The following is a 72,089-nucleotide window of genomic DNA, read 5'->3' as shown; positions in this document are numbered from 1 at the left end:
ATATTTGGTCAGGTACTTCGTCTCTCGTTAGAATGTTCTCGTAGAAGCTTGAATAAATCACTTCCACTCACTCTAATGCAGTGCGGTTCACTTTAGAGTTGCAGTCATGATACATGGGTATTCCGTTGTGAACCGCTCATATGGAGGCAACGCAAAGACTGGCGTCCAAAGAGGTGGAGCGTTGAGAGACGTCCGAGGTTGAAGACGTAAACACTGTCCGGCAGCGGGCCCGTTCCTTTAAGTACACGCACACCACACACACACGCGCGCGCACGCACACAGGCACACACACAGTGAAGAACTAGCGTCCACTAGGGTCCGGGACAGAAAGAGACGGCGCTTTGCGAGCGGTCTAGCGTTGAAGACATAAGCAAGGATTCCACAGCGTGCGTTTCTGTTAGCACAGACAAACACACAGACGCTCACGTTTTCTTTACAGAGGTCAACCTCTGTCGGACTTCCTCGAGAAGAGGAGGCGGGTGGCAGTTCCAAGGACGACTCTGAACCAGGAAGCTGGGAACCTCGAGCACACTGTTCAGTCCGAGACACTGTCAATGAACAACAGTCTTCGTCTCCTGGTAGTCACCGGCGGCATCGCTGTGAAGAAGCGGACAAGAAAACCAGGAGGAGGAGTCAAAAGGAAGGCACGGGTCTTTCACTTTCTCACAGAGTACTCGATCTTAGCGTGGACATGCAGGTCTCTTCGCTCGTGCATTAAAAAAACATTTAAAAAAAGCAGAACCATGGGTGGCAAAATAGCTTTGCCTGTTTGATACACACGCGCACGCGGGGAGTTGTTTGGGAGCGACTAAAAAGCCAGAAGCCAGTCTCTCTCGACGTGGCCTGCCTGCGATCCGAGGAAAAGGACTAATCTCTCTCGCGGCCCTTTCCACTTTTGCGGCGTGGTGATGGCGACGGTGAGAGGACAAGTCGAAAAAGTGCCGCCGACAGGGCACAGGGTGTGAGGGAGCCTAGGAGAGGAGGATCGCGAGAAAGGGAAGAACGGACGGACCTCTACAACTTGACCCTTTCTTGAGGGGCCCTCACTACTGGCCACGCCAGCCCGCTCTTTGGTGCTTGTTTTATCGTTTTTGATTTCTCGCCCATACGAGCAGCAGGGGCCGGACGGGCGCTTTGGCGTGCGCTGCGGTTTCTGCAACTTGCGTACACCCGTCGACGCCTCGACCCAGGCCAAATTACCGAGCGCACTGGCAATCGTTATTTACCGCGTCGCTGGAGAAACCGGGGTGCCCCGGAGTGCGCTCTTCTTATAAACACGCTAGAATGTTTCTCTTCGTTAGGTCTGTTAATTTCCATTTCTTGTGTAAAGGAGGCAGGGCGTAAGCGCAGTATGAAAAGGCTACTCACTCAGAATGTATAAGAAAGTAACAACGAGTCAAACAAAAGGGACGTGTCTATCAATCTTGTTTGCCATTTCATTGGCTGATACCGCGCGCACGAACAGTACTGGCCTTAAGTAGCGAAGCTAGAAGCTTTTTTCGGTGGGGGGAGGGGGGGGGGGGGGGGGGGGTTGATGAGAGATTCAGTTTTACGTTATGTATTTTCGGGCGTGCATTTGTATGTGTTCGTGTATATATACAGACGAAAAATAAAAAAATTCGGGTCCCTTGGATACGCCGGTGCTGGAATTTTTGCACGCTGAAGGGCTGCATTCTTTTCCCTACTATGCCACATATCAGTCCTGCTTGTAATCAAAAAAGATGTATCATCTATCGAAATTATGAAGCTACCACTCTTATGGTTTCAATAATGATTCCGAAATTTAATTAATGTAATGCACTATCTCTAAAACATGAGATATCTATGTCAATAAGCACCCGGCTTATAAAGTACGAATCGTAAGAGGTGGGAAAGATGTTACGTGGTCACTTGGCCTGATGGAGCTAGCTACGGCATATCGTATGGGATGGTTCGAGACCGTATTCAATATGTTATAACAACATTCGTTTAAAGGCGTGGCCATTCCTTGGTGCTTTGCGTGGATGCTAAATAGAAAAAGTGGACCAGTTCAAAAGGATCTTATGAACGTAAGCAGTTAAAAGAGTTGTTAAACGAAACAGAATACGGTCAAATGAACTTACAGCCAATGCACGAGCTTTTCTCATTGTCAAGCCCTTTCAGCAGAAAGCGGCACAAAACACATCGTCTTGTAGGTGAGATACGAGAATAATTAACGCTTGCTTAACATAGACAAGTTCAGCAGGGTTTTGCGCACTTCTTCAAGACAAGTTTACACTTTGGGACGACCCTGTTTCAAACTATAAGAAGAAAATTTTTATGGAGATCCGGCGCACTGCGAGAATCTTGAGTATCGAGAAAGATTTGTCGCGCAAGGCAGGTGGTGAAGTGAAACACGACATTCCGGTTGTGTGCGCGCTTCCCATCTGCTGTTTGGATTCGTCTCATAAACTATGGTTAGTGGACTGGTTAATATCCTCTAACTACACGGTTTTATATACAATTTCGGCGTGAACCTTTCTTGTGCTTATGTGTGGTAGAAACCATTTCCTCATCGCAACTTAAACACACGAGGTATCAGCGTAATAAGAACGAATAATTAACACCATACACGCAGGAACGCTGAGATGCGCGCACTATCTATTGTGTTTGAGACAGAACAAAAGAAACTTGAATGACAAAAAGTCAAGCTATGTTGATGTAGGGATTCATCATCAAAGAAGGTATAAGATATACATCCGTGCACGGGCACAATATAAGAGAACAGCGTTCGTGCTGTCTTGTTTTTTTTTTGTTCTTTTTTTTTTGTGTCTACACGTCTTACCTTCTTTAATAAGGACGTGACATTTGAAATCACTTTCCAGCAGTTGCTAGAGTTTTACAGCCACCTTAAAGGAGAGTTCGATCAACGTTGAGTATTCAGATCCGGCACAGCCCGTTAATAGCCCGTTTCAGAAGGGAGAGGCAGAAGATATTTTCTTTCTTTCTTTCTTTCTTTCTTTCTTTCTTTCTTTCTTTCTTTCTTTCTTTCTTTCTTTCTTTCTTTCTTTCTTTCTTTCTTTCTTTCTTTCTTTCTTTCTTTCTTTCTTTCTTTCTTTCTTTCTAAAACCCAAAAACTCACCAGAAATGCAACAATGTCCCTCTAGATTTTCTTTTTCTTTTTAACTTTCATATGCTTTTCCGTCCATATAAAGAGAGCCCAGTGAACGTTCACCGCAGCCGGCATCCTTTGAGGCCCTGCCAATGTAGAGACAGGAGCGCCGTGGCTTGCTATGCTACCTGCTGCTAACCCTTTGAGCTTCTGCTGTGGGAAACGACGGTGATTGAAAACGAGTCGTCAGTGGTAGCGTGCGCTTTTGAACTGCCGCGTGCAGTGACCCCTTCTCCTCGAAGAAGATGTTGCATAGATGCCTGGCCATATTCTTCAAGGACCAGGAGCCATTGAAAACCATTGTGTCAACCTCAACGTGTAAAGAACGCCGGCGTCCTCAAAGAGGCAAAAAGGGACGCGAGCCGCCGCAGTTGTAAGAAACGGAGGCAACTTCCGAACCTCGAAGACGCGACGTGGATGCATCCACGCGACTTCACAGGGTGGAACGCAGTCGATTGGTCACGTGATCCGCCGGGACGCAGCATCCAGAAGGCTGCTGGCTAAAAATAGCAAATGACCGAGCGGGCCAAAGAGACCGCTTCTTTTCGAATCTCCTCGCGCCGCCCTTTCAAACCCGCGTTTCATGGCCGCTCAGGGGCAACCCCCACGTCTTCCTTTAAGCCCATTCCTGTACAGGCCCGCTCTATCACACCAAAGCAGAGTTCCCTCCTCCTGGGGACGTTCGCAGAACCCCACCGGCTCCCGTCGCCATATGTATCTCATTAAGCCTCGTCTCTCGTTCACGAGCTCGCGTACCGCTCGCTCCATCACCGCCAGCGCGTCATTACGGTTTTTGGTTTGTCATAGTTTCAATCTGTTCCTCTGTGTGTTTTATTCGAGAGTGTTTTCGTTCCTACACTGAAGCCAACGGTCCATATGTGCCAAGCGACGATGCACGAAGCCCGTTTGTAGAAGCTTGCTTAATAAGGCGAAAGATTAGGCGCCTCTTACCGATCATTCTGCAGTAGGTAGGTGATCCTATCTCATCTTTTTCGTGCATCTTCAGTAAGGAATAATCAGGTGACCGTATCTTCTGTTTCTACCTGGGTCCTACAGCGCAAAAGCGTGATACTGCATAGATTAGGCCACGGTCTCGTGAATACCACGAATGACAATGTTATGTCACACTCGTTTCCTCGTTCAGGCTAGCGCTTTCATATACAGACGACTCGGGCATCGCGTCGCGTAGCAGCGATTTGGTTATAAATGAGCTCCAGCTTCTCCCACAATTAGTTGATGGGACAGAGTACATTGAGACTCTGTGCGACGTTGCGCGCGTTTGCTAATTGGCCCCGTTAACCCAGTGCAATATATCTTCGGCATCGACCTAGATGATCAAAGGAACGGTTTCTAATGCTTCTGCGCCTGGCGGAATAAAACAAGCAAGTGAAAAGTTTGAGAGAAGAGAAAGTGTACTGTTGATGTCGCCGACGTTGTAACAGTTGTGCGCTCTATGTCACAGGCGGTCAATCAATCTGGTAGCCTTCAGAAATCGGAGCAGCACATTTGTAACCTTATGTAGCCTAGATATTTGAAACCGCGGTTCCAATATGTTGTCTGAGGTGTATGTGGATGAGCAGGCACCCACGCTAGCATCGTCATCTCTCGCAAACGCGAAAAGAGATATGTTGACTATTTTACATCAGGTGTAAATATAGGCCGAACATAATCAAATATTACCAATCTCGGATTCCTACAAGCTTGTAAAGCTGCAGAAGATGGCACGGAGAAAATCCAACGCAGTAGCAGCGCATAATGCAGTCAACGTATTCCATGCGATGTACCCCAGTTCACAAAGAGGGTCATGCAAAAGTCTACGCTAAATAATTGCCCAAGAGGGAGAGAGCAGGAATATAGGAAAGGTAGGGAGGTTAACTATAATTGCCCAAAGAATACATGAAAGCATGCGGCTCGTAACAGTGCAACTTGGGTATAATATGGCGCTACAGAATGAATGCTTCACCCAGTGCATGAGGTACCGTTACTTCCTTCTTGCGTCCACATATTCCAAGCTATCCCGGGAAATGTCCTACTCTTATAACACCATGCAAACCTCGGTCTCCCTATACAGTGTCTCATCCTTTTCTCGGTACCTATCCTATTCTATTATTCCGATATACCCCAACGCTTCTGCTCTGCGCATTACATGTCCTTCCCAGGCCCACCTATATCTCTATCTTGAATACCATTTACACCTGTTTGTTCTCCAACACACACCGCAGTCTCCATTATGCCCATAATTTACAATTCACTGCTCGATGAGCTATCTTTTATCTTTCCTTCTTCCTTGTTGCCTTAAAATTCGCATTCTCATGTGTAGCATGGTCGACAGGAAACAGCTAGATTAACCTCCCTGCCTCTTAATTCAGGTAATCACGACGCTTACAATTGTGGCTTAACGCCAGTCTACGGTATTTCTTCCTTTTCAACAGTTCGCTTTTCTCAGATGAAAAGAAGGTGTAGTCCTCACGCCGCCAACTGGTGCGCACTTGTGTGTGTGTTCTCATGTCTCAGAGATCCTGTCGCCGGTTCCATGACGAGGGAATGTCGAAGAAGTCAAACGAAGGCTTTCGCGGGTATGTTTATGCGAAAACGATGTTAAATGTCTGAGAAGTTTCCATAGGATGCAATGATGCCATAGAGGATAACTCCCAGTAACATATTGTCCTATACGTTACGTTGTCTAGTTCGTTACGTAGCAATACCACACGAAATTAAGATATGCTCGCCGTAGAGCTGTTTACTGAGAATGCGTTTCAGCGTGAAGAACACTTTGCACTTCGCAGTGCAGCGATATATCCTGGTCGTAGCTAGTGCTAGAAGGTATAATTACCGCACTTCAGTGCACTAGCCAGTTGCGCGCGAAACATCGGTCGGGCGTTGTCGTTTTACAAAAGTTTCCTTTACTCACTGCTTCCGCACCGAAGAATCACAGGCCTCTGTAACTCGCTCAGAGTCGAACGCTCCTTCAGAGACTATATGGTAGACTGCCGACTCTCACGTTGCGCTGATGCCCAGGTATACCCCGTCGGCACAAGGAGTGCACTTGGCTATCGTCCCAACCAAGCTGTCAGCTCTCGACACCGCACACATACACACAACCTGCACGCGCTGGCTGTCGAAGAAATCAAAGCGTCGGGCATGGGGAGAGCTAGTTGATATAAGCGCATCGCTTGTGCGGCGGCGCTGGCGAAGTTGTTGGCTGTGGTTCAGCTCAGCGCTCCCAGGGAGGTCCCCGAACAAAGCAGGAAGGTCACGAGGCACGGGCGAGGAGGAAAAGGGTAGAGGAAAAATAAAGACGTTGACAGTTCGACATCAATAGGAGCTCGCAATGAAAAAGAATGCCGACTCCCGCGGAGAGGCGATGCGGAGGCCGCGAGAGGGATCGGATTCACCGTTTGTCGTCGACTTGAGTCATTCGCCATCGACGTCACGGTTGCACCGGTGGCGAGGAGGTGAAGAATGAGAGGAAGAGGAAAATGTCGTAACGAGAGATAGACGGATGTCTCAGTGTCGTCTGATGCTTGTTGTCTTTCGGCGGCGATATGTGATGCGGAGGAACTGAGGGGTCGGTTTCCGCGTAAGTGACGACGATGCGGCAAGCCGGTTCTTCGAAGGGACGTCCAGAACATAATGAAATTGTAAATACCCGGATGGGAAGCGACTTATTACTGATGTTCGTTTTATTCGTATCCATGTAATCGCGAGGAAAGCTTCCGCGGGTGTAGCTATTCCATTTCGTTTCCAGCTACAGCTTGATCGATTGCGTGTCACTGATTTGATGATACTGGTACGGTGTTTCATCTAGACAGAGTTCAGTCGGGAATAAAAATCGATATTCAGAGAAATACGTCTTATTCTGGCTTCTCATACGGGGGTCGGTCCTAACAGCTGGTTGCTTTGAGGCACGTAATGCTGCGGACCATTTCTGAGGCCTTTAATTGGAATGGTGTCACGTTGTACTTAATAATTGCGTATGATCTGGAATTCGCAGTAGCATGCCCAGGCAATTAGCCAGGCTAACTTCTCAAGCTTGCTGTGAAAGTACAGTACACGGCTCTCAAACAAATATATTCTGATCATCGAGGACAAAATTCAAAACTCGAATTTCGCAAAGATGTTTTTTTTTTAATAGAAGACTAGGGAAATGGTAAGGTTTATTACATGGATTAATCAATCAGGATATTTCCTTTTCTTTTCTTTTTCTTTCTTTTGTTTTTTTAACCCGCAAATTTCAGTTGTCGTGACATTCAGTGTAGTGTGCTCTTGTGCAGTACGGTGTCAGATGCCTCTGCATCCGAACGGTGTTTTTATACCGGACATCGGCATATCCACAATACAGACCTGCCGACCAGCAGCGCCATGCGAAATTTTTCGCTTATTTGAAATCCATGCAAGAAATACAAAGATTTGTGAACATTAATGAAAAGCATAGTGAAGGTGCTCATTATGTAGAGCTATATACTCTGACAACAAAAAGTATATAGCACGCTGTGTCAATTGTGTTGTTGGCAGAAGACTGTGGATCGCGCTATAAACGACAGAGCCATATGGCATTGGCCCTCCTCTGCCTCTTAAGCTTTTTGTCAGAAACAACATGTTTAGCAAGTCACATATCGACACGCGCTATTTTTGTTACAGACTAAGCGCAGTAGTGGCGACACGGTAGTGGTCTGAGAAAGTCCAAAAGCTTCACTGGCAACGAGGTACGTTGGACAAAAACCATTACAAGCTGGATCAGTGGAATCATTTACAATCCATATGCACAACTGCGTGCTGGCTGCGTACGGAGGTTCTGCAGAAACTTGCCAGGGCTTAACTGTCATGGGGTAACTTCTAGGAGTTAACTGCACAATGCAGTTTTTGGTCACCGCGCTTTGTGAGCCGATGCTTCTACCTCTTATTGAGCACCAGGCCATGAAACAGACGAAGAAAGAATAGCCGGTGCCCTTCATGACTACTTCTAAACGGCTGAATCAAATAGCATTATCAGTATCGCCTGCTTGCATTATTAATCATGACACAACCCTCCCGAGGGCCCATATCATACGCTGACATTCGGAACGTTCCACGTACCTACGTCTTTTATTACACGCCCTCAGAGATCAGCCAACGTCACCAGCGCTCCTGAAGCCCTTGCGAGAACACAAATCCGGGAGACATCAGGAATCGGCCAACCCAAGTCCTCTATTAAACTGCCTCTCGGCGCGACGCACCTCATTCAGTGTCTACACCGCCCAGAAAGGGTAGCACCGGCCCTGCCTAATCGAATCGAAGAAAGTGCCCCTCCAAAGATACCTGCGTAACTGTGGAGACAATTCTCCAAAGGCATATAGGCATGTACAGGCGGCGGCTACATACACACAAAGGCCTGCCCTTTTTTCGACGTCACCTTCCCGCGCTACACTAGTCACCAGTACCCATTAAACTAAAGCACTGACGTGATAGTCTTGCTCCTTCGCCGAATAGCCATAAACCACATCCACTCGCACGAGACAGTTAAGGAAGTGTGTTTGTGAATACGTCTGCGGGCGACGCTACTTCTGTGTGCAGTAGCGAGCTTCTCAGTTTTAGAACCGAGCGCACGTCCCACATCCGCCCCTGTCAACTTCCCGTAGACAAAGGGCGGGCGCTCGCTTTTCGACGCATTGTCGATATCGGCGGTCTTGACATCCTGTTCGCGCCCTGCTGTGAGCCGTCCACACTGCGTCACAGGGCAAACGGCGCGAAAAGCAAAGAACGAAGCTTTGCTTAAACGCGTCCCGCAGCTCTGAGCTTCGTTTTGCCCGTACCTCGTTACTTGTTATCTCGCCGTCATCTTAAGGCGAACGCCTTACAAGCCTCATCAAACGCGAAAATTTACCGTCGGCGGCGTCAACACGAGTGACGCGAAAAATCATCGCCACGCGATGATGTCATCGTGGCGTGACATAACGTGATGTAAAATGATGGCGTCATCAAATGACATTGTCGCTTGGTCAAAAGTTCACGGATCCTGGAGGCAGTGCAAAACCAGGCGAGGGACAGAAACCTTGCAATGCCTGCGATCATCGAGGCAATTCAAAACAACGTTTAAGTGCAGAAAGCACGACGCCGGGGGGGGGGGGGGGGGGGGGCGGAATCTGAGGATTACTACATCGACTGAGAATAAATAGAAGTCTTTCATCTTCGAGCCGTCTCCGTCTTAGGCGAAGGCATAAGGGACCCTGTGAGAGTTTTTTTTACCATCACTGCATCAAGAAAACCTCTTCCTGATATCTCCAATTACTCTTGTATTGAGAAAGTAGTCACTCATAGGCGACCTTGACCATGACAAAAGTTACCAAATAAAAGTAACTTGGGGCGCAGCTGTAGAACCAATGCATTTAATTGAGGTTAACAGTACGGCAGAGACTTCTAGAAAGAATCTTGATAAGAGATTAAGAACCGGGAATGTAGAGATTGAAAGAAGAAATGTTAAGCGTAACTTTAGGATGCAAGAATTTTTTTACTCGAGTGGTGATAAGATAACGAACTGTGGTAGTCTGTGTTCCAATTGCGATGAAGGGAAGTCAGTGGAGTCGGGCAGGTTATGTAATGTGTAAGGTAGGTCACACACCGTAACCTATCTGAGATACAGAGTGGGTGCCAGGTGAAGAGAAATACAATTGAATATTACAAAGAATTCGATCCAGGTGAGGCAGAAGTTCGGGGAAGAGGGAGGTTTGAAGAGATGAAAAATCCTTGAAGATGGGATATCGCTAGAGCCAGCGCTTCGACAAGTCTTCTTGGCTTCTTGCGGCCTTGTGTAAGACAAAACCACTTGCCGAAACGTTGGGTTCAACGGCACCACCTGTTCAAGGATTTTTCACAGAATTAGATTATCAGACGAAATTAATTTGAGATCGTCGCAGTTAGACATCACCGAGACGATCTTTGTGTCACACTTCACATAAAACAGTAGATAAGTATTCATGACAATTTTTAACGATGTTTCAGTCACAATAGAAGGTTACGCCTTGCTCCATCCACTTTGCTCGCCGCAGTGCTACGTGGTCTCTCTATAGAACAGGTGGTCGTGGGTTCGACACCCAGCGGCCGTATTACTATGGAAGTGTAATACGAACTCGCAATCGCTCTCGCTCGCCTTGACCACAGACCGGTGTCGCTAGCGACTATTCTCGAATGCCATCCTGAAAAGTCATCGTGAACTGAAACAACGAGGGCATTGTTAATTTTGTGAAGGACAACAGACTAGCACGAGCGGCTGTAGACTGATAGTTATGCCGTATGTGTGTGCTCCCCCTCTCTCTTTCTTTCTTTACTCTTCTTTCAATCTCTCCCATCCCTTTCCCCTGTGCAGAGTAGCATACCAGTTGTTCTAAAGTGGTTAGCATCCTTGTCTTTCCTCTCTCTCCTGTCTTCCTTCCTTTGTACCAGGCTTTAACTGCAATTTAAAGAGTGGCAGATAGTCAAAAGTCAAAACAACATCGAAGACCTTTACAACGACGTCTTTTCTTGCGCCTATGTTACCTTATACACTAAGCCTTATCTGTGCATACATTGGAAAATCAGTGAATGAATCAGTCAATCGTTTACACCGCCCAGATTATTGGTTGATATACGCAACGGGACCTGTAAATGGAAAATAAATTAGAATAGCCTTCTCCAGTCTCAGCTTTAAAGTCGCGCGAACACGTCACCGGCTCTTTCAAGGCGTCTGAAATCTGCATCTGGAGAGACACCGCCAAGCGGAATGCTCCCTCGGGGCAAGGGCAAAAGCGTGCTTCTCGTGGTTACAAGCGCACAAGCGCTAAGCTTCGTTTACGGGCCATTTTGACTCCGAACAATGGCCATTGTTCTCTGGCGGGCCCTGCACCATCGCCCAGGGGGCTCGGGAAGGGACAACGTGCCGTCGCCATATTTGCTTCTTCTTGCTCTCGCCGTACACTTTCGCCCTCGCTCGCATGGCGTCGCTGGCGAAATTGCCGTCGCGTTCGCCCCCTCGCGTGCTTGCATTTCGTAATCAGCCCCCTTGGCGACAAAGCGGCCTGGCGAAGTTCTTTTTCGTTCGTATTGTTGCGGGTATGCACACAATGCGAAGTGACTTGCGAGACAACTTTAGCCCAGAGGCATGCATCTAAGAAGGGGGGGGGGGGGGAGGTAAGGACGGCCTAGAGTAAACAAGGAGCGAGTTACGAATGAGTTGAACCGGGGAAGTATATTGCACTAAAATATTCTACAGTGTACTATGGAATAACCTGTCAAGGATAGAGGTCCAGTTTATGACTGTCCAGTGCATTGACTCTATCTCTCTTAACATCGACCATTTGTGAACAACGCTTTTATCTTTACACATCACGTCAGTAGACAACCATTATGGTTTGACATAGCTTCACCTGGTAAGAGATTAATCCCATAAAGTACCACGTGCATTCACTGCTTAAGTCGGAAAAAAACAAGATGGACATCTTAGAAGCTTATATTTTTTATTACAACGATGGCGTTTCCACAAATCTATACTGACATTATTTCCCCAGGGTGATCACAAATTATCCTGTACAAGAATCCCGTACGAATTTTCTCTTTCCTTTCTTTTGTCTAATAAAACGAAATTTAAAAAATAAAAAAATTGCGGGAGGTTTGCACTAAGTCGTGCAAAGTTTGGCTCCTCAAGTCTTCTGGCTAACGCCGGTTACTTTCTTTCTATATTTTGCTCTCTCTTTCTCTTTCTCTCTCTAGTTCTTTCAATCTCTTTATTTGATTCTTTTTCATTTTTCTGATTGCCTTCTTTCTATCTTTTTCTCTCTCTTTCTTTGATTCTTTGTCTTTCTCTATTTCTTTCTCTTTCTGTTTTTCATCCCTTTCTTTCTGTCGATTTCTCTCTTTCTCTGCCTTTTTATGCTATATGTTTCTGTCTTTCTTTGGTTCTGTGTCTTTCTTTCTTTCTTTTTATTTATGTCTTTATCTGCCTTCTTCATTTTTAGGGGAGCAGTGGTGAGAAGTGGGATTTGCACAATTTCTGTGGCACATACCCGTTCATGATGATGATAGTTTTTTGTGGTCTTCCGTTTTACCTCGAGCCATAACAGCTTCGCTGTTAAAATAAAAAGCAGAATACGAAATAGTTTGTTTACCGGAAGAAAGCGCCAAGAAATTTCACCACCTGCAAGACATTTTATCCCAATGTCAGAAAAATTCAGGCCATTTATGCCACGGTTAGCATATCAGGTGATTCGGTTCTTAGCACGACGAAGGGTTGGTAGATTGAAACTTTCGAGCCCATCAATGACTCGATGACGCGGAGTGCCTTTTTTTCTTTTCTTTTTTTTTTTTTTGCTCCGCCTTTGATAAAGGCGTTTGTCAATGCATGTTTTATTCTCAAACAAGCCACCCGAGCGAGTAATATCTTGGGCGTAACATTCAACAGGCTGCGAACCAATGAAATTTTTCGCACTCTTCGATACCTTCAAGAACGGCAGCACCTGTAGCCACCTTTCAATCAAACGCTGCCTTCCTTGAGCTCTGTCCGGTTGCCCACGTTGATCGCAACTGCTCTTGCATTCGCACCTATATACCTCCACGAATGGAAACACAAAGCGACGAGATTCTTGGCACGTCCTTTAAATAACTGACTAAACCCCAGAAGACCTCAGAAACGCGCACACGAACCGCTTGTTGCGAGACTAGAACATGCAAACCATCTCGTTACTGCTTCCTCGGTGAATTGAGAAAGTCGTAAAGAGTCTACGCAGCCTGAGCGTCTTAAGCAACGTGCTCACTCCAGATGGTGCAGTCGTGATCGTTGTTTTTACTTTGAAGTTTTTCAGAGTCTGGCATATGTGCATTCACTCATTGTTTCAAGACTGCGGCGTTGTAACGCGAGAAAACGTCGTTTTGTTTGTTGCTCTCTCATCTTGAGCCGCTTTTCGGTGTGACGTCATCGCTTTTCGCTGATGGAACTCGGGCTGTGAATGGTCCGGCATTGGCCACGTGATCTTCCACGTCTATGCTGGCCGCGCCAGCCGGCCTGGAACAGCGGGCCATATGGCATAACGCGTATCGAGAGGAAGTTATAATTTTTTTATATGTTTAGAGCAATTTATTACAATTATGTTTGCTCGAAGCCTCGTTGTGGTTCGTGCTTTCTGCAAGTGCACTTGCGGTGATAACACAGGCTTAGGTGCATTGATTTTACTTCTCCTTACTCAAGTAAGTGTCATGTGGTTCAATTACCACTTGGTTGCTACTCCTTGCTGGGGAAGCTTCTAATTCATAATTAGAGACTCCTTCAAACTTCGGCAACAAAAACGAGCTGTTTTGTTTCTGTCTCCTGTAACCGTTTGTGCGTAACTGTGCAAAATGTATGACGCTGTCACAGGTTTTTCAACATTGATGCTCAGGGGAAGGTGGAGGCTTCAAGCCATGAGAGATGACGATGACGATGTCAATTTATCAAAGCGCTTGCTCCAGCAATGTTTCCTCTTGAACGATTCCTCAACATAGATCCTTAACAATGTGTTATATTGTGAAGGGTTTGGTCATTACAACCACACTCTTATTATTGCTGTCATTTTGTTGTCATTGGGCTAACTGCAGCGGTGATACCTGCAGTGGTATAATTGCAGTTATTACGTATTACTATCTGCACTTCGCAATCTTTCGTTTTTCAAAACAAGCCGTCAAACATGCAAAGATTAACTCACTTGGTAGCCGTTCCGATTTGGAGCCCTCCTCTAGGGTGTGTCTCAATATTATCGCGATTTTGGGACGTAAAACCCCGACAATTATCACCCTTTCTTATTAATAATCCTGCATTTATACAACTTGATTACAAAAAAACGCAAATTTTAGCTTGTGTGCGAGCAGTTCATTAAAGTCTGTCGTAAATCATTTCAGAAAATGATGTTGCCAAAATATCACTCGCAGTTTTTAATAGACGCAGCACACGTGGAACGGCGTTTGAAACTAATCCGCACATGTCAAATAAAGACAACTTGTAATAAAAGGTGTAACTCAGGAGTCTAGAAACACTAATACTCCCTCTGTCTGTTTGCAGTGCTTGCTCATGTCCAGACAAGTTGAGGCACTAGATGGTCTTCAGCCTGGAGAAGTTGGCATCAACCACCAATGTGCGTGGCCACTTGTCAAAAAGCTAACCAATGCGTATTAATACAGCCAAAGAAAAATATCTGAAAAGTAGATCGTGAATAGAAGAATCTGTTGGAAACCAGTGCCACATAACGGTTCTAGTTATGAAATTTCACTAGTTTACAAGTTATGGCGGTACTAGTTATGACATTGACCGCAAATGATCTTTCGAGAAAACATACTGGCAAAAGGTACGACATTAGCCGAGGTGCCGAGCTCAGCACATCTATCATCGCTATGTATCCGAGCACATATATCATGACGCAGCACATATTTCATGACATATAAACACATATATCATGACATGTGCCCGTCATGATCTTGAGTACTTTCTTGTTTTCCACTTTCCCGCACCGCGGTAACTATGCAGTTCATTATACTCAAAACAGCAAATGGCCATGCCTTTTAGGTATGTGACGCAGTTGATTTTGGGTATATGGCATCATTTGTCGACAGAAAATCAGGCGATTTCTAGCTTACTTTGAAATTTAATTGTAAATTATCTGCCGCATGCTGCGCTATAATTATTGGCTTACACATTCGCAAGAGCCTCGGCTACTGATCGGCAGCATTTTCTGACCATGTTCAAAAAGTGTTGCACGGTCCTTTTAAACTTAACAAGTGAACATAAGCTTTCCCTTTTATTTTATTTCAGCATGCGGCATTGCCTCCGTCGACTTCCGTATTGTAAACGGCCTTGTAGCTGATATCGAAAGGTTTCCATGGGTGGTAAGAACATGTTTACGTTTCGCCAATTATGTCTTTTAGCGTACAAACGAAATGCTTAGCTTCAGGTAAGTGAAATCATAATATTCCAGGCTGCTTGAAGGAGCCGCCATAGGTAATTTTTCAATGCTTTAGTGCAGGGGTCCCAAACACGCGGGCCGCATGGGACACGGCCCTCAAATGACTGTCTTCGTCTCATAATATTTATTTATTTTTCTTAGTAAGTACGTTTACGAGCTACACAGACGTGACTAGGTCTCAGGCATTTCTTTTGCGAGGCACCCCATGCGGTAACCGTGTGTTAAAATTGAAACGCGGAACAAAAGCTATATTTTAAAATCGGCGTTCAGATTTTATTCATTCTGGAGATCACTATCAATGCTTCTCGAAACCTGACGTCATGTCTCATCCAGAAATGACCCATATACGAGACATGAGAAAGGCCCTTCAAATGGCAACGTTATCTAACATTTTGTCAGCTAACGTTGTTAACGCAAAGCGTTAGCGTAGTAACATTTGTTAGCGTCGATCGAAGGGAGTCGTCATACCTGAAACCGGTATTGACTCAGTCCAACTAGCTAGCATTTATTTAGGCGTCAGCGAAGGCAAATCATTGCTTACCTGTAGGTTGCCCACGATGCAGAAGCGTGAAGCATAGGGCTACTTTGTGCAACGTTTCTAGGATCAAAAGCGGAGAATCGCTGATGGATAACCACACCGACAAAAGGAACAGAAGTACTGACGCGAAAGACGCTGAACTTGAAACTGAATATTATTTAGGCGCACGCGCAAGAACTGCGTCTACAGCGCATACGCCAGAACTGGTACCCCTCCGATAGAAATGTAAAAAATAAACAAGGAAAAACAAACATAAAATAAAGAAATGTGTTGATCATGACACGATATTATGCCGATAAGTGCAGACACCAGCAGATGCCTTGTTTTGACAACGAATTTAAGCCTAGTTTAAAGGTGGCGAATGGTGTGAACAGTGACACGATAGAACAGAGAGAGAGAGAGATACTAAGAGGAAAGGCAGGGAGGTTAACCAAGCTTTGGCTCAGTTGGCTACCCTGCACTTGGGGTGAGGGAAGGGGAAATAATAGAAAAGAAAGGGTAAAGAAGAAAGAAGAAGAGTAAGAAAGGGATGGATGAACTACACAACACGAACTCTCGCTGTTAGTTCACAGGCGCTCGTGAAGTCCGGTGGTCCTCAAGAAGCACAAGAGGGCTTTCGTGGCCTTGCGCGTATGCGAGACCGTAGGCCAAGGTCCCAAGATCTTCTTTTCTGTCAGCGGTCTTGAGTCCAGGTGACGGAGCTTGACTTCCATACTACGTCGTTGAGCTTGGTATGATGGGCAGTGGCATAAATGTGTTCAAGCGTCTCCTCGCAGGCGCAAATGTTGCATGCCGCACTGCTCGCCATTCCAATGAGACACGAATACGCATTCGTAAATGCCACGCCCAACCACATGCGGCACAGTAAAGTTGCATCGCGTCTTGAGAGCCCTGATGGCAAACGAAGTTGCAAATTTGGGTCAATCGAATACAGGCGCGCGTTGGAAAAACCCGGCGTATTCCATTGCAGAAGAGTGATACGGCGTGCAAGTGATTGTAGTCGCCACGCGGCGTCTGTTCTCAAGAGTGGTATGGGTGTCCGCAGATCTTGGTCATGAGCCGATCGTGCAGCTTCATCCGCGCGATCATTGCCGACAATTCCGCAATGACTCGGCAACCACTGAAATATAATATCATGTTCTTCCTCGAGTGCTTGCTGGTAGTCGTGCCTTATCTCGTACACGGATTGTTCGTGTAATCCGTGCCGTAAAGCAAACCGCATTGTTTGTAAGGCTGACCTGGAGTCGCAAAAGATGGCCCATCGATTAGGTGGCTGCTGCAGGATGTACTTGACCGCACCTTGAAGCGCTGCGAGCTCTGCGGCTGTCGACGTCGTGATGTGAGAAAACGTGAACTGTAACAGTACGTCATCAGATGGAACAACCACCGCTCCGGTAGAGCTGTTGGAATTAGTGGAGCCGTCGGTGTAAACATGCTTGCGATCAATGTAGGTTTCTTCCAACAGACGCAAAGACAACTGCTTCAGGGCTAGCGGTGACATGCGTGCCTTCTTAACGATTCCAGGAACCGATAAGCACATGTCAGGTTGATGCAGAGTCCACAACGCAGATGCCGGACGCATCGCAGGTTTGAAGCCACGTGGTAATATGTCGTAGTGTTTTGTCACAATACCGCAGAATGAAGCATGGGGCCTCCGCGCTGGCAAACACGCTAAATGATGTGACGGTAGCCGTGACAAATGCCGTATGTACGCTCTCAGCGTCTCAACGATGATATGAGTTGCGACCGGCTGTTCTTGTGCGATAGCGATAGTTGCAACTGTCGATGAGCATCTTGGAAGGCCAAGACATGTCCGAAGTGCTTGGGCTTGCACGCTCTGTAGTGCACGGATGTTAGTCTTGCACGTGTTGGACAGGGCACGAAGGCTGTACCGTAGAAATCCGAGAAAGAGGGCTGTATAAAGCTGCAGCATTGAATGTACGGATGTTCCGGCAACGAACTTAAATATGTTCTCAATGCATATCAGTGCATGCGCAAGAACTACTACGCTTCTGATAAAAACGGGAAAAACAAGAAGATAAACACGCGCGATAGAACAGGATACATGAGGAGGCGGTGACGTAATTACAAGTTGAACTCCCTAACCATCATCCTGTCACAGATAATTTCCTCTCAGTTATATATACAGAAGGTACTCTAATACACAGATTTGTTGTAGCATTTATCTTTCCGGCCTAAAGTTTTGCTTTGTCCAACTTGACGACATAATATCGTGTCATGATCAACCCATTTCTTCCTTTTGTTTTTGTTTATCTTCTTGTTTTTCCCGTTTTTATCAGAAGCGTAGTAGTTCTTGCGCATGCGCTGTAGCGGTCCAAGGGGTTCTTCGTGGTTCAAAAAAATTCCGTTGTACCTGTTTCCTGCCAGTACCTGCGCTCGTTTCGGGGTTGTTGGACATAACCTAAAGAAACCAACAGGCGGTGAAGCCAATGAAGGTAAAGGGGACATCATTTCCGGTCTGTCAAGGAGGGAAGGAAAACGGGAGAGAGGAAAGACAGGGATGTTAATCAGTTTGGCATAACAGGTATGCTACCCTGTACAGGGGGAAGGGATGGGGGAGATTGAAAGAAGAGTAAAGAAAGAGAGAAAGAGAGGGGAACACGCACGCACACACATAACGTCACAGCGCAGAGCGGCAGTCTTGTGCGGTATGCGGCATCATTAAAAAGTCTACAGCCGCTCGTGTAAGTCTGTTGTCCTTAGGAATTTGAGCAATGCCTTGGTTGCTTGAACTCTCGATGACTTATCAGGATGACATTGGAGAATCGTGTCTAGTGTCAACGGTCTGTTGTGAAGATGAGCGAGAGCGAATACCAGGGATCGTCTCTGCGCAGCGTAGCGAGGACAGTCGCAGAAATGTTTCGACGCCTGCGACACCGAGGAGACCGGTCTGTCAACCGTACCGCAGTAATTATGATGCAAATGACAATAAATTAAAGCGGACGAGAAGACAACTTGCCGCCGGTAGGGACCGAACCTACAGTCTTCGGATAACGGGCGTCCGATGCTCTACCAAATGAGCTACGGAAGCGGTCGTTGTCCCGTCCGCTTTATTGGGTATTACTGTGCAGGTGAACGAGGGAGTTAGCCAATGCCACTCGTAGCCCTGACGGCAAGTGACACAAAACTCGGTAACGCTGTCTGTTTCCACTGATTGGATGTTGAGGTACGCGTATTCCCTGACCGGGACATTTTTGTTTTTCCGACAGTGATGCTTTTTCTCTCCGAAGCCATCATATATCTTTCTCGTGACTTCATACTACATTTTTATTTAAGATACGGTTACTCTGCCATGCTCGTGCGCTGGTTTTTAGTAATAATTGTTGGGGTTTAACATCCCAAAACCACGATATCATTATGAGGGACGCCGTAGCGGAGGGCTCCGGAAATTTCGACCACCTGGGGCTCTTTAACGTGCACCCACATCTAAGTACACGGGCCTCAAGCAGTTTCGCCTCCATCGAAAATGCAGCCGCGCGGCTGCGCTGATGTGTAATAAATGTACCCACTTTCTGATAAAGACGGCGATCTTTAACAGAAAGAACTATTGCAAGTGCACGAAGACTGATTTCTTCTTACCTGTACAACTTGCTTACATAAGCTAGCATATCGAGAGTTATTGAAATTACGCGACCAGACCATAATTAGGCAACTGCGTATATACAGGAAACTCCGACTGTATATTATCTGTATCTATTTCATTGTATGCAAAAAAAAAACTTCAAGTTCAAACAAACTTCAATATTCATAACTAGGGAAACATCATGAAAGAATGTTAGGCGTACACACGCTAACATAAGAAAAAGAAACAGAAAACACAAACGCCAAAAGAAGTCATGTGACCAAGGGTGCCGCAACTTTTATTATTTACTTAACCTTTTGATGTATACGTTTCGTTCAGCTCGATCATCGATTAGCATACTGGATATATAGCCTTCTTGAAGTCCATGGACAGGTTGTTGCTCCAATGATTGAGTCGTCTACGAATTTTTTTCCGATGCAGGTGTTCCTTCAAGTCCGTTACCGCAGCGTAGTAACTCGGTGCGCCGGAACAATTATTACCGCAAGGCACATCCTGACAGCGGGCCACTGCACAATATGGTGAGAACGGCCGGCACTTACTCGTATATTCCCATAAGAACTGCGCTTCCTTCTTAATGAGAATTTTAATTGCAGACGGAAAGTATTCGATTCAGACTTGGCAGTAATACAATTACAGTAATGAAATAAAGTAATTAAATTACGTCTTCCTGTAATGTGCAATGTAATGAAATACTTCAAGCGAGTAATCCCAAGAAAATTACTCACTACTTTCCCAGTTACTTTGGACTAAAATATAGCATGTCCGCTTCCCTTATGGCATAAAAGTTCACCAAAAAAGGAAAAGAAAAATAACAAAGGCAAGTTCATCTGAGTGCCAAGCCTCAATTATGGGAATCATGCAGGCCCACAGAAAAGCCGCAAAGCAACCCAACCCTGACCTTGAATAACGTTGTTTTTGCTAACTTTTCTTAAAATAGTTTCGAAGTAATTTCATTATTGTGCAAAATAGTAATGTAACGTCATTACTTTCAGCGATCTGTAACTTGTAATGTAATTCGATTACATTTAAAAATATTCTACGGAAGTGATTAGTAAGGTACTTTAATTAATTTTAAAAAGAAATATATCGGCACCTCTCATTCTCTTAAGTTTCTGAAATATCTCTTCGTGTGGAAGCTGGAAAACATAAAAACAGTGTGTTATACAAGGTGTTACTGCCAATATGCGCTAAAATTCGAGGCCTCTGCGTATGTTGTTTTGCGTCGCTGTTTTAGTGAAATACCAGGACGGAAACTAAAGCAGCGGCGCACTTCTGACATCTGGTTACACGTGCTGACCGAAATTGCGTCATTGCGTGGCTGTGCGTCCTTACTTTCTGGTGTAACAATTCTGATGTAACTTTAATTAAATCGGTGCACCTACCTTGAATAGACCTCGCGGTCAGTGAAAATGGTCGCGACCACACAGGACTAACAACCAGAAGGCTACGAGCATCGTGATGCTGTACGGTGCGTCCAAGTTCTCCACGGGCACCAAGGTGGTGATCAATCGCTTCTACCGACACGAGGAGTTCGACTTTCAAACCTTCAAAAACGACCTGGCTGTTTTGTTGCTGGATGCACCGCTCAAGCTGGGCCCCAAGACTCGCACCATCTGCCTACCCAAATCACCCCAGGACCTCGTCGGAAAGACCGTGGTCGTCGCCGGCTGGGGAGTCACCTCAGAGAGTGAGCGAGCGTGTTTAGTTCTCCCATCATCATTATAATCATCACGTACATTTTACACGTGAACGTGTGTATTTAGGAAACAGCAACAAACTGTACGAAGCAATGGAATACACCCTTAAATTGACCAGGCCGGCATTCAAAAATACAGAATTTATCTTTATTCTTTCGAACTCCGATGCGGCTGTAAAGTCTTGAAAATTTCACGCATTGCGAAATGAATCAATCTCGCGATCATAGTGGAGATTTTACCCGAATATTCTATAGAAGCAATAATGTCCAAACTAAAGTTTTCACATTTCGGTCTTGTCATGCGGACAGCATGTGCGGATGGTCCTGACCCTTCTCGTGTTCAAAGTTGAGGCGACACCTCTTGCAAGTGCCCCCACCTCACCCCATTGCGATTTATCTTTCAGACATTATACTTAATTGCTTGATGGTTAAGTAAAGCCTAAGGACTATGCTAGTCGAATGCATATATTGATATCCTTGGTGGTCATTACTTATATTGTACAGAATATTTCGTATTCAATTTCTTTAACGCCAGTTTATTTTGTAGTACGTATACATGTGTTCAGTACCCCTCATCTGTGTAAGGCTATTGAAATGGCAACTGCCGTTCGACCGGTTTCTGAGAAGATTCAATGGCTCGATGCTACGTGAGCTGTTAATCCATGCTCGTTAATCTACGCTTGTCTTTAAAAAGCATGCTTTCAGTTTTTATATAATTAAGATTAAATATGTATTTATCAAAGCAAAATGGCTTCCATGGCAAGAACTGCGTCCCCCCTTGAGCATTTTCTGAACTTACACCACTGTTTGGATTTACATTGAAGTAGTACGACTGGTGTTCATATACACACGGTGTCACCAATTAAAACTTTAGAGCCACTAGACAGTATACCAACAACGACCACACCTAACGTATCACTCGCAGATGGCACCGGTTCCCCTGTGCTACGGTACACAACCCAGGTGGTGTGGAACTTGCAGCAATGTGTAAAGGGCCTCGGAGGAATAGGATTCTTCTCACCGCAGCAAATCTGTGCCTACAAGAGGGGCTCAGACGCGTGCCAGGTACGTCGCACTATGCGACCCCATTTGACCATTTTCTTCATCGCTGACTTTTTCATATAAGAAGCCTATTAGGGACGGTTAGGCTGGCCGCCACCCCTTGCCGGGGTCATTACAGCAGTGGGGCTCTGAAAATAAAGTAAGATGATCAACGACAATTCGCACGAGCAAGAATACAATTGGTCTTTAAAAAAATAACACGATCCCTACGCATTCGCCCAAGACGACTCGATGGCGAAAGCCTTCTTCTTCTTCATCTCAATCGATTATATTGATCACTCACGAAAGCTTTCGGCACCTTACGTGGTCTTGCATGCATGGCCTCCGAAACAGCGGGCATTGCAAGCTTTCTGCACATCGGGGTGTTTTGCAGTGCCTCCGGGATCGGCCCACCTGTGACCAAACGAATATGTTATGTGATTACGTCATCATGGGACGTCACGTTGTGACGTCGTAGTGACGTCATGAACACGTCATAATGACATCACAATTCGACTATCTGTAACGTCACGATGACGTCACATGGTGACGTCCTCACACGATGTTTTCTTGCATCACTCGTGTCGACGCCGACGCCGACGGTCAGTTTTCACGTTTGATGAGACATCTAAGGCTTTCGTCTTAATAACAGGTAGACAATGTGTGCACGATGCGTCGTGGACTAGTTTAGGCTGAGAGTTCGTATAATTGATTGATCGATCGATTTTTTTAGTATTCTTCTTTGAGAAGGACGAGTACGGGACTTAAATCATGAACCGAGGTGCCGATGCCTTAGAAGTTGGCAATAAAACAAGATGACGACTTGTTAAAAACTAAAGTGCTACATAAATGAATAGTACTACATGACGTCAAGTAATACCTGAGCAAAGTGGCAAATTCGCAGAATCAGCAAAACAGACTTGGCATGAACATGAATCGACAGGAGCACGCACAGCAGAGTTTATTAAGCAGAAACAGATAAGATGGCTCATACTAGTCCCGCATATAGGTAACGTGAAAAAAATCTTTCAATAAAAAAATTTGGGTTACACGAAATATCCAAGTCTTCGTGGTTTTAATAAGCTGCGAAAGTATAGCTCGGTAGAACTTGCTGTTGGGCTAGTTGGTAAGTCGTCATAATGACGTAATTAGGCGCAACATAGCCTTCCTTCATTCATGGACACATCTACACCCGCATATAATCAACATCTCCCCTCCAGAACGCTGTTTGAGGGGAGTGGTCCATTTCCCACACGTACTAATCATTGTAAACACGCATGCGCGTCTGAAGCTTACTTTGAGATTCCTTTTTTCTAATGGTAACAGTTGAACGTTGGCACTCGTCCTGCCCTCCATGTCCGTGTTTTGCTGTCGTGCCTTCCTTTTCTTAGAAATATGTAACAACTAGCCCAGGAGCGCGTTTTAGTCGGCCTCACCTTCGTGCTGCAGTTCAGTGAAAGCGACTTGTGCACCACGTTGCAGGGGGACTCGGGTGCACCGCTGATGTTCAAGAACGGCAACACCTATGAGATTGTGGGCCTAGTGTCTTTCGGAGACGGTTGCAACCTCGAGGGCGTGCCGGGAGTCTACACAAACATCGCGGAGTACACCACCTGGATACGCAACGCCGTCCAGTCGACCGACAAATACGAGAACACATTCACATGAGAGAATAAAGGAAAATGGAACACTAAGCTTCACAAGAAATACACTTAAAAAAAAAGGATGTTACCGTGCGTTTCTTACGCAATAAAAGAAGCAGCTCGAATGAATTTCTTAATGTGTACCTCTGGGAATAGGGTCATTCCAACCACAAGACAAGTGTTTTCGTGATATAAGTTGAAAAGTAAGAATTACGGTGTGGACCTGAGACAGGTATCACTCCGATGTTGTCATGGTGGAATGTACAAAACAGCGCAAACCCAGGCATATGCGCATGCATGGGCATTAGGTAGGGCTATTTGCCGCATCTTGAAACATGACATCAGGGGCCTTCGGCCGCCATTATCGTCCGAAACATGCGTGACCCCCCCCCCCAGCTCCCCAGTATTTTAGGGGAGTTGGGGGGGGGGGCGGGGGGGAGGTTGAAATCATACTTCATGTATGTTAAAGCGTGCGTTTGTATGTGCGCATGTATGTTTGTATGTGCGCATGTACACATGCAAAATTGTAAAACTACGGGGGCGGGGGGGGGGAGGGGGTTCACCCCCCGCCCCCCATTGGCTACTCCAGTAGCCATAAACCTGCTCCTTAAACAATGACGGGATAGGTACGACTGAGTAAATAAAACTATGGGGAAGACTTGCGCCCTCCCCCTTATGTGATTAGGAGGGGCAGCCGGCCCCCCTCCAGCACGTGCCTATGAACACAGGGGCACAGAACAGAAACCATAGGCGTGCGCAGGGTTTCTCATCAGAGGGGGGGGAGGGGCGAAGGTTCATCGCAGCGCCCTCCCTGCTAAATCTATGTGTGGGGCAGACTTTGCCCCCCCCCCCTCTTATGTGACTAGGGGAGGCGGCCACCCGCCCTGGCTACACCCCCCCCCTCCCCGTGCGCACGCCTATGACATAAACGAACGACTAAACGAACAACGCAAGCGCTTCGTTTACCTTCTAGTGTCCCTGTGCTTGAGCTGTTTTATACCATCCACCATGAAACAAATCCAACTAGTCCAATTTGCAGCTCTAATTAGCTGTTATAGTGGGTCGCATTCAGTTACTGCTACATGCTCCACTCGTCGAAGAATCTGTCGGCAAACTCGTCGTATGGACACACGGGTACTATCTTCTAGTTATCCAAGAACCAATCAAATGTTCTAAATGTTGTGTGGTAGATAGATGAGTACTACAAACCCTGATGGGAGCAAACGAATGATTATGCATGAAGCAAGGTTTTTAAGAGCGGAGCTCTTTCAGCCGGCCGTAATAACTTTGGTCAGATCAGAGCAGATAACTTTACTGAGTGCCCTGCGAGTTGGTGGGATGGACCTGGATCCCGCCTAGGCTTCGGCCAAGAGTTGCTGGCCCTTGGTGGCGGCTTCTTCGGCTCGCTGGACGGCCCAGAGTTTGTGCTCCAGGTCCGAGCTGAGCAACGCAGACTCTCCTGCAGTGCGCGCGGAAGCTGTCGCTGTTTAAGGCTGCATCACGGTTATTGTTTATTATGCCTGAACATCCCCATAGGATATGCTCTAGGGTGGCTCTGGAGTCGCAATGCCTTTATCTGTAGTGTATAAATCTGGGTGTATTATGGGCATGATAGCTGGACACGGGTAGGATCGGGCTTGTAAACTGCCGCCGTTCGACAGGCTGTTTCTTGCTGAATTTCGGGTGAGGCGGTGGGAATGTACGCCTCTGCAATCTATAATGTACTGTAATTTCGTGAAATGTGGTCATGCTATCTTCCCACTCCCACCCGTCGGTATTCCCTGAGGCGGGACTAACTGAGGCTCGGTCTATAAGCCCTCAAGCCATGCGGTGCGCCGCCTCATTACTGCCGCCTGATAGTGTGTGAGCGGGTGTCCAGTTGAGATGGACACTTTTTTCTTGATTATTACCACGTTTTATGATTCGTAGTGCCTCTGGGGAGATTCGACCGTTTGCGAAGTTTCGTATCGCCATCTGCGAATCACGGATGATTGCGTCCGCTTCTATTTGCTCTGCGGTTTCTACGTGTGGCGTACTGACGGTAGCGCTCGTCAAGCATTTCCCCTCACAATTTATCACCACGGCTGTGTAGGCGCTCTTGTGTCTGTATCTAGCTGCATCTACGAACACGGCGTCCATGCTGTAACCAAATTTCTTTTGTACATCGCGTGCTCTGCTTTCCCGTCTGCCTTGATGGTGGGCAGGATGCATATTCTTGGGTATAGGAAGGACGGTTATCACGCCTCTGATGTTTCTGGGCATGTCGACCTTGACGCCATGTTTGGTGTGATACCTTATGCCTGGCCGATCCAATATTTGCCTCCTGTTTTAGTTTTGAACAGGTGTTCGTATTTTGCGATGCCCTGTGCCTCGATTAGCTCACCCAGTGTGTTGTGAAGACCTAGCTGCAGCAGACTATCGGTGCTATAGTGGTGATGGAGAGTCCGATTGCTTGCTTGCATATTTTCCTGATTAAACAGTCAAATTTGTATCTTTCTGACGAGTGCCATCGTAGATACGATGCTACGTAAACTATTCTGCTGGTTATGAACGCTTGTACTAGTCTAAGCAGATTGCCTTCTTTCTTTTCGCTATATTTGTAGTATATGCATTTAGGTAGCCGCGTGATTTTAGACGTTGGATCGTCTAATTTGCGTATGGTCTCTCCATTGTGGCTGCTACTTTCAATAATGAGTCCCAACACTCTGATCCTGTCCACCTTTGGTATGTGTTTATCATCCGCCGTACTTTGGTGAACTTATAGGTTGTTCCGTTCCTCGTAGTTGCGTCGTTTTCGGCCGCGTCGTCATGATTTATAAATGAGGAGCTCATATTTCTCTGCCGAACATGCCAGCCAGGCTCCTGCTAGGTATTGTGCAACTGTTTCTATCGCGCGTTGTAATGTGTTTTCAACCTGTCCATCATTGCCATCGTTCACCCATAGGGTAATATTGTCGGCATAGATGGTATGATGGAGACTGTCAATTTGCTGTAGCTTTGCTGGTAGGCCTATCAGAGCGAGATTAAACAGCATCGGTGAGATATATACTGACCCACGGGGCGTACCTGCGCTTCCTAGCTGTAGTTCTTCGGACTCAATGTCTCCTATCTTAATGCGTGCTCTTCTGTTATATAGGAAGTCTCGAATATACGTGTATACTCATTGGCCTAGGCCTAGCTCTGTTATTCTGTTTAATATTATTTCGTGCGTAACACTGTCAAAAGCTATTTTAGGTCTAATACTAGGATGGCTTTGGTGTATCGACTTGTGTTATCTATCATTTCATGCTTAAGCCGGGGCATTTTATCCTGTGTGGACAAATTTCTCCGGGAGCCCAATATGGTAGGAGGAAGAACGTAGTTGTCCTCGAGATATTTCGTCAGTCTAGTTAGGACAACGTGTTCCATGAGATTTCCCTCACAGGAACTGAGCGAAATGGGTCTCAAGTTCTCCAACTTTAGCCGCTTGCCTGGTTTAGGTAACAGAATAATCTGAGCCGTTTTACATGTTTGTGGTATTGTGCCTGATTCCCAGCAGTGGTCCAAGTCGTTGGTAAGTTGTTCTACAGAAGCATCATCAAGATTTCGGATCATGTTGTTTGTTATGCCGTGTAGACTTGGCGCCGATTTGATATTAACCTTTTGCGAAGCTTCTCTCGATTCTGCTTCGCTTTATTTTTTTATATTTTTTATATATTTTTTGTTATGCGGGTGCGCATACGCACCCGCATAACACAGTTTTAAACTTAAAAAATATAACTAATCGAGGCGCAGGAAGTATGTACACTTAACCTTGAAGTGTGGCTTCACGGCAGTGCGGATTTACCCTGGATAAGTGGTTTCACGGCATATTATCTCTATGCTGCAGTGAAGCCACTCTTCCAGGGGGTTACATGCAGTCAAACATACGTTTAATCGTTTGTTCCGAATACTTCGAAATTTCGAACAATTTAGATCTGTGTCGAAGCGAATTCGAATAGTGTGATATTCGTTCGAATATTCGAAGCGCTCGAATATTCGCCCGTGCCTAGTGAGCACGAATGCAAATGAGTGAAAATTTATAAAAATATTCCACGAAAGCGGGAAACGGTATCTGCTGAAATTGGCGGACGACGCTTTCGATTTCCGAAACACGTTGTGCACAAAACACGGCATCGGTTGGTTCTAAGAGGTTTCATTCTTTTATTTGAAAAAAGCGCCAGATGGTAGGTTCCTGCGCGTCTGTGGTGCCACCTGTGAACGGTGACAGGAGTTGAACGTTTATCGACTACAGCAGCATCGTTCAAGAGATGGCAGCAGCTGAATGGCGATGTCATGGTCTTGCGTTTTGCGGGGCAGGCGGGTGTTTTACATTTGGTTTCAATCATGATTAACCTCCCCTCTCCCCTCCTCCCGCCCCCCTCTTATTGCCCTCGACAGGATATCAATAGGGCTGTTCCTTTTTGGGTAAAATTCGATTTACCCGATTATTACACCCCGCACTTGTTTTAGGCTGAGTTTACGGGAAGGCTAAGTAAAGTTGAGTATCTGGCGTGAGAATCCATGCTAAGCAAAATTAACGACGGTTAGGAGTCAGTACAACCGGACGTTCCCTTATTATATATCCGCATTATATATGCTTGCTCTAAACACGGGTCCGACAGTAAAATAATCTAATCTGTATACAGGTGTATAATTATTTTGCCATACGGTAACCACGCATCTTTTGTCTCGCGTTTCAGGGCGATTCCGGTGCACCTCTGATGCTGAAGGAAGGCGACGCCTTTCAACTGGCGGGTCTCGTCTCTTTCGGAAACGGCTGCAACATGGACGGTGTGCCGGGGGTCTACACCAACATTGGTCACTACCGCGACTGGATTGAGCGGGCCACCTCCACATATAGCATTGGCAGTTATGAACATATCTGAACAATAAACACACACGATCCCACTCTCATCACGCTGAGGGCCACTGGTTTGAAGCAGGGTCCCTTTGCCCCATGATCGATATATGGTCGACCAGAATGGTGCCACCGCCTTGAAACATTGCCATGATCAATGACAGCCGTTCTCCACGGCTAGCACGATCACACTGACGTCGTTCCTTTAGAAGGCATTTTATTATAGCACCAGTCTGACAATTTCTCTAGCGGGTGCTCGGGGTGCTATTTTAAACAATGTCAAGTTCCCCCATGTCGTCCAAATCGCGCCGCCCTGTCAACTGCGATTGGACAAGAGGGCTACCACGGCCTCTCTGATTGGCTTAAAATGCCGCCATCACAGAATTTGACAGTATGGTGAATTTGTTAGTGCCTAGAATAGCAACATTGGTTGTCTGTGGTGTAAGTGAAAATAGCTTTCCTCTACCGCTTCAAACCAAGCGTTCAAGGAACACTGCCAAACCATCACCGATTAGTGACCTCGCTACCTCGATATCGAGAATCAATATAGAGATGATAAAAACATAACGGCCAAATCACGTCGGCGATATTTCTTCTCCTGAGTATATTTAAGTAAGTGGAACATTCAGAACATCCATTTCCCGTGAAGAGGTGAACGGGGCAGAAATTGCTGAGCACCTGTTAAGGAACCAGGCGGGATATGCCACGTGTCCTGCCTGGCCTCGGCAATTCTATTAAGCTGACTCTACGTAAAAGTGCGCCACAGTGAAGGCAACCAAGTAGGTGTGCATGAAAGAATCGTGAGTTGGTATTAAATAAACGCGACGCACTGTAATGGCAACAGACGGGGCAACACCAAATAGCCAAAATACTGATCGGCAGGGTACGAAATAGAATTATTATTATTATTATTATTATTATTATTATTATTATTATTATTATTATTATTATTATTATTATTATTATTATTATTATTATTATTATTATTATTATTATTACGATGACGGTGATGGTTGTGGTGTTGGTTTCGTAAATAAGGCAATGGTGTTGACAGTTCATTTGCAAAGATTTTCTATTTTTATTAACTAGCAATACAGCACCGTCTACTCTGCAGCTTCAATCGCCCCTAGCCGATGATGATGATTTACGAAGGCCAAGTTCCTAACGTAGATTTCGTGCCACTGAAAAAACAACTGGAACAATAGTCCTCCAACATCCCCCTAATGTGTACAAACTGTACACTATGCTATGTAAATATATTTATAATGTTTATAAATAGTATGTACGTGAATATCCGTAGAGCACAGCTGAGGTTGACTGGTACTTGCCAGTGCCGACAGCCAATTGTTTTCAAATTACTATACGTATCGGGCCAATAATATAAAACAAATTTTTGAACTACAAAATGATGAAACGAACTTATTAAGTATATATTTCATAAATAACAAAAATCCGCCTTACACGGCCGTCCATCATCCCCTCTCAGTCACCTCAAGCACATCAAGGGTAAATTTGCCACTACATACGTCGTCCTTCGTCCTTTCTCCTGTGTATTCTTCCACAACTTGTATCTATTAGTCTATTACTAACTGCTTTGGTGAACTCTGTTGATAAAAGTGATTGTGTAAACTGACGAAAGATTAGCTAAGCGAATCGTTATCTATAGTTGGTGAACTGCAAGCACCGCCCACAGAACAGCGGCGCGCTTGTCAATCACCTATGCAAGAGAGCATGCATGATGCTTTCCTTTCGAACCGTAAGTAATTTTCTGTGCTAATGTAAATACCACGCTTATCGAAGCTTAAAGGGTTGTCGTTCCTACCTAAAATAGGACCTTTGGCTAAGCAGTGATGTCGGAACTCTCCGACGAAATTAGCCGGCGACATTGAAGTCATCAACTTAAAAGCGGTGACACGAACTTGTGTCTTTATGGGTACACCAACTACCTGAAACACACGAGGTGTTTGACGTCACGGAAATGAGCAAATGTGATTGGATGGAACGTCTATGCAAATTCTTTCTGGGTGGGACAGTGATGGCTGTGGGCGGCGCCTGTATTTATTTTCAGGTTATAACCGACTACAGTGTTCTTGGCAAGGAGTAAGGATACAGAAAGGAGGGAGCATTACGTCATGCAGCCAGCCTTGGGAAGCCAACCCGTTTTGATGTCAGAAGTGTCAGACCAACACGTGAACTTATGCGGTGAGATCACGCAATAAACGAGATTTGCCGAGACTTCAGTGTATGGTGCCCTGTAGTTTTTAATCGAAGTGCGCTCGCTCGGCGCAGTTCGGACGGCTCACGAAGGTGGTTCAAAAACAGAACGCCACCGGGAGTACTAAAACCTGCCGCGCGCTCTGACGTTTTGATCACATGTTGGGCCGACACAGTGGGCTTCAATCGCACTGCGCAATGCTCGCTCCTCTCTTTTTTCTTCCTCCATGGTTCTTGATCAGTTAGGTTTCAACGCTTGCTTGCTTGCTTGCTTGCTTGCTTGCTTGCTTGCTTGCTTGCTTGCTTGCTTGCTTGCTTGCTTGTTCTTTAGAAATGGCTCCCACCCACTATGGGGCATTGGCCAAGAAGCCAGAGCGTTTGAACGCTCTGGTTGACATATGGCGGCAGCGACGACGAAGAAGAGAAAACACCGCGTCCGAAATGGGCGCACGAAGCGGCAGACGCCCCTCCCGCCAAGACTTGAAGCGGTGGACGCCATTCTGGCGTTGCTGAGGCATGTGTCAACATGCGAGACAAGCGACGCCGGTCCTCCCTAGCGCGCCACAGCGACAGGAGACGTTCCCGATCCGAGGAACGGTACGAGCCGCGCTCAGCCTCGGTGAGCTTCGACGACACGCTTTCGGAACGTCCGCGACGCTCGTCCAGGGAGTCGACGCGCGATGGAAGTAGCTCCTCCGGCGAGTACGAGATCGTGGAGGTGTACAACGAGGACTCCGCGGGCGACGATGACAGGTGGGACGATGAAGACAAGGATAAGACGAGCTCTGGAAGCGATAGCTACCAACAGAGTCAAGCTTACATGATCATAGCCGCTGTCATGGTGGCCAGCGCCTTCCTCGGGGTGCTCATGAAGTTCGCTTTCACTCCGAGCCACTCAGGACACTCTCACGGCCTCCGTAGGGTCCCTGGACGCGTGCTCGCCGAGGAGACCGACGCGACGACGCCTTTCGACGCCACCCTGACCACGTCAAAGATCAACATCAGCGTCATTAAAGAACTTGCGACGGAACCGAAAAGCACGACCGCGGCCGATGTCACAGCGCCTGGTCCGCGGAAGGCTGCCTTCACGTACGAGTGCCGCACCGACGCCTGCCTATGGCAGAGCCGGCTCATCTACGACAAGATCAACCAGTCTATCGGCCCGTGCGAGGACTTCTACGCGTACGTGTGTTCCAACCGGTGGTACAACAATGATCTCGAAGTTCAGAGCAGGCCTTACGTTGTCAGCGGGCCCGGCCTACTCATACTAGACATTGCCAAGTTTCTGCTTCAGCAAAAAATGAAGGAGCAGTCCTCGTCAACGTTCATCACCCACTCATCCATGCTGCTAAGGAACTGCATTCAAGTGCGAAACTCGAGCACTGCCGACAACGACTGGCAAGACATTAAGAAAGTGCTCGAGTCCTACTCGCTCACTAATTGGCCCTTCATGACTGATCCGCCAACGGTGAAGTTCCAGGACGTGCTCAAGCTAGTCGACAAGAGGCTCAACCTGCTCGCCGTCGTTCACGTGACCCTACGTAAGCGCTTCGAGAACGAAGGCTACATGCTCCACTTGGACTCACCCAAGCTCACCATGGTTCGCCACCAGATGACGTTTCTCGACGAGGGATTCCAAGAGTACAAGAACTGCATCAAGCGCGCCTTCACTCTGCTTGGCAGCAAAGTGGAAACGGACCACATCGCCGACGACGTGCTCGAGTTTGAACGGAAACTCGACGAGGCGTCCCTTCCTCCCAAGAGATTCGTGTCCATTCTCAATTCGACAGTGTCCATCGTGAACCTAAAGCGTACCGGCAAGCTCGAGTGGGACGCCTACCTAACCTACCTGCAACCGGGATCTGAGAAGGTGATTGTTATCAACTCGGCCTTCATCAACAAGCTTTCCGGAATCCTGACGTCCACGGCACTCTCCACGTTGCTGAACTACATCGGCTTCCGAATCCTCGTACTGCTATCGCCTCTGTTGCCCAAGCAAGCCGAGTTTCTGGTGCCGCTCAGTTACGACGACCACATCCACAAGTACAACGCTCGCCTCCAGGCGTGCATACATCTCACGGAGCGGCTGTTTCCTTACGGAATACGCAAGATAGCAAGGGCCGCGATGGGAAAGACGACGATGGAGCAGATCGCGTACGACCACAACCTCGACAAAATGGTGAGCAGCGTCAAGGGGGTGGTGTCTCAGACCGTGGCTCGTGCCCCATGGTTGACACAGTCCGAGGCTGACGTGGCGACACAGAAGATTGAAAGCCTCGAAGTGGACTTCATCGGTGCCAAAGAACATATGGATGCTATCAACGCGTACGTCTTTCTACCTTCTTTCTTAGTTGGCTTGTTTGTTTAGCGGGCACTTAAAGGGATACTGACAAAGAAATGTTGAGTTGTTTTGGGCGTCAAATGAAAGGCCAAGCCCTCAAGAGCCTAGAAAATGTACTGCTAAGCGTGAGTGCACCCTGAAAAAGTAATTACAGTATGTTTTTAAAAGCTAGTTTTGGTTTCTACTGTACCCTGACGTCACAACAAGGTATCCTTCTCGTCACGTGCTCGCGAACGATATCGTGACGTTTCCACGGCCGCTCCGCACCGTGGCTCCATTGGTGACGCGCAAGCGGCCATTTCGAATGTTTTGGTGACGCACAAGCCACCGTTTTGGAACTTTTTGGTACCTGACATCATCACAACTAGCCAGACTACTGCGTGAAGTCACCAGAATTTGTACTCTAGCCTGACATGAAGCCAGTGTCGATGTCGGTAGGTGTGCCATGGAAAATTGATTTTGATATCAAATTAAAATATCTTATCAGCATTTGCTGAGCTTCACACTTGCGCAGAGCCATCTCGGTACACAGGAGACTTGTATAGCAGAGTGAACTCACCTTCGAAAAATGGCGTCAGTACCCCTTTAACAAACCGAGAAGTGTTTAAGCACAAAAGGAGTTCTGGTTATTCTTTTTGAGGAAATTCTGCTTGCACTATGATTTTTAATACCCAAGGATTCTGATCGCATATGTCTTTTTACGTATATAGTTGTCATGGTTAAACTGGTCAGTTGTGTACATGTCAACGACACGCTACCTACATCCAATAGCGAATAAGACGAAACTTGAAAGCTTGCTAGTCCATATGTGGAAATTGAGACCACAAAAAACGAAGCTTCAGAAAGGGACAAAGCAAAATGAGTCGGCTTTCAGCAAGCTTTTACTCAAGGAAAGCGTTCGCTGGGGAGCAGGTTACATAACCCGCAAGGAAATGCTGCACAAGAATTCTGTATAGTAAACCGGGCAAAATAGCGATCGGCAGGTCAGTATTCTAAAAGCTGCCAAGAGCCTCTGAGATTTCGGGAAAGCTAAGGCACATTATGGCAAGGGCCACCATAATGTCTGTATACCTGGAACTTTCGTACCCTTTGTTATTCAGGAGTAGCGAGAAACGGGAACAGCACAGCACCCTGAACAAGAAACTCATGGGGCCCCTTACACATTTGCCTAATACGACTCTAAGGCGGAAGCCATGTTCTTATTTTCTACTCAGATAGGGTATTAATCCTCTCCCCCGCCCCCTCTGAAATATTTGTGCACCTGACGTGGCTTTGTATTGTCTCCAGGATCGGAGACATTGCAAGCACATGCGCTTCACATGGTTTTGCACTGTCTCCGGGTTCGGTTTACCTTTGACCAAGCGGCGATTTCATGTAATCACGTCATTATGTGACGTCGCGTTATGTGGCATCATCGGATAACGCACAATTTTTGCGATCTCTGATGTCACGATGACGTCATATGGTGGCGTGATCACGTGATGATTTTTTGCCTCGCATGACGTCGACGTCCACGCCACCGACGGTCAATTTCCACGTTTGATGAGGCATCTAAGGCTGTCTCCCTAAACCGTGACTTTATCAGTGCGGCCATGTTCCGAAGGGCCCTACGCATCATGACACGGTCCTCACAAGCGCACTTGCACACTTTTGGGTGCAGTTACTACCAGAGCAGAGTCGAAGTCTCCTTCGCCATGGAATCAGCGGTGCGCGACTACACTTCGCTGCTGAACGAGACCATGTCGCGTTACTGGCTCTCCAAGGACAACGCCGACTACGACGCGCGCTACCACGTGTCCTGTCTGAGACCAGGATACGAGTACAATGCGGGCAAGAACGTCCTGCACGTGCCGTTCGGAGTGGTCGCTCTCCAGCAACGAGTGGCCCAGTCGGCGATACCGGCGATCCTGATGCCTTACATCGTACCCTACCTCGTGGAAGGCACGTGTATCCAGACTAAGCATTCATAGACGCCATTTAAAGCACTGCGCTTATCCCCGTATTCCAAAACGTTCCTTCAATCAATACTCAACCCCGTGACGTCATGATATTACGAAGGTATATGGTAATTTACAGTACAATGGCCAGTGGAGGCCAAGGAGCGCCAGGTCATGGTCTGGAATGTGATCACTGATGATGTTAGGTGGCTGTATAAGGGTCTAAAATTGTTCGCACTTAATGTGCGTAAAATCAGGGGCATAGCCAGACATTTTTTTCGGGGGGGGGGGGGGTTCAACCATACTTTCTGTATGTTCGTGCGTGCATTTGTATGTGTGCGTGCCTATATACGCAAGCAAAACTGAAAAATTTCGGGGGGGGGGGGGGGGGTTTGAACCCCCCAACCCCCCCCCCCTTGGCTACGCCCCTGCGTAAAATATATAATTGCTAATATCATGACAGTAACAGGAATTGTGTGTGATGAGGATAAATGAGTAGTGCTTGCGATCCTGAAATAGTGTGTGGAGGTAGCAAGAAAGCCTCACGAACGCCTTTGAGACCAAGGGCACTGAGGTATCTTTCTGTTAGCGAAACTACCGCAGCACGACCTCTCTTGGGAGGCCGTGCTACGTTTCACCTGCGTGAAAACTACGAAGTTCTTTTTAAAATCCTGAAATATATTCATATTTTAAAGAACGGCTCCTTGCCTAGCAAGATTAATGAAGTGATAACAATGAAGTGGATGAAGTCATTGAAGTATATAAAGTATATTAGGTGGACGTCATGTTGTTGATTCCCTTAGCCGGTACCGTCACGGGGGCATAACGGCTTCTCGTAATGGCTAAGTTAGTAACATAGAGTATGTGTCTAGTGTAGTTTAAGAATTTAGCTTTACTTAATACGAGCCTTCGGTGCACATTTTAATGCTGTTCTTTCCGCACTATACGGATTTCTATGACGCGCGAATTAACAGGCATGTACGAGGCGATCGACGTGCGCGGTTCGACCATCAACGTGCGCGGCATGCCCGAAACTTGGTGGAGCGGTGAGACGCTGGTGCGCTACCGGCAGCAGCAGAAGTGCTTCACGCAAAACTACCTGGAGAGCATTCAGCGGTTCGGCACATTCCAGGCGAGTGGCATAGAGCACTAGAGTGCGTATTTGGGCCGGTTGGTACATGCCGATAGAAAACGATAAGCAAAGTGAACACACGACAAGACAGAGACGGACTAATAATAATTATTAGGGTTTTACGTCCCAAAACCACGATATGATTTTGACAGATGCCGTAGTCGAGGGCTCCGGAAGTTTCGACCACCTCGGCTTCTTTAACGCGCATCTAAATTTAAGCACACGGGCCTGTATAGCATCTTGCCTCCATCGAAATGCGGCCGCTGCGGCCGGTATTCGATCCCGCAACTTTCGGGTCAGCAGTCAGGCACCATAACCATTATACCACCACGGCGGGTAAATAGCAGTATTGCTGCACATATTCTCTTCGTGGCTCAGCTCATAGAGTTTCCTACAATACTTACTAGAGGGAACTCTGGCGCTAGTGTCTATGGGAGCTGCAATGCATCGCGCTTCAGCCAGCATGGGAATCATGGGTAGTACACGGATTTGTCTAAACTTCGTTCTTTCGGCTCCGTTTGGCTCCGCGTCGCCTGCATCCGCTTTGTCGCAAAACGAAGTTCAGCAAAAATCATCAGTTTCACTTCACCACTTCAACTTCTTTAGGCTCACCGATTCAAATCTGGTCACGAAGTTCACAACGATCCATTCTTTTATCCGAAAGAAAACCAACACATAGCAATAAACAAAGCCACAAGTGCGTTCGAAGCCCACAAGCACGAAGACTAGGCAAATCCGTGTACTACCCATCATTCCCATGGTGGCTGAACGATCGCAGCGCCAGAGTTCCCTCTAGGTCATTTTAGGAAACTCTATGGCTCAGCTTACTAGCACTACCTTGTTTATATCAACTATTTAGAAAGGGGATATCCAGGGTAACCACCATCGCCAACACCACAACTATATACTATATAGTTCAGATATAGCTACGTGCAAATGATGTCCTGTCCCAAGAATAGTTTCGCATTAGGGCTTCATCATTATTATGCATGGTCCTAAATGTAGCGCGACTGAACGTAACACAAGAACGAACAAGGGAGGCACGTACACAGCAAGTGCTTCGACACCAAGCGTTACGGCACAGGTCCACATTGCTCAGCGCATGTCTACCTCCTACATTTTTACGTTCCGCACCGTCGCGCTAGTTAACATGGCGCTTAGTGTAAACTAGGGTGGCTAGCTCTGTTGTACAAGTATTAGCGGAAAAAGAGCAAGAAAAGAAAGGAATTAACAGGACAGACGCTCAGCTTACGATTGATGTTCGTTGGAATGTTGAATTTTTTTACTGAAGTACGGATTAGCGCATGTGCAGCCAAACTTATCTGAAGGTGTTACCGCGCAAGTCCAACATGACTAACAATAAAATTTACTTATCAAAAATGATTATCGACCACCACTTCAGCTATTTACAATGCATATTTATCTGTCAACGCTACCAAGGGAACACTTCTGCACGTGGTTGAGTACGCACTAATCTGTCGAGCTTCAGTAATCTCCCTGGGCAGTTTGTGTATGTACTTCTAGCTTACAGCCACCCTATAGTATAACCAATTCTAGCCAACCTAGTGTAAGCCAACTTACCGCAATAACAACACTGCCTTTCTTTCTTTTTCTTGGTTCGGCATGTGCGCGCAGGAGTCCCCTATGGCCCCGTTCCTGCGTAGCTTCATGGCCGAGATCGCGGCGCTCCAGCCGTCGTTCGAGGCCTACATTCGGGCCCTCGTGGCGCCGCACTCGATGCAGCGAAACTTCCGCATCCCGGGTCTGCCCGACCTGACACCCGAGATGCTCTTCTTCGTCAACTTGGCCGCATCCCACTGCGACCCGGTCAGCAGCCAGGGACTGACGGCACTGGACAAGCGAAGGCTCCGGTACCGCATCGCGCTGCCATCCTCGCTGAGGGTGAACATCCCGCTGCGTCACTTCGACTCGTTCGCCGAGACGTTCTCCTGCACCAGGGGTACTTACATGAATCCCGGCGCTAAGTGCAGGCTGTGGTAGTTTCATGGATGAGAGAGAGATTACGTCAGCGTTTGAAACGACCTCGCAACGCTTGCCGTCGTATTCCCAGAATGACCAATCATATAGACGACTATCGTCACTTGACCACGTCGACTCTGCTGCAAGTGGATTGTGCCGTTAACACCGTGTGAGACATCGCACCTTATCTGCGTGGTCTCGGCGTCAAAACACCTGATCCAAACTTCATTAAGTTGACCATGACCTTCCCACAGCCACAATGTGCACTTCGCTCGTCGAAGTAGTCCGGACGTGCTTCTTCTAAAAATGCGTCATTATTTCCTCTGTCACAAATTTATGGTGATACCTCCTGTCATGCCATCGTGAACTGAATCTTCATTTAGTTGTAGTAAAGTTCTAAGTCTGAAGTTTTCCATGTTCTTCGGGGTCGGAAATGGTTGTCGCCGTGTTGCGAGTAGTTGAACGCCCCCTCGCACCTGTTCTGGTCCAACCTACGAGGGACAAACAACAGGTCCGTCAGAACTGCTAGCAACAATCGTTTCGAGAACATAAATGAAATGACCATGAAAGGTAATTTAATAGCTTTATCAATCGATTAGGCATCATAAAGGTGTGTTTAATCCTACGAAACTTTTTTTATTGCAAAGTTTCAGCCGGTGTACGGAGGCGCCTCGTTTCCGTACGAATAAGCATGCTCTCAAGTCTTATATCACAAGTAAAAGTGTATAAACGCGCCGTTGCGTACATCACTGTGTGGTTTACGAGACTGACACCCGCTATGCATTCGGAAATCTATGGAGGGGACATAAACGGCAGTCATGGGCGTAGGCAGGGGGTGCAAAAGGGGCACTTGCCCCCCTCAAGCCACACCGGCACTTGGCCCCCATCCTAGCTATATGCCAGCTCTCGCCCCCTCCCCCAGCTGCGATGCAGCACGCGTCTGCACCCCCCAAGGAAAAATCCTGCCGACGCCCATGACGGCAGTCATGAATGACGATCCCGCGTCAAGCTTTCGAGATGCACATTTCAGGCTTCCCGCCATATGCTTCCCGCGCTGCAGACCAAACAAAAGCTTTGTGCAAGATGCGATAGATGGCGCCAAAACACCGCTGATCGCTTCGATCTTGTTGGAGCTAGTTTTACGGCAAAGCTGCATATAAATAGGCGATTCGTAACTCCGCGTAACCTTGTCAACAACTACCTTTGCAATTCGTAAACTTGTAATTCTCGTCATCGTCATTACCGATTCGTAACCGTATCAACAATTACCTACTCAACAGAAATACCCTGGCTGGTATGTTCCACAGAAATTGGGCGAACCCTACCACCCACCACTGGTCCACTGAAAATGATGTTTTCCGCGGGCAAAAACGTATGTGTCACAGAAATTGGCCAGACGCCACTACTCAGCACTGGTCCACTAAAAATGAACGGAAAAAGTAAGTAACTGCAAAAATGAATAAATTAGCAAATAAATAAGTAAATAAATACGCACATATATAAATAACTAAAGAGAAAGGTATATAAATAAAACAAATAATACAGGCATAAAAAAGGTGTAAATTAAACGACGAAATTAAATTAATTGATCAATTAACAGATAACGTGAGGGCTGCTGTTCTGGCCCACGCAAATCAGGTGGAAGTGCTTTAAAGGAGCATACGCTGAATGAAAAAATTACAGATAAATCTATAAATAAATGAAATACATTAATTAATTAACAAATATTTAATAGTTCAAATAAATAACCTCACGCTGCATTCTGGCCCACGCAAGTCGAGGTGCAAATGCCTTAATGGACCATACGATAAATTAGGAAATTCGGTGCATTTTAGTACCTTTCATCAAAATGTGACACCTCTGTGCCGTGTGGTACACAGCCTTACTGGTCATTCACCTTCACCGCGGAATGTGTCATAAATTTTTTTTTGTTGTTGTAAACTGTTTTCGAGTTCGATGTTATTTCTGCTACCTTTATGCCAGGGGTCTCAAACACGTCGCCTGCGGACGTTTCGCTAGCGGCCCGCGGCTTCACAAGTAACCAAATGTTTCCGACTTCGCTAAATGGTGCTCGTATTATTTATTCGCCTATTGCGATTGCTAACGCTTTGTTCGAGTAAGCTACACAGACGGAACTGGTCTGAAGCTTTTATATTTTAAATGCGAAGCATTTCTTAGCGAACTTCTGCGACTTTGAGCGTATCTATCTATCTATCTATCTATCTATCTATCTATCTATCTATCTATCTATCTATCTATCTATCTATCTATCTATCTATCTATCTATCTATCTATCTATCTATCTATCTATCTAGCCGCCTACGACTTTGTGCTCTCCTGGCCGTTTCGTTAATCGGATGTATACCAAAATTGGTGTGTCATAACATGGCCTTATTACGAACATAAATGACAGGTCATATCATGAAAATCATGACACGCTTGTCATGAACAACATGATTTACATTCCACGGCCTTTGGGCTCCCTGGCCGTTCCGTTAATCGGATGTGTACCAAAATTGGTGTGTCATAACATGGCCTTATCACGAACATAAATGACAGGTCATATCATGAAAATCATGACACGCATGTCATGAACAGCATGATTTACATTCCACGGCCTTCGGGCTCTTGCGGCCGTTCCGCTAGTTTCATATATACCGAAATTGGTACGGCGTGACAAGAGTTCATGACGAACATAATGACAGGTCCTAACATGCAAATCATGACGCGCATGTCATGTGCAGCATGATTTACATGACATGGTCTCGGGGCGCTCGCAGCCGTTTAAATGAAGGGATACATACGAAAACTGGTATGACGAGACATTTCTGTATGACGAACATAACTGACACGTGGTAACATGAAAATCATGATATGCATGTCATGTATGGCATGATTTACATGCCACGCTCATGGCGCACTCGCGGCCGTTTCGCTAGATTGATATGCACCAAAATTGGTACTGTGCGATGTGACTTTATGAAGAACATGAATAACAGGTGGTAGCATGAAAACCATGACATCCATGACATGTATGTCATGATTTACATGCCGCGCTCATGGTGCAATGGCGTCCGTTTCGCTTGCGTGATATACACCAAAATTGGTGTTACGCGACACGACTGTATGACGACCGTAAGTGAGACGTGGTAACATGATAATCATGACATGCAAGTCATGTACGACCGGATTTACATGCCACGCTCATGATACGCTAGCGGCAGTTTCAGTAGATTGATATACACCAAAATTGGTATTGCGCGATGTGACGGTATGAAGAACATGAATGACAGTTGGTAAGATGAAAACCATGACATGCATGTCATGTATGTCATGACTTAATTGCCACGCTCATGATGCATTCGCGGCCGCTTCGCTAGCTCGATGTACACCAAAATTGGTATTGCGCGAAGCGACTCTATGACGAAGGTAAATGAGACGTGGTAACATGAAAATCATGGCATGCATGGCATGCACGACATGATTTACATGTCATGCTCATTACGCACTCGTGCCGTTTCGCTTGCTTGACATACACCAAAACTGGTATTGCTCGACGCGACTGCATGACGAACGTAAATGAGAGGTGGTAACATGGAAATCATGACATGCAGGTTATGTATGTCATGATTTGCATGCTGCGCTCATTGTGCATTCACGGCCGTTTCGCTAGCTCGGTATACACCAAAATTGGTATTGCGCGACGCCACTGTATGACGAACGTAAATGAAAGGTGGTAACATGATAATCATGACATGCATGAAATGTACGACATGATTTACATGCCATGCTCATGGCGCACTCGTGGCCGTTTCGCTAGAGTGATATGCACCAAAATTAGTATTGCGCGATGTGACTGTATGAAGAACATGAATAACAGGTGATAACATGAAAACTATGACATGCATGCCATGTATATCATGACTTACATGCCACGCTCATGGTGCATTCGCGGCCGTTTCGATAGCTTGATATACACCAAAACTGGTATTGCGCGATGAGACTGTATGACGAACATTAGTGACAGGTGGTAACATGAAAAACCATAATATTCATGTCATGTATGACATGATTGACATGCTCGACTCATGGTGCACTCGGGGCCATTTCGCTCCTTTGATATGCACCAAAATTGGTATTGCGCGATGTCACTGTATGGCGAACATAAATGAGAGGTCTAAAAATGCGAATCATGTTATGCATGTCATGTACGGTATGATTTACATGCCACTGTCATGGTGCGCTTCCGGCTGTTTTGTTAACCTGATATATACGAAAATTGGTATGGCATGACACGAGTGCGTGATGAACATAAACGACAGGTCATGCATTTATATACCAGAATATGCGTTTCATTGGCATGGTGTACACTAGATTGTGCATGCATGCGTGCATGGCAAACATGCGATATTTGGTGGACTAGATGCCATGGCATGAATGATTTCATTTGACTCAAAGACAAACAAGGCGATGTATGCAGCTCTTTGCTGGCTGCTTCGCATTACATCGATTCCCACAATGCGTGGGATCTGCCGATTTTTTCTTCTTGTGTTGAACCATAACCGCGGTACCATGTGTTGAACCATAACCGCGGTACAAAATCTCTATTTCAGAATCGGCATCCAGATTTGAAGTAATCTGGATACCATTATCGATATGCTTCTCGAATCATGGCGCTAAATCCCCTTCAGAAAGGACCTGTATTTGCGAGATATGGCAAATGCGTTCTTTCAAATGGCAGCGTTAGGTGACTAGCCCAATCAGCTACTTTATAACGTTAGGTGACATTTTGGGTGAAAGTGTGTGTGTGTGCGTGTGCGCGCGTGTGTGTGTATATATATATATATATATATATATATATATATATATATATATATATATATATATATATATATAGAGAGAGAGAGAGAGAGAGAGAGAGAGAGAGAGAGAGAGAGAGAGGGCGTAACCAAAATTCTTCCGTCCAATCTGCGCGAGAGATCCTTATGTGTATGTGCACAAGAAATTGGGCAAGCCCCACTACTCACCACAGTTCCACTCAAAATGAAGAAGTCGTCCGCGGGAAAAAAAACGCATGTGCCACAGAAATTGGGTAAATCCCACTGCTCACCACTATCCACTAAAAATGAAGAAATTAAGACTTCTGGACAGACGTAACTGACAATTGAGAAATACTTTAATAACCGTCGGGATTAACCGAGTGATAAACACCGGGGCCGCACGTTTCAGCTTCATCTGTACCCAGTGCTTGGGCGGTGATTTTACAGTTAAACTGTCGTAGTCTACCCTGCGCCGTCGTCGTCGTAGTAGTCGTAGTCGTAGTGGTAGCAGTAGTAGTCGTAGTGGTAGTAATATAGTTGTTGTTGTTGTTGTTGTTGTTGTAGTAGTAGTAGTAGTAGTAGTAGTAGTAGTGGTGGTGGTGGTGGTAGTAGTAGTAGTAGTAGTAGTAGCTGCTGCTGTTCTTGTTGTAGACGTAGTAGTAGTAGTGGTGGTGGTGGTAGTAGTAGTAGTAGTAGTAGTAGTAGTAGTAGTAGTAGTAGTAGTAGTAGTAGTAGTAGTAGTAGTAGTAGTAGTAGTAGTAAGTAGTAGTAATTGTTGCAGTTGTAAGTTGTTGTTGTTGTAGTACTCGTAGTAGTCGTAGTAGTCGTAGTGGTAATAGTAGTAGTAGGCGTCACAGGTCACGTGACCAAAGGGGGGAGTGAATAAGAAATAAATAAAACGAAGTGTTGATGATGGTGATGACTATGGTCATGATGCTAAATTATAATAATGCTGATGCTCAGAACAATGATGAAGATGCTCGAAATGAGACTAAGCTGCATTAGTCTACCCTCACCCACACTCCAGTACTTACAGCTTCGCTTTGCGTTGTTTTTCACGGCGTGTAACTCACTGAATTTCTTTCCTCTCATTATTCCCAACACTAACGCATCTCGAGGTGACGCGGCCGCTCTAAAGTCGCGATGCTCATCGCAACGCTGACATTGCGGGGTTATTCTGCGTTCACCTATCTGCTTAAGTCGCTGAAATCACGCAGAACAAATAGCGAGCGACCCCTCGTAGGAACCCTCGCTGGAAGCGCGTCATCCATCTTGGCATCGTTCTTCGCGTGCTATCAACCATCAGTGCACGCCTGCTTGACATCTGGGAATAAAATTAGCGTACCGGTTCACCGCCGTGGCATTTTCGACCGCGCCTTCTGCTTGCTACTCGGTGGTCACGTAACATGACAGTGTTCCGTCTTTCGCGTTTCTTTGGCGACAGCTGCAGCGCTTATTTAAAGACACTCGTGATGCCCGCCATTCATTCAACGTGAAAATACAAAGTGTGTGATTCTGTCCTGGCGTTTCCCGTCTATACGTCACGATTCACGATGCCAGCAGTCTGTTCACGTGACGTCATGAGGAAATAAGCTCTCGATTGGTCCTACGCGGGATATCAGTTGTTAATTGTGTATTATTCTGCGTTGTCATGCAGTCGCGCGCCCGTTCTGCCTCGTCTCGCATGACTATCGCGCGCGATCAACTGGTTTCACTTCGTGTTGTGCGTTTTCGACTGCGCAGACGGGGATGACAACGTGCAGCCGAAAAGCACGAAATCGTGATAGACTCAACGCTTGAAGTTGACATTTTCCACGTGCTTTATAAGAAATAGCGCCTGTAGGGTCGTTATAGGCGAGAAAGAAACCACTGTTTACAGGTTCCTGAAGTGCTTACATAGTGTGACTGTTTGCAGTTTAGATAGCATAATAGACCAACCGTAGATTAAAGAAAAATAAGAAGAAAACGAGGTTGATGATGATGATGATGATGCAAACTTTATTGGGGTCCAGAGAAGACGCAGGGGAGACCCCGCGCCACCCGGCTAGTCCCACGTAGCAGTAGTATTTCAATGCAGAAAGGTAGCTGAGTAAACATGACTTGCGACGAGTTGAATCTAGATGGTGGCAGGCCATAGGAGAGAGCTTAGTGTACTGGGTCCACGCGTATGCATTTCAGTGGTGGAGGCAAAGGGGCGGGGTAATAAACGTTATTAGAAGAAACGCGAACGAGGTAATACAGGTACAAAATATTTACTGCTCATCCTGCTGCCACAGACTTTCCGCGTCGCTGACTATAAAGGTTACGCACGTCGTCATAGTAGCGACAAAATGTTTATGCCTGTAAAAAGCTTTGTGGAGCAGTGGGAGCCCAGAATCTAGGGCAGATATGTTAACAACTTCCACGACATCAAGATGATAAAAACTTTATTGAGATAAGAATCTATGAAACCCCAAACGCAAACGCTGTCATTGAAGTGCGAACGAGCAACCAGTCAGACCAGTGGCGTAGCCAGGAAGAGCGGGGGAGCGGGGGGGGGGGGAGGTTCAATTCCACCAACGCCCCTCGAAAATTTTCAATTTAGCATGTGTACATACACACTCACACATACAGACACACGCACGAACATACATAAAGGCTAATTAAACCCCTGGCTAATTGAATTGAAGGTTAATTTAATATCCAGCTGCGCCCCTCAAGTAGACCAATGATATTCCTCTTGGGCAAGATGACAAAACGCGCGGCCGGACAGACGCGTACGCTTGGCGACGCGTGAATGCCAGCTGGTACAAAGGTGGAAACGAAATGGCCCCGTCACTTTCCCTAGAACAGTGCATCGCGTCTCAGCAGCACAGCCATAACATTCAGGACCTCCATTCCCAAAGCCATGGCCTTGGAAGCGAACACTCGGCAGCGCCTCCCTCTTTAGAGCACCGCCTGTCGTCAATCGGTCGCTCCGCTTCAACAGCCTGCAGCAGAGCGTAGATCTCTTTTGTTGGAGCTGGCGGTGAAAGTGTGCGCGTGTGTGCTCAACAGCCCAGTTACCCAGACTGCGAAGAAGAAGGCCCAAGGAAGCACGTTCCTAGCGCGCCAGGAATCTCTATACGCCCAGCACCACCCGTCGCACCATCCGTGTAATTACTATCTCAATAAATTTTTCGCCGATCGTTACCGGAAAAGAAAGAAAAAAGAGGAGACAGCTCGTCAGGCGAGGGGTGTGTGCGTTTCGGGGGTAGGGGGAGGTAAAGAGGGGGGGGGGGGCGGACGTGAACGTTCTCTCGGCCGACAGGGTGAGGTTGGTAACGGCGGCGGGGCGACCGGCCGACAACAGGCAGCTAGAAGCCAAGACGTCGACCAGTTTCCAGGCGCAGCAGCAGCCGCCGGATTGTGCGCCTGGTCCAAGGTCGCCCGTGCAGGGGGGCATGCCCGGGCTGTACCGCGTTTTACGTCCTACAGCGGGGCCAACTGGAACGGGGAAGGAAGCTTTTGGTAGCGCAGGAGAAGAAAGGCACGTGCTTTTATGCATTTGCCTAAGACAGCTCAAAGGCGAAAGTCATCTTCTTCTTCTTGACTGTCGATTTTATTGATGCCCCCTGTCCACCTTCGAAAGTTTTCTGTACCCAACCTGCGTGATCTTACAGTGCTTCCAGGATCGGCCCCACATTTGACCAAGTTACGATGTGATGTGTTGTGATGATGTCATGTCATGTGACGTCACAGTGACATCATGATGACGTCATAAATTTTGGTGACTTGTGACGTCATGACAATAATCTTTTTTCGCTCACTCACGTTAACGCCAGCGGTGAGTCATCACGTTTGATGAGACATCTAAGGTTTTTCGCCTTAAAAGAAGGCGTCTGATTCGGCTAGTTAGTGACGCATGATTTTGAATTTATACGGCGCTACACTTGAACGCGGAGGACGAAGATGAAAGACAGAGACAAGCGCTGAAACTTCAGCCGGTACGGACTTCTGCCTGTCTTCCACGGTCGTCAATGTCCACGTTTTGCGCTGTAAACCAGAGAGGAGAATATGCAAGAGTAAATACTCAGGCGCTGTGTTCTCAAAGATTCCATGCCGGACTAGGAAAGCATTTTAGTGTACCAACAGGCAGTGACAGAAGGGAGACGCAAACGACGCACAAGAACAACACGATTCAACACGGCTTATGACGCACCTTACCGCATCATGTTGTTTATATCTTCTGTCTGCCTTTGTCCACTAGCGTTGAAATGTTTTCCCAAGTTGTAGCACCAACACGTTCAACATACACCAATGTTCAACAGGAGATGCGGATAAATTAATATATCACTTTCAAGGAGCACTTACGATACATATCTTACATGTATTGCTTCCTTTCCGCTTCTATACTAGTAGCAGAATTCACAAGTAGGTATAATCTGTTGCACACATAGCAAAAGAAAACGTTTTTTATATGCCGTGCGTTAAACGAAAAAAACCATCCTATTTATAAAATATGATCATGTGTCAGCATATAACCTTTACTAACTAGCTCTAGCGTAGAAGTCTAAACACGATTCGACCAGATAGTCTTCTGCGCAAGTGACCAACAGTCTCACATTGCTTGACAACATTTTGAAGGCACACTTGCCTTACGTTCCTAAACGAATGCACATTTTCAGAACTGGTAAATGAGCTTCATATTTACGGAATCGATTTTGACACAACTGTGAACCATAATTAAACCTTATGAGAAAAATTTTTCCGTTGCCATGCATGTAGCTCTACAAACTACATGATCTTGTATCATACTTGGCCAGTCATTTACTACAATTACTATATTAACGAATAGACTCTACTCTCTCGTGAACTTACGCTCGTTGTAAAAATTTTGTAAAATAGTTCCAAACTCAGCCTGTGGCTTGTATATCATCATTTGTTTTTCCGTATTTCTTAAATTTTGCGCTGCTGCTCTCAAGATCGTGTACACCCAACAATAGCCTGCAAGTTCCACATTGTCGCTGTATGCTATGCGAGCGGCGCTTTCGACGCTTCTGAAGTGTGGGATATATCAAATTCAGTTTGGTCAGTTTTCTTTTGTTTTTGCTAGCTCCCACCTTCCAAGAACATTCGTAAAAAGAAAAATTGAGTTCCCATAGGGCTGCCAAGCCTGAAGGAAGTGCGGAGCTGGGCAGCCTTCTATGTTCCGCTTCAGTTTTCTCTTTCTTTTTATCTTTTTCCGGTTTTTTTTCTGTATTTATTTCTGTTTATTTCGTCCTCTAATCTTTATCTTTTTCGTTATATTTCAATTTTTCTTGCTATTTTTTCCTTTCTTTCTCTCTCTTTATCTTTCTCGCTCACTTCCTTTTTTTTCTATTTTTATACGTGGTTTTGCCGGGCCCCTAAAATGCTCCGCACTTACCATCATCAAGGCGCTCGAAAAACAAGAGGCACTCAATATGCTACAGATGGCTATGCTATTCGTGGTTTTGCCTGCGTTACGCCAAACTACGACAGCATACGATCACTGCATACGATCACAGCATACGACAACCCGGCCACCTAAAGCGCTCCACATTTAATAGTACTGCACACTATTTCAGCTTGCGCAGATTAAGTTTGTATTACTTAGTCGTCCGCGACGGAATATACCACGCAGTGGTATATTCCGTCGCGGTGGTCCTGTTTGTTCTGTAATATACCACGCAGTGGTCCTGTTTGTTCTGAAAGAAAACTGTTACTCAACTCACAATGAACATCGGCAAACTGCACATAGGTACTGTAACCTACATAAAAACGGAAAGTCGAACAATGTTCTTGTTACTGACTACAGCATAGTCCGATTTCAAGTAAAACGTGCGAAATAGTATTCGGGAGCTGTTTAGAGGTTTTGAAGAGGAAGGCTCCGCAATAATGTTCAACGAAGATAGGCTCCTCTAAAGAGTTATAAGAAGTGTTTCTAGTGCATACGAATGTCCGTTTAATATGTGTTCACTTCGGAGCAGATATTTGACTGAGACACAATGCTAACAAGGCATCGCCTGATAAAGAGCATGATACGAGTGCGTATAAACACTGGCCCATTCCAAGTAAGTGAAGTCATTTGTTGATGTTGGATCTTCTCTGAGCTAACTTACTTGTTCGTGTACGTGAGAGTACGTCTACTTTTGTGCTGTACCATTATTTAGCAGTCGTAAAGGTGGCGATAGAAAACAGCGCTCAACTATCACTGGTCCAGTTTGCCTGTGTGCGTTTGTTTTGCTTGCCTGCTTGCGGCCTGCTATAAGTAGCTGCAACACAGGAGAAGTCTCTGGCCATTTGGTATTCACTCGACTTCCTTTTCTCTTTTTTTTTTTTTTCTAGGTTACAAACTTCCACGGCTATATGTCAACTAAGCCAGTTTAAAGGGAATGAAAACTGCAATCAAATTTATCATTCCGTTTAAACTCAGTTGTCCCTAACCAGCCAGATTTTGCCGAACGTTTGCCATTGAATCAAGTGACTGAGCATAGTTATATTGCTGTATTGATGAGCGAGCGAGAGAAAGGGAATTTTCTCGAGGGCTTCGCTTCATTATTAGGCATAACCGAATGCGTCCAACAGACATTTGTATATACGTGCGTTTGTGATGTGATCGTTGTGTATACCATAATCACCCGACACCTGGAGTAGCAAGCCAGGCGACAAACCGGGCTAACCTCTCCGGGCATTTCATTAAAGAATATTATCTCTCTCTCTCTAGGGCAAGGAAGGCATATTAATTGCTGTCGTTAACCGCAGCGTAGTAATTATGACGTCAACTGAGACGATCGAATGAAAGGTGAGGGAAAAAAATGGACCTTTGCGTCGGTGAGATCCGAACCCACAACCTTCGAATACATGGATGAGCGTTCGCTAACTCGCTGGGTAGTATTGTGCGTCCTTGCCCACGAGTTTCCTCAGCTCCTAAGAGGAAGATAACGCGGTAGGTGCTTGTGCCGCTTCCGAGCGGGGCTAGAGAAAGGCGCGCCCCTACAGCAGCCAGATCTCGACAAAAGGAGAGCGAAATGGCGGAGGGGAGGGGGGGGGGATGGATAGGAAGGCACGACAACGACGGGCGCGTCCGGTGCGCAGATCCAACTGAGGCGGCAGCAGCACTGCTCCTTCAAGGTGATCCGGGAAGAAAAAAGCATGCGAGGAGGCCACGCCTAGGGTCACTGCTCTCGCATATGGGCTGACCCCTGACCCGCTTTTTTGCTTTACAGGTCTGCCTGCCGGCCCGCCTCATGTGTTCGACCAAATCCGCGCAGCGTACTGAAGGCTAACGCGGATCGAGACAAGCCGATCGGCAGCGAGCAAAGCGAAAAAAGATTGACTACCGTTTTGTGTGCGTCGCTAATTCCATCCGTCATCCTTCCATCCGACCGGCGTACAGGATCAACAAAGAACCGCCGCGAATCAAGGCATTTTTCTATTTTTAATGTCTGGTCAATATGTTCTCGCTCAAAAAAAAAAAAGAAAAGAAAGAACAATTAGGGGTTGAAAACGTTGGACACAATAGAGAAAATGGTGAACGGTTTAACTAGATTATTTCTGGGACAGCATGAAACTGAGATTTATTTACGACTGTGACATCCCGTAGATCTGGTTACAACTAATTCTTGGAATTTTACGTCCCAAAACCACGATATGATAATGAGGTACGCCGTACTGGAGGGCTCCGAAACTTTCGACCACATGAGGTTGAATGTGCACTCAAATCTAAGTGCACGGGCCTCGAACATTTCGCCTCCATTGAATTGCGGCCGCCACGACCGGGATTCGATCCCGCGCCCATCGGGTCAGCAGTCGAGCACCATTATGCTCTGTGTAGCTCCGATAAGGTTGCCGTAACGTCATATGAGGAATTACTCCATACCCCGCACGTACAGTGCCTACGGATTAAAACGCGACATCGTTTTAAGTGTAACGACGGCTATGGGCATTTGCTTGTGATTACCACGTAATGTCGCAAAGGTAATGCATAGGTAATGTTGGCTCTGATGCATGTGTTCGAGTCAAAATTAAGTCGATATGAAACAAACTGTATAGGCGATGTACACGAAAGCACGTGCGTTACTTAGTCTTAACATGTAGAGCTTCAGTCCGCGAGATACTGTACGTAGCCTACACATCATCATGCCCTCCAAATAAAATTCAGTGTCAAGTTCAACTCTTGCGTCTGCAACTTAACGCTGTATCATTTTCTACTTCCGCGCTAACTTGACCATACCCATGCTTCTTTCAGTTTATGAACATTTTCTCGTTATCGCTCCTGCCTCGTCTGCGGCGATCTGTAGGATCGACCGCACTGCACGCATTTTGTGAGCAAGAGCGTGGACAGTAATGGCCGCTTCGCAGTTTGTGCGTGCGCACGCAACCCCCCAGTTACCGCTTCTCATGTCCTCCTTGCCTACATGGGTGGACGATTGGAGAAATTGCACTCATCTGCAGTAGAGCACGGGAGTGGGCATTGCTTTTTAGGCTCTAAGGTCACAGGTGAATGACTACGTTTATCTGCTCATCAGAGACCGGATGGTCGATCTGGTATTGCTTCCTCTTTCTTTCTTTCTTTCTTTCTTTCTTTCTTTCTTTCTTTCTTTCTTTCTTTCTTTCTTTCTTTCTTTCTTTCTTTCTTTCTTTCTTTCTTTCTTTCTTTCTTTCTTTCTTTCTTTCTCTCTTTCTTTCTTTCTTGATAATCTACAGAATGCAGTCAGGCATATTACCGACGCTTATTCGGTATAAATGACTACAGCATAAAAGCATCTGTGCGATGTATGGCTGATGATAGACCGCGTTGCGCTTTAATAAATATGCAACAGGAAATCAATGTCGCCACGGGGACTGCAGAAATAAAATAATAATATCTGGGGTTTTACGTGCCAAAACCACGATATGATTATGAGGCACGCCGAAGTCGTGGGCACCGGAAATTTCGATCATCTGCTGTTCTTTAAGGTGCGCTGACATTGCAGTGTACACGGGCCGCAACCGGGATCGAACCCGCGACCTGCTGATCAGCAGCCGAAACCATAACCAACTTAAACGGGCATTGCAACAAAGTAATAATGCTCCTTCCAGATTCCAAAATATATCAAATACGAGACACTTTTTAAGCTCAGGAAAACAATCTGCTCCTCAAGAACATGCCATGCACTCTGCCAGCTGAACCTGTTAACCAACAAATATGTTGGTGTTCTGGTAGATCAGCACTGAACATAGAACCGTCATCAGCCACCTTTTTATATTTGAAAGAGCTAGTATAATGTACATATAACGTAAAAGTACCAATGATGAGCATTTAATTGTTTGCTACGACAAATACAGATTTTGGTATTATTTGAAGCAATCGCCTTCGGTATACTGCCCCAAAGAAGACACCGATTTCTGCGAAGCATTTACGCTCTTGATAGTTTATTAAGTAAAGAGCTAACCGCTGCGGTGGTCTGTATAGTGGTTATGGTGCTCGACTGCTGACCCGAAGGTCGCGGGATCGAATCCCGGCCGCAGCTACCGCATTTAGATGCAGGCGATATGCTAGAGGCCCATGTGCTTTGCATTTAGCTGCACGTTAAAGAATCCCCAAGTCGTCCAAATTTCCGGAGCCCTCCACTACGGCATCTCTCATAATCATATCGCGGTTTTGGGACATAAAACCTCAACAATTATCGTTAATGACGAGACAGCTGGACCATAGGTCCCCGAAGAACCGCGTTATCATTTGTAAGAAGGAAAACCGTATCGAGTAATGAACGCACGAGAAACAGAAAACAAAAAAGATGGAGCAAGATAAGACGCAAATGGAAAGCATGGCGCGAAAATGGGACATTACTTCACTCGGGCAGCCATGATCTGCCAGTCAATATGCTTACAGTCAAAGCGTACTGAAATGGCGACGTGAGAGATTCAGCGATAACGTGCGTTACCAGAGCTATCATACAGTAACAAAATGAAACAACAGAAAGGGCCTCGCACACAGAAAAAAAAAAAGCACAATGTAAGAATAGTAATGATACTAGAGCAAGCTTAAACGAAAGTGGCGAAGCCGTACATACTGCAGGCGACGGTGAATGCAGCGCTCCGAGGAAGCCGCGAACGGCCTCTGTCACGCATGAGCCGAGCCGCTGCTTTTAGGCGTCGTCATGCGTGTCCCCCGAAATCCGAGGCTCAAATTACCGATTACGCCGGCTCCGCTGCTAGCGATAACCGAGAGCCGCGCGCGGCTATGACCGGGGTAACAATTGCGCCGGGCTTGATCGAAACGTTTACCATCGCGAACCGTGAATCGTCAGTGGGAGACAGGGCCTGACACACAGCTACAGGCTACGCGTCGATATGCATATTGGTATCGGCCGAAACGGTTCCATAGAAGTGAGCGCACACGTATTTCCTCGTGGATCAAGCGCACCTTTACGTGTATGCACGCGTGTTGTACGCATCTCTAACTCCTGTCTGACTGTCCTTTTTTTTCTCTCTCTGACATCTCTGAAGGTGTGGTCTCTGTAACCCGGTTTCGAAATATATGCCAGAGATCAGTTCGACATACAGCGGAAAGACTGGGTCGTTGCAAAGCGAAAGCGATCCGCCACCTCTGACGTGTGACGCGGAAAGCGATGACGGGTGTGTCCTCGTGCAGCGTGGCAATGACCAATGTTGTCGACCAGTAGACGATGAATTCCTGCAAGGACTCCGCTGCGCAGATGCTGTCTAGGGTGTATGTAGCCTCTGAAGGCTGGAACGGCTTATCGAGTTGGCAAGGACTTAAACTCCTAACCCGCAACGGTGGTCTAGTGGTTATGGCACTCGACTGCTGACCCGAAGGTCGTGGGACCGAATCCCGGCCGCGGCGGCCACATTTTCGATGGAGGCGAGAATGCTTGAGGCCCGTATACTTGCATTTAGGTGCACGTTAAAGAACCACAGGTGGTCAAAATTTCCGGAAATCTCCACTACGGCGTCCCTCATAATCATATCGTTGTTTTGGGACGTAAAATCCTGACAATTAGCAGAGTCTTTTAGCAAGTTAAGGAAATACGGCACGGAAGTGCGATACGGCATTGCCGTATCGCGCCTCCTTTCTAGTTCGTTGTGTTTTTGGCGCTTCCGTAATTCCAGTGAAGGCACATCAACACCACAAATGCTTTTTTGAAAATTTACTATGGGTTGTCACGTTTCATTGTTGCCTCTCAGCCTACGCATTGTTGACTAGGAAGCTGTCTTTAGGGGGACACACTGTCACTGGAACTGGGTGTGGCTAAAGCACAACGAGCGAGAAAGGAGGAGCGTCACGGTAATACCTCACCGTACTTCGGTACCGTACTTCCATAACTTCCTAAATGACTAATATTAAGGACATAAACTCCGTCGCGCGGTTTGTATAAGTCTCCGCACGAATAGTCAAGCTGGACTTTCATTTCATTTCATTTTTTTTAGCACTTCACGGAGCAGAGGGCGTGGGAAGAAAAAGCTCAGGAGGGCTTGAGTAGGCTTCCCAGCATGTTACAGTTCAGCGTCCCGTAGTGGTAGCCCATATATTCTGTGCAAATAACAGAAATGAAAACATTGGTCATGTACGCATACAGTCTTCAAGAGATGCAAGAAATAAGCACATACAATACCGATGATCATCAAGGCCACTTCATGTTTGAAAGTGCAGACCTGCGCTGAAACCGCAGCACAGTCACAGCGAAAGCTGGAAGAGCGGCGTTTCAAGAGCCCGTTGTAAGCTCTCTTGGGGCTACAATACAAGTACACTAGAAAGGTACCCACTACGCCATAAATCAAATTTTCGTGAAGTTGGGAAACGCCTACTAAGCCATTATTCGTCATTCTGCGGAGAAGCGAGGCACCAGCTACACGTCTGTAAAGGATTATGTGCACTTTTGTTGACGCGACGACTGATGACGATGAAGAATTACGGCTCAGCCCTTTGTAATGGGTTGGAAGCTTTAAACGGCCCACCAGTTATGTAATTTCCACTGGGTGACGCCCGGTCGCTACTTCCCTCTGCCGTCATGCTGTATAACATACGCTGACGTGGGAGAGAGACGGGGGAGGGGTGCGAAGAACTTTACTGAGACCCCGAGGAAATGGATCATGCGCTTATGGGCTTCCTTGGCAACCAATACAAGTGCACTTGAGAGGAACCCACGACGCTATAAATCATTGTAATATTTGAGAAGTAGGGCAGCAGGCACTGTGCCATTTTTCGTCATTCTACGGAGAGCCGTGCTATCTGCTAAACGCATGCAAGGCATTATGCGCACTTTGTTGATGCTGTGCCTGATGACGACGAAGAATTATGGCAGAGACCTTTGTAATGGGTTGGAAGCAATCGACAACCTACTCGTTGCGCAATTCGCATTGTGTGACGCCTGGTTATAGAATTCGCGTTGTGCGACGCTTGGTGCTTATTTTACTCTTCTACCACGCTATATTGCATATGCTAATGTGGTTCGTTCCCGACACGAAGCCTGTATAGGACCTTTTTGCAAAGCGGTTTCAACCACCGGCATGGCTCAGAGGTTGAATACTGGGCTCACACGCAGAGGGCCCAGGTTCGAACCTCGTTCCATCCTGGAATTTTTTCTTATTTCGTTTTTTGTCTTATTTCGCGCGATACTGGTTACGGACACCGGCGGCGGCGGCGGCGGCGGACAACTACGGCGCCAAAAACGGCCGGTGAAATGATCTCATAAGCTTTCGCTGTAAAAAAGAGTGAAGCTCAAACCTACACAGGCCCGTAGCCAGGAATTTTTTTCGGGGGGGGGGGGGGGGGGGCACTTGCTGAAAACCTTGAATATTTGAGCAAAACACCTATTTTCATTATTTATTTTTGGTAAAAACACATAATTCACCAAAATTTCGCGAGGGGGCGGGGCCCTAGCCCCCCCCCCCCCAGCTATACGGGCGTGGACCTACAACATTCATCATTATCAACACCATCCAAATCAACACGTTAAGGATCCCGTCAGCATTGATCTGAAGCCGAGTATTGTGTGTAGTTTTGCCTCTGGATCAGGCAGTGCGAATCAGCTACAGCCACAGCAGGTCCGTAGCCATGGGGGAAGGGGGGGGGTCTAGCGCCCCCCCCCCCCCCGCCGCCCCCCGAAATTTTGGTGAAGTACGTGCTTTTACCAAAAATAAATAATTAAAATAGGTGTTTTTCTCAAATAGTCGAGGTTTTCAGCAAGAGGCCCCCCCCCCCCACCCCACCCCGGAAAGAAATTCCTGGCTACGGGCCTGAGCCACAGCCAGCCACCACGCCAAATGACGGGTCAGGTCCGACAAAGTGAACGTATGGGGCAGACTTAAGACCTGATTAGTGAGGGCGCCCCTCTCCCCGCGGCCCGCCCCGTGCGCATGCCTACGGCCGGAATACTATTCAATATGGAGAGGTGCGCTAGTCGGACCGTAGGAAGTCATCGGTCCGCTCAAGAAATGGCCCATCGGTTCTTTTTCTGCAGCGCTTTGTGCTACGATGAGTGCGGACAAGTGAGACACTGACCCTTGCGTTACATTCTCCTTAAGGTCACTTTCATTGTTCTTAAACAAACGCGCGAACAGGCGGTACTTTTCTCGATGTGCACACTAATTTTCGCTTCGGAGAATCCTGGACATCCAAGGGGAGCAATAGTTCTCGCTAGCCTCTGAATCCAACAAAGCGCGTAGACACACGCGAAACTCTGGAAGCGTCACCTCGCAGGAAAAAGAGAAAAACAGTTATTCCAACGTCTAAATTACAACCTGGACCAGTGAAGTGTCTTCTCCTTTATTGAGCGGTTTCTCAAAGGTGCCACGTGACATCTCACAAAGCGTGTCACGCGGCTGCTCTTCAAGCGAACAGCTTGCCTTTGAATGTATACTTCCAATTAACTGCGGGTTGCACGCGAGGACAAAAGAACATGACAGAATAAAGAAACGACCACGCCAAATTTCACGCAGTCTTGTCAGAGTTCTGCGATTGTACAGTGGTGAAACACGATTTCCAAAGAACCAGATCAGCTGAAAGACACGTGAATAGGTGCGGAGCCAACCAGCTCTCCTTTGCGCTCCTCTGGTCGTCAGGGCAGCCAGCTGGCATAATCGCTGGACAACCTACATTAGATGCCCTGCGAATCGTACGAATACGCTGTTAACAGCGCACAACAAATGTAAAACAGCTGAAAACCTGATACAAAAGGGGCATACTACGGGACATTCAAGTTTCTCACGACTTTCCCACTTCTCTTTCTCTATAGCTGCTTTCCCACTTCTGTAGGGTACCACTAAGGTGTGCACCGCTGGCGTAGCAATGCGCGGGGGAGGGAAATCAAAGCCCCTCACCCCCCCCTCAAAACAATTTTCATTTTTGCAGGTGCATATATGTGGAAGTGGGGTTCAACACCACCCACCCACCCTCCCTCCCCGCCCCGAAAAAAATTTCTGGCTACGCCTCTCGTGTGCACAGTTGGTGAGACTGCTGTCATGACTTCGACCTTACAGTATCACTTTGTAACGCGTGGTTGTGACTTAGGTAGCTTATCGTCCATAAGCCATCCAAGCAAGACAAAAGTTGGTGTGATTCAGGCGTTAAGTGATCGTAAATCGTTGAACCGGGAATGATCCGACGTTTTTGACCAGTGGACTTGTCGTCGCTACTGCCGATATGTTGCTGCCCAGACGAAGAAAAGTCCTCTCGCCGAAACGTCGGCTCCGGCGACATTGTTCAACAGTTGAACTGTCTCTCAGATAATTTCATAGCTTTGCAACTATGAGAATTTTCGCTTATCAAGCTGATGCTAACAGCTTTTGGTAAGTGCCTAGATGCTTGACCAAAAACAACACTTTGAACAGCGTCGCAGAGCCTTCAGTGTTGAACCGTAGGCTGTGTCATTACAGAAGCTGTGAAATTAAAATGTTCTGTTCCTGAAGCAAAACGGAAGGGCGAGCTAGTTGGTACTGGTTCATACTTATATATTAAAAGCGCTAGGACGACATGAGCGCTCGTGTTCTGTCCTTTCTCGTCCCTGTAGTTCTTGCGCTTTTAATATATAAGTAGTATTCCTGTTTGCTTGCACTTCATTAAGTAAACTTTCTGTTGAGAGACCTTCTGTTAGCGAGGTGATGGAAAGTAGATGGGTCGCAAAAGCCTGTAGCCACCGCCGACATAACTTATAACTCGAATGCCCAGTCGACAAACTTTAGAATGCAGATGTCTTGCGCGAACAGGTGGGCTGTTCCATTATCCTTTTCCTTATTATTATTATCACCACTGTTTTCATATGTCGGGCCACGAGGTTAATCCCATCGACAAAAGCAGCATGGCGGGGCATCAGCGAACCGATGCCGAGAGAAACTCAAAATTTATCATTACGAAAAAAAGGTTCAGGGGGTCACACTTGAAACGATATTTCCATTTTTCTACTCCTATCAATGTCGTTTTTGACCGATACGAAACTACTCTTTACCATCTATTAACGGCACTGGCGTAAATCACGGGGGGGGGTCAGGGGGGTCTCGACCCCCCTTGTGTTCAGGCTGCATTGTCCCCCCTTGAGATTTATCTTTCAAACGCCATATATTTCAATTGCTTGAGAGTTAAGTATAGTGCAATCAACTTTTTTGTTAATGAATTTATTTTGTAGTGTGTGTAGTCCTGTGTTCAATGCACTTCAGCTGTGTGAGACTATTGAAATCGCACTGCTGCTTGACCGCTTTCAGAGAAGGCTCAATAGAACAATGCAATTACATGAGCTGGGAACCCATGCTCGTTTCTTTTATTTTATTTCAAATATGATGTTAATTTTTATAGCAATAAAAATAAAAACAATATGGCCGCCATGGCAAGATGTGTGTCCCCCCTTATGATTTAACTGGATTTACGCCACTGATTAACGGTATAGACCTCTACCAGCCTACGTCACTCACTCCCCGTGCGTCAGGTCACGTGACCTCTCGGCGCACGTGCAACCGCGGGTGGTTGGCAAAACATTCCCGCTGCCGGCTCAGCGTGGTACAGTCGCACGGTGTTTGGCGCACTGTTTTTTTTTTCTTTGGAACCTTTTTCTGAATCTTTCGGTTCCAAGATTATTTGTGGTATGTGTCAAAGAACATATAAATGTGTCGTGGACTGTGTGACGAAAAATTTGCCACGCTGCTGGCTGGTTAACTTGGAGAAGTGAACCCACGTGGTGGTTTGTGCAAGGAACAGCGGCATCGTCTTCGAAAATGTGCCGCGTTTACTGTGGCGTGTAGTGTGCGTTGAAAGGCAGCGACGATATCGGTTCACATTTGCGGACGTTGAAACTGACAATATTGTGTGGTGTGTGTTGTGTGAATAACGATGCATCTTGTTTGCGAAAACATCGGCACGCGTTGTATCTAACAGGGCAATTTGCAGTGACCGGTTGTCGACGGAACATCAGGATTGGACATTTTATTTGACGCGATGATCTGCGAGTGCGTACATCTCAGTGTTTGTGCTGCGTGCACAAAAAAAAAACAAAAACAAAAGAAAGGGCATGGTGTCCGTGCTGAAAGGTAAGACTACGCATGAGCTACCAGCGTGTTTTAGCATTGCGGAACATGCACGTATGGTTTACCACGGCGAATATCCAGAACCATACGTGTATCGCCTTTTATTGGAGATATACGTCATAATGGAAGCAGTGGAGATTCTTGTTGTCATATTCTAGTTAGCTTATCTTTACGGCTCGATATTTATGAAGTGACATTCCGAGTTTGTGTACCAAGTCTAAAGGAGAGGAGCAAGTATGGAAACACGTTGTAGGCATCAGATACAGCGACGTAACCGCGCAAGAGAACATTTATAATTAAATTATTGGTGTTCAACATCTCTAAACTGCTCAGTGGATTATGAGGAACGCGGTAGGGGATAACTTCGCTTTAATTTTCACGGGGATTTGTTAACCGAACGCAGGCTAATGCGTGTTTCCTTCGTTTTTTTTTTCTTTGATTCATCTCTGATCAGAATTTTGCGCCGTGAGTGAGAATCGAATCCGTGACCTCGCGCACAGTAGCCGCCAATGCTGTACATCGTTTAAAACTGCAGTGCAGATTTCGCGACGGAAATTCATGCCATGCTAATCCATGCCATGCTAATATTTCTCCAAACACCAGTCGCCGTGAAAATGTACAACGTTCGCTTCTGAGGAGCATAAGATTTTTTTATGGCTGTCATCCCCGACGAGCAAATCATATGTTGAACTAACAGAATCGTTCATTACAGGCAGTAACTCTTCCTTCTAACAGCTGTGAGTTCAGAAAACAGAAATTTGCAAAAACTTCTATCGAAGTAAAGCAGACACACGCAGCGCTGCTATGCAGAGAGATCCCGCCGGCGGAACTTTCTTGCCAACCAGCACCTGCTCCGAAGGCGGGACTTGGGGGCGGGACACTGCCAGTGACGTCACACTGTTTGCAAACAGGGAGAGGTCTATTGAAACTCGCCGAAGACAAGGAGAAGAAGAAGAAGATAGCGGGCACGTAAGAGCGCGCGCATTAATGAGCAAATAAAGAAAAAGAAGAATCTTGTTTCTCGTTCGCATCGAAGGCAGTTTGTCTCGATCGTCTCGTCTCGTTTCTGCGACAAACGGGATTCGGTCGTTACACAGCAGGAAGGCTGATAAGAAAGGAACAGGACGAAAACGATCCTTACAGAACGCGGACCAAGATAGTTAATCATAACTAACGAGTGGTACTCTGCGAATTACATAATTGTTACCTTGAAAAAAATGCCTACGCCGTGCCACATCCCCCCATCCGACTCATATCTTATCTCCACGTGGCTCTTCCTAACTGCGCCGTAGCACTGTCACCATTCCGCCTTCAATACCTCGCCTCGCCGCCGGTTACACTCGGGCTGATTTCGAGCAGAGATAACCAGGACAGCAGGAAACCGCGCATCCACTAGAGCCTGAATGTCCAACGAGACGGAATGTACAACGAGACTGAATGTCCAATGGGTCACGTGACCGGCGAGACTGAATGTCCAACGAGACGGAATGTCCAACCGAGACGGAATGTTCATCGAGACTGAATGTCCAACGAGACTGAATGTCCAACCGAGACGGAATGTACAACGAGACGGAATGTACAACCGAGACGGAATGTCCAACGAGACTGAATGTCCAACGAGACGGAATGTCTAATTTAGAAGAGATAATTAAACGTGTCCTCGTTTGAAATTTCTCAGACAACTGATTGATTGGGTTAAGATAGCCTAACGGAAGATCGCATTTTTTTGTGTGTGTTTTCCAAATATTGACTGTCTGTGGCGTCGGGCGTCGTATTTTTGTTTCCGTATTCGCTTTCCTGCATTTACCGTAATTTCAAATTTTGTTAGTTTTATTTCTATTTTGTATTTTTAGTTTTCATATGTATATTGAATATGTTACTTTAATGCTTTATTTTGGTTGTTTGCATACTTTGCTGTTCCTGTTTATCTTTGTCATAAATCGGACATCACAGCCCCTTAAAAGATTACGAGAGAGGGCGCTCCCTCGTCCACTCTGTGCGGTATCTATCTGCGTTTAATCCCTGAGAGTGATACCAGCGTCACTCGTAGCTAAGGCGGCGAGTGTGAAACACTATTTTTGCCAGAAATCGTCACGAGGCAGGACGAATCCCTTGCTATGAAAGTGCGAAAGAAGAATAGTTCGAGAGACTCAGTTATTTGTTAGAAAACCAACAGCCAATTAAGCCAAATGAAACATTGGGGACATTATTTGTTGCTTTTTTTAACTTCGATGTAATAATTATAACCCATATGCAAATTAATCCAAGTAGACGAAAAAACACCCTTTCCATCGGTGGGATCCGAACCCGCAACCTTATAATTACGGCGGCGATTTGCGCTGGCTAACACTCCCAGGGATCAAGCTCACGTAAATACCCAACAAAGTGGACAAGGGAGCGCCCTCCGTCGTAGCTTAATTGTTAGAGCATCAGACGCGTAATGCGAAAGTTGTGGGTTTGAAACCCACCGAAAGAAAGTGTGCTTTTTCGTCCCATTTAAGTCCTTTCAATTTAGGTCATATTCATTACACTACAGTTAAAAAGATCCACAAATAACGTACCTATGCTTTCCTTGGCTTGATTGTTGGCTTTCTACGAGCCCCTAGAACAATTCTTTCCTCTTAAAGAATGCGGGTCGAAGAAGCTAGGGAGGAACTTTTCCTTTAAAATTAAATTCTTGGGTTTCACGCGCCAGAACAACGAAATGATTATGAAGCATGCTGAGTGTGGGATATCAATTTTAGTTTTGACTACCTTGATGGAAACATGTCATGGCACTTCGGCTACAAGAGAACTGCAGGCCGGTCTAGGAAAGACCATGCCGTTAAAGAGGTGGTGTCACCAAATTCTGAGGCTATAAAAAGCCTGCTGTAGGCTTTCTCTGTAAGCAAGGACGCTCAGCACGAAGTATTGCACGCAGCAAACGTTTAGAATATATTTTAATTCACTTCCAAAGTCTGTATAAATACTCATTCTCGCGATCGAGACCCATCGCTAGCGCGTCTGACACCGACGTCACTGTGTAGGAAGCGTAACGAAAGTTTTAGTGACGTCACACCACATTAGAGTGACGTGCAATGAGCGGTGACCTACACCTCCGCTGCACCGGGCCAGTCAAGAGAGCATCAGGCCATCCGCTGCGAAGTGCTCATTTTTTCTGAGCTTATTGCCGAAGTAGCCAATCTTGCTCGCGTTTTGCAGTGCTTCGCGTGAATAATTTTTCATTACAACACATAGCATACAGGTAATGGTTGGCGACAATAAAACCGTTTTTATGATGTTTCAAATAATTTGAGGACTTTTCAGAACCGGCCTGAACACGAGCTTTTCTATTACTCTTCCAATGATGTCGATATTAGTGCTGTGAAGCTCAAGTGAAAAAAAAAACTGGGTCGGGAACAGACTTGTACGCATTACAGTGAAAGAGCGTCAGCGATTACAATTACCTTTTTAAAAAAACTAACGGATTACCGAGTAAAAACTGAAAGCTAATCGATTACTCAACAAGGTGAGGAACCGGGCTATTTGGTTTTGCATAATTGTTAAAGTGTGGTAAAGTTACAGGTACATATTTTTAGGGAGGACGCACATAACAAAAGCATGAAAAGCGCAAACTTTCAACTCGATTTGTTGAAAAGGCATCAAGTTATATGAACACGAGCAAACGGGTGCAAAAGGGAGCTCTTTAAATATTTTTTTTCTTATTTTTAAATACTTCTTTTTTGCGTCTTGTTTCCTATTTTATTCCCTCGTGTCTTTGCGCTTTCTCTCTCTCTCTCTCTCTCTCTCTCTCTCTATATATATATATATATATATATATATATATATATATATATATATATATATCCTTGCCGTGCGTAATACGCAGTCTCAGCGCCACGTCCTATCACGACGAAACGAATTTTCACGCACGTCGCAAATGTTAGGTGTTAGGGCACATTCGGAAAACTTTCACAGCAAATATTGGGGTGTGTGGAACGTAAACGGAAAAGTGAAATTTGTGACCGGGACGGAATGTCCAACGAGACGGAATGTCCAACCGGGACTGAATCTCCAACGAGACTGAATGTCCAACCGAGACGGAATGTCCAACGAGACTGTATGTCCAACGAGACTGAATGTCCAACCGTGACGGAATGTCCAACGAGACGAAATGTCCAACGAGACTGAATGTCCACTATTGGACATTCAGTCTCGTTGTACATTCCGTCTCGTTGGACATTCAGGCCGCAAGCGGTGCACTCCCACCCCCATTCCTGTCTCCAGTCCTGAGAGCAACGCAAAAGAAACACAGCCGTTCCGACTCGTGAAAACCGTCTTTGCACTGCAGTCTCGGCTGTAAAAGATTCCCGTGTTATCCTGGGCGGCTCCTTTTGTGCGGCGCTCAAGAAAGACCGAGCGGCTTCTTCGAAAGATTCGTCACTCAACCATCTATCTTTATTTCTTTCCTCTTTTTCAGACAGACCACTGTATAGTCGGAGAAGAAAGGACGCCCCGAAAGGAAACGTCCACTTTCTCCCAGAACGATCCTTTTTCTGCGTGTCATCCGTCTTGCGCTATTATAGCGGCAGTTTTCTTCCCTAGAAAAAAAAAATGAGCACCGCAGGCGTCACTTATTACCGAGCCTGAGTGAAAACGGAAAGCGCATCGTCCAAAGGCAAATGTCCCGAGTTTTCTTCAACAAGCAAGAAAAAAGGGGTTTCGAGGAACAATGTGAATGAACTCGCCAGTGAAAAGAAGCATCGGTTTCTTCTGAAGCGGTCTGAAAGAAGGGCTTACGAGCAAATCCCGTAAGGATGATGTCCGGTACCCTGCGTTCGATACATGCCTCCTCCACCTCCTCTACCCCCTCTCCTTCACAACTGCCAAGCAGTGCACAGTTTTCGTTCCTTATTGGGTTATGCTGCGGATCACCCACGACGCACAGCTGCAGGAGCAAGAAACAAGATAGCATCGCCATAAAGTCACAATTCAAACAGCAAACACTAACACTTTAAGTCATTCTCTTTTTTCCCAGAACATCGTGGCAATGGACGGCCTTCCCGGTGGCGATGCCGCCATCGGTAACCTTCTGTTAAGGCGAAAGGCGAAAAGTGTCCGTCTAAGTCGGCATTGGCGTCAACACGAAATTATGCTAAAGATCATCGCCATGTGGTGTCAGATCGCCAAAATATGTGACGTCATAGCATAACATCTTCGCATCGCCAAAAAGGGGGATCACGACATTGACAGAGTACAAAAAAAAAAAACATTGCTTTCGCCTTCGAGTCGTCTTCGGCGAAGGCATAAGGAATCGCGTGACTTTTTTTTTTCTTCTCAATGATCTAGCTAGCATTGGATAACAGGTTAATTTCAATGTTTTATCTCAAGTGTTTTACCTTCTGACCGCACCGTCATGCCCAGATTTCTACACTGATTGACATTAAGGCACAGGCGCAGCCATAACGACGCTAGCGAAAAGCACGCATGGGCTGATAGACTAATAGATACTAATGGAGAGGTTCACCGTTGAAAAGGTTGCCTTACGATAGGTTTTCATTACCTCACGTAATCGTTGCACCTCTCAAGAATCGGCATCTCATCGATACGAGTAAAAGTGATACACGGGTCCCTCTGTATCAATCTGAAACAAGTTCTTCGTTGTTGTTTTTTAATTGCTGGTTTTCTCGTCATTTGCATAATCTTTTTCAGCATAGATTCGACCAAGCAGAACACACATGCCGAATATTTGCAATTACTAAGCTGGGACCTTTGTAGATTGAAAGTCGTTGTGCACCTCGGCCCTGAATTGGGTCGAGATTATCGCCAATGTTACTGTCACTCTCGATTTCATTACAGCTCCACGTAAGCGTAACAAAGCAGAACATGTCATTCTCACACAAAGGTTCCACCAACGAAGATGGATATATTAGCAAAAATGTTCCGCTTTGAAACTTGAAGAACGAGAAGAACAAGCATGAGCAAGGAGGACAAGTAAAACAAGGAGAACAAGAACAACAAGGAGAAACAAATTGTATAGCGATTGGTGTAGTACTAAATCCTGCTCTAAATGCAGCTCCAGTACTGTCAAACCTAAGGAAGTGCGTGGCAGGGGCCACCCAGCGATTCCCGTTCGTAGAGTTCCCACTGCTCCGTTTACCAAACCGTCGATGACGTGGTTATTTGAGGTAAGCAGGGCTGGGCAAAGATACTTTGAAATTGTATCGCGATACGATACAAGATACTCAGGCAAGAAGTATTGGAGATACAGATACAAGATACTGCCGCAATAATTGTATCCGATACGATACTTGGCAATTGTATCTTAAGATACTTCGATACATTCTATAATTTGTTATTATAGATCCATATAATGTATAGCAGCGAACGCCTATGCACGAAAATGTCTTCTTGAAAATTTGCTAACTGTGTCCTATTTTGTTTCACTTTAATGAAATGTCTGTCAATATCTAAAAGTTTTGCCCTTCTTGCTCAAAGTACATCAGTTTCCTTCCAAAACAATTTATTGCGATTTGCTTTAGCTTCTTCACAGGACAACTCTTTATACAGTTCGCTGACAGCGATTCTTGCTTGTCATTTTTGCAATTAATGGGAGTCGCTGCTCAGCTTGCCGACCAGCTAGCGGGTTGCCATATAATCACAATAACTTCTGTAAGAAGCCTTGGCGCAAATACCGGTGTGGACTTTTGCCTTGTCCGTAAAAGACAGTTTGCACAATACCGTATATCCGGACAGGTGTACAGCAGCAACAACGCTGGTAGCGACTTTTTTTTTTTTTTTGGGGGGGGGGGGGGAGGAGGACGCATTGTGTATGATAGGGGTTTGAGACCTTTCGCTAGTGGCCCCACCCGTACACATGACCATCTTCGTCCCATTTGTTTTTATTTTCTAGATAAGTATGTTCGTGAGCTACACAGACATGACTGGTCTCAAGCTTTCCTTTCATGAGGAACATGCATGTGGTCACCATGTGCTGAAACATAACCGTGGAACAAAAACTCTATATTTCAGAATCCGCGTCCAGATATCAGTCATTCTGTACATCGGTATCGATGTTTCTCGAATTCTGACTCCAAGTCCCCTTCAGAAATGACCTATATATGAGATATGGGAAAGGCTTCCTTTCGAATGGCAACGTCATTTTGTTCAAACTGTCTCCCACCATCTTCACTGTCCCGGCGCTTCGAACTAAATTTCGTGACTGTGGCCCGCTGGCTATAAGCTGAGTTTGATACCCCTGGGGTATACGTAGATGACGTAAAAGAGCAATGAATTTTCATATTCTACTTATCTGCTGGCGTAAATGATTCTTTGTTGATATCTCACTAACGTGTAATCTTTTAGCAATTTTTCTTCAACGAGAAAACATGTGCAACACAGAGACGTCTCAGACGTATTGTATAGTTGCACAAATCGTCGGAGGACACCGCCGTTATTCGCGCTATTGCAGCTTATAGATCCCATTAGATGGCGATTAGTAATACGAAAAATATTTAAGAAGGCCTAAAACAGGAAAACTAATATAAGTAAAATAAGTAAAATAGAGAGGTGGTTCTGTATCAAACATTCACATTGAATGAGTACAGAAACACAATACAGACGGCGCCCTTAATAGCAATGAACATGAAGTATCGTCAACTTACCTATTAAGACAATAGAAAATTCAGTGCCTATGGAAAATTGCCTGAAACGGCTCGTTGGGACGCTCATGAGTAAAACGGAGCATTCAGTAAAACAACGTTTCACGAATCCCCTTCCTAACATCTTTAAGATGGCTCCTAATGATTTCTATTATTATAATGCAAATTCAGCTTCGCTATTTTCCTAAGCGATAAGTAGAATGCTTTGTACTGTAACTCAAGGGACTCCTACATAATTATATATTTGTTTTCAAAATCGCATTGGCAACGTGTAAATGGGTAAACAGTAGTAGAAATATAAAGCAGACAGAAGAATAAAGCAGAGATCTTATTTTGGGAATGCATTACAAAAGACATACTGCAGTTACCAGACCAGAAAAACAGTACAGAGACGTAGGTAATGTATTGGATGCAAAATGACAGCATTAAAGCACGTGTGCTAATCATCAAGTTATGATTTCATAAATTCTTTGAATAATTGTAGCAGGAAGTGAAAAATACGGTACGCCAAGATATTTTCTTTTAGGTAAACGCTTGATCTATTAGATCTAGCATCAGTACTATTGGTGCTATAGTTGTTTGCGTATCTTATTTACATATAAGTTAATTCATTGTATGTAAGTCAAGCTTTACATCCATGAGATCCTTCAAATCGCTGATATGTAAAATCCACGAGACACAAAGCGACCCCATTCTTGCACGCATCACATTTCGTTACGGAGGAAGACGCAAGAAAATCTTCAATAACGACACTGTAGCAACATCAGAATTTGCGCGATAGACGCTGCACGCAGTGGAGTACGCGGCGCAGGACAGTGGCTAAGAGCAAGTGTCACGGCACTGGCGCAACTAAAAAGAAAAGAAGTCGAAAAAACAAAAGAAGTCGACAAAACAAAAGGTACGTGGGCTGGGCGTAGACGTCCGCGTGCTTGTCTTCCTCATCTTCTGCCCTCACTGGGGTACTCTAGAAGAAAAATAAAATTGCCTCACAGCCCTTAGACTTGTTCAGATGGCTTAGTGGCACCAGTGCCAGCTTGAGAAGCGGAGCTTGGCCAGTGATTATTGTTTCGCACGGTTGTGTTGCGATAGAAGTATCTTGTATCTTAAGATACACGATACATTATCGAATGTATCGGAAATACAGATACAGATACTCATCATTCGAGACGTATCGCGATACAGATACAAGATACCCATAGAGTATCTAAGATAGTATCTAAGATACATGTATCTTCGATACTGCCCAGCAGTGGAGGTAAGTATGTAGGATCTCCCCGACACGAGTATACTCTTGTTAGGGAGGTTCGAAAAATCGGCGTGCGACATACGCAATACTTTTTGCTGCGCTTTATCGACTTCCTGCTTGTTGCGGCAGTTGAGATACGTGTCGTCTGCAGCGAGTTCCGTCAGATTGTGTCCCCCTTCAGATGTAGTGACGAAGACGCCGGAGAAGCGCCGGTGAGAGGAGCAATCCCTCGAGCGGCGAGGTGGTGGCGCCCTCTGTTGCTCAGCTCTGGTGTCAGCCGCATCCTTCCGAAGCGTTTCATGCAATCTTAATTTAATTACTGCGATTACACCTAGGTTATTTCTGTCAGTTATATCAGTTTAGACTGTGTTCGTTTTTTTAACTCGAGTTTGAGCATTACTAGCCTTGTTTCATGCCTGTATCGACCACTTGATTTTGAACGTGATTACGCGACATGAGACGGACGGACGACAAGCAGGGCCCCAAAAGTGAAGAGCTAGATGAAGTTCAAGAACAAGAGCATGAAGAACAACAAGATAAGGAAGAAGAACAAGTTAAGGATGAGAGGAACAAAGGGAAGAACAAGAAAGAAAAACAAGAATAAGAGCAAGAAGAAGAACTAGAACACAAGAAGGGTGCTGGAACTGTTCTGGTGGTGGCAACAAGATGGTAAGTTGGGCCAGTTGGATTACGTTCATAATTGAAAATTTTGTTGAAGCGCTTTTGTTGTTCTGGTGGTGTATTTATGAGTGCCCGACAGGTTATTTGAAAGCTCGATCCAGTCACAGGAAGCGCTTATTTCCTAAATATAAAAAAGGTAGAGAAGAAAGAAAAGAAAATAAGCGGCATGACACGGCAGGAGAAGCGACGCATTATGCGTAACCTTGGAGACGCGTACGCCAAGCGCGGAGAAAGCGGTGCTTGCGAGCCGAGAAAAAAAAAAAAAAAAGAAGAAGAAGAAAGAAATGACAAAAACCGTGAAATAGAAAAACAGAAATTTGGATTGTGATGAAATGGAAGACACATCGACGGATTAAAGAATAACAAAACTGAAATTAAGAAAAGAACGGCTGTGGAGGAAGCATCGGCAGTCGGTCGTGTCCTCCTCATCGGAAATCCTAAATCACCTACGTTTCCCGGATCCCACCACTCTTCATGCCTCGCTTCTTTCTTTCTTTCTTTCTTTCTTTCTTTCTTTCTTTCTTTCTTTCTTTCTTTCTTTCTTTCTTTCTTTCTTTCTTTCTTTCTTTCTTTCTTTCTTTCTTTCTAAAACCCAATACAGCCACTGTGCTTACGATCTTCGCATGAACAACGCAGAACCATGGAAAGGTGATGGCGAAAAATACAAATAAAAACAAGCGAGAAGTTATAACGGAGGAAACGGAGAAAGTGTGGACAAAGTGTAAGTTGGGAACGACGAAAAGCGAAGACAAGAATAAAAGTTCCGCGCCGTGCTCTAACTACCTCTAGGTGATAGCCCATTCAGACAAGGTTCCCGGTTCTTTTTGTATATTTTCTTTTTGTTTTTCTTAAGACTATCACCGAGTGTTTGAAGACGTCGACACGACGGCTATTAGCGTTCTCAGCGTCCCTCTTCACAATTGAGGAATAGCTAGAAAGAAAGAAAGAAAGAAAGAAAGAAAGAAAGAAAGAAAGAAAGAAAGAAAGAAAGAAAGAAAGAAAGAAAGAAAGAAAGAAAGAAAGAAAGAAAGAAAGAAAGAAAGAAAGAAAGAAAGAAAGAAAGAAAGAAAGAAAGAAAGAAAGAAAGAAAGAAAGAAGGTTCAAAGGTGCATCTTTAAAAAAAACGCGTGAAAATATGCGACAAATTTCGGAAACAATGGGACAGCATTTCTGAAAGGCTTTAGTGTTTCCTGTCGTTGCGCTACAGCTTCGCCAATTCTTTTTGTTTCCGTTTACTTTTGTCGTAAGTCCTTTGTCTTAATGCGGTCGTTACGTCTTTCGACATGCATTGATGACAGGTATAATCTCCTGAGGCGATGAAACGGAGATACTTATTCACCGGAGACGCGACAACGGATGGGCGCATTTTTACGATAATTACATACAGTGAGAAATTGTGAAGGGAATAGTCAATGCTACACATGCACCCACAACTCCGATAGAAGGTTATTACGCTCGCCTGTTTGTTCATTTTCATTTATTTTATTTTATTTATTGCTTTCAACTCGCCCCCCCCCCCTTTTTTTTTCTTGTTTTGTCTGTGGTTTCTGAGTCCCTTCGCTACGAGCCACGAGCCACGACAGAACCAAATGAAATCAGCAGACAGTTAAGCCAAGGAAAGCATGGGGGGCATTTATTTGTTTTTAAGCGCATTTCAGTGATTACGAACAAAATTCAAATGAATTAAAGCGGACGAAAAAGCACCCGTATGCCGTCGGTGGGATCCCAACCCGCAACCTTTGAATTGCGTGTCCGATTCTCTAACGATTGAGCTACGATGGAGGGCGCTCTCTAGTCGACTTTGTTGGGTGTGTGCTTTAAATGTCTGGGAGCGTTAGCAGGCGTCACTCACACTCGCCGCCTTGGCTACGAGTTCGTTTTCGTATTTGATGAGGCATCTTGAGGCTTTCGCCTTAATAGTTTGCATGTTGTCCTTGCGACGGTACCCAGTTTATATCCGAACAATGTACAGCGCGAACTGATATATCATCAAGAAAGGACGCGCACTAGTTTGCATGTGGGTGTATATGCCTGCGAAGTGCCTACGAAATTAGCGGCCTTCGGATCATGCGAGCAAATGCGCACATTTGTGTCGTTCAGAACATGGCAACAATAAAAATGAAACAAAACGAGCTAATGCACGCAATTAGCCCTAAGAACAACGGGTAGAGCCCTGTACTCTTGAAACAATAGCCATACAAAAATAATAATAAAAATCTGACCAGCGTTGTTGAGTCAGCCCACATGTGTGCGTGTGCCAGCGTAGCAACGCCTGTGCATAATTGCGCATTCGCTTTTACAGATTACGCGACCGTGTCGAAAGCCAGCGTCAAGAACCGAGTACCTCCTGTCCACGCGACTAATATTACGCGGAAAACGAGTTGGAAGCACGTGCGAGATTACGGCCGTTGGAAAGCTATAGTTATTTTGTATTCTGCGTAATTGATGTGTCTATGCGTACCGTAGTTTTATTCAGGTGTGTGACGTACCTCGATAATTACATTTTGCAACATTACTTATAATCCTGAGCTTTAACTGCCAAACAAATTTGTTTATGTCGGTTGTACTTTTTTTTCCTTTTGTGTGATTTCGTAAATGACTGAAGAGATGAAAAATTATTGAACACCCTTTTTCAAACATTTTTCATTGTGCAAATTTGTCCTCTCTTGAAGCTTTTATCTTACCCTGAACTTCTTCCTTCGTAAATGATTGCGTGCTGTATCTCCTGCTGCCAAAATGTATTTATATAATAACGGCTTTTGGGGCTCGTCAAGCTGCAAATGTAGTTTTTAAACAATATCTGGGGTCACGTGCCAAAAGTACGATATTATTACGAGGCACACCCGGCAGTGGAGAGTTCCGGAAATTTCGACCATCTGGTGTTTTTTTTTTTTTTAACGAGCACTGGAATCGCAGAGTGCACGAGCCTCTAGCACTTCGCTTCCATCTAAATGCGACCGCCGCGACCGGGATCGAGCCCACGACCTTCCGGTCAGCAGCTAAGCACCGTCCACTGTACCACCGAGGCGGATCACGTGTAGTTTTTACCCTGCAGTCAGAGCAACTTTATTTGACGCATAGCCTATCGGACGAGAAATCAGTTAAATTCGAATTTTAATTATCAGCAGGAA

At 45.9% G+C, this 72,089-nt stretch overlaps 3 protein-coding genes across 25 annotated transcripts in view; 2 read left to right on the top strand and 1 right to left on the bottom strand.

The window, feature by feature from the left end:
* Positions 1–687, bottom strand: part of LOC119407057 (complement C3) — a 171,286-nt gene extending 170,599 nt beyond the window's left edge. For 4 of the 23 annotated variants that reach the window (XM_049419668.1, XM_049419683.1, XM_049419669.1 and 1 more), the window contains exon 1: positions 1–677. This exon is cut by the window's left edge and continues 419 nt beyond it. The gene's annotated coding sequence lies outside the window, so the exon portion shown is untranslated. The other 19 variants (XM_049419676.1, XM_049419678.1, XM_049419671.1 and 16 more) reach the window with 10 other exon arrangements.
* An 18,935-nt stretch (positions 688–19,622) lies between these two features.
* LOC119372444 (trypsin alpha-3-like) lies at positions 19,623–23,625 on the top strand. The gene is made up of 4 exons (XM_037642924.2): positions 19,623–19,726; positions 20,636–20,895; positions 21,830–21,969; positions 23,428–23,625. Exons 1-4 carry the CDS (start codon positions 19,623–19,625, stop codon positions 23,611–23,613), a joined length of 690 nt encoding a protein of 229 aa, XP_037498852.2. The 3' UTR covers positions 23,614–23,625.
* Positions 23,626–31,207: 7,582 nt separating this feature from the next.
* On the top strand, positions 31,208–38,092 carry LOC119372352 (neprilysin-1). The gene is made up of 4 exons (XM_037642827.2): positions 31,208–33,006; positions 34,683–34,963; positions 35,934–36,091; positions 37,727–38,092. The coding sequence occupies exons 1-4, from the start codon at positions 31,208–31,210 to the stop codon at positions 38,090–38,092; spliced, it is 2,604 nt and encodes an 867-aa protein (XP_037498755.1).
* The last annotated feature ends 33,997 nt before the right edge of the window (positions 38,093–72,089 follow it).

This window comes from Rhipicephalus sanguineus, chromosome 10 (genome assembly GCF_013339695.2).
Source record: "Rhipicephalus sanguineus isolate Rsan-2018 chromosome 10, BIME_Rsan_1.4, whole genome shotgun sequence".
In the NCBI taxonomy this organism is placed as follows: Eukaryota; Metazoa; Arthropoda; class Arachnida; order Ixodida; family Ixodidae; genus Rhipicephalus; species Rhipicephalus sanguineus.
This window is presented reverse-complemented; position numbering and strand designations above follow the sequence as displayed.

Excerpts from the sequence above, each read along its gene's own strand:
- LOC119372444 (XM_037642924.2), top strand. The coding sequence starts at position 19,623 with ATGCAGGTGTTCCTTCAAGTCCGTTACCGCAGCGTAGTAACTCGGTGC. Across the intron at positions 19,727-20,635 it reads GCGGGCCACTGCACAATATG|GACTAACAACCAGAAGGCTA; the intron begins GTGAGAACGGCC and ends GCGACCACACAG. Across the intron at positions 20,896-21,829 it reads CTGGGGAGTCACCTCAGAGA|ATGGCACCGGTTCCCCTGTG; the intron begins GTGAGCGAGCGT and ends TATCACTCGCAG.
- LOC119372352 (XM_037642827.2), top strand. The coding sequence starts at position 31,208 with ATGCGAGACAAGCGACGCCGGTCCTCCCTAGCGCGCCACAGCGACAGG. Across the intron at positions 34,964-35,933 it reads CGTACCCTACCTCGTGGAAG|GCATGTACGAGGCGATCGAC; the intron begins GCACGTGTATCC and ends GCGAATTAACAG. Across the intron at positions 36,092-37,726 it reads AGCGGTTCGGCACATTCCAG|GAGTCCCCTATGGCCCCGTT; the intron begins GCGAGTGGCATA and ends ATGTGCGCGCAG.